The 72,089-nt window shown below is 33.1% G+C and overlaps 2 protein-coding genes across 23 annotated transcripts; one reads left to right on the top strand and one right to left on the bottom strand.

Annotated features, from left to right (window-relative positions):
* Positions 1–23,328: 23,328 nt before the first annotated feature.
* On the top strand, positions 23,329–50,356 carry LOC145324898 (tubulin alpha chain-like). Its single transcript, XM_080167640.1, has 20 exons — positions 23,329–23,435; positions 24,243–24,305; positions 25,776–25,882; positions 26,527–26,588; positions 27,255–27,306; positions 27,789–27,836; positions 28,426–28,493; positions 29,191–29,266; positions 29,697–29,842; positions 30,178–30,284; positions 30,607–30,669; positions 31,455–31,489; positions 32,522–32,573; positions 46,218–46,267; positions 46,555–46,604; positions 47,553–47,630; positions 48,022–48,124; positions 48,931–48,991; positions 49,698–49,779; positions 50,124–50,356. The coding sequence occupies exons 2-20, from the start codon at positions 24,244–24,246 to the stop codon at positions 50,169–50,171; spliced, it is 1,350 nt and encodes a 449-aa protein (XP_080023766.1). The 5' UTR covers positions 23,329–23,435; position 24,243; the 3' UTR covers positions 50,172–50,356.
* Positions 50,357–51,730: 1,374 nt separating this feature from the next.
* On the bottom strand, positions 51,731–71,646 carry flfl (serine/threonine-protein phosphatase 4 regulatory subunit 3 flfl). Of its 22 annotated transcripts, none has more exons than XM_080167626.1 (24): positions 70,582–71,646; positions 69,727–69,835; positions 69,414–69,494; positions 68,897–68,974; positions 67,684–67,903; positions 67,015–67,080; positions 66,762–66,861; positions 65,391–65,493; positions 65,030–65,107; positions 63,861–63,994; positions 63,380–63,479; positions 62,873–63,005; positions 62,686–62,792; positions 62,272–62,382; positions 61,620–61,712; positions 61,102–61,202; positions 58,632–58,747; positions 57,526–57,617; positions 56,496–56,581; positions 55,849–55,950; positions 55,152–55,326; positions 53,787–54,821; positions 53,530–53,684; positions 51,731–52,869 (listed from the first exon to the last, which is right to left on the bottom strand). In XM_080167626.1, the coding sequence occupies exons 1-22, from the start codon at positions 70,644–70,646 to the stop codon at positions 54,522–54,524; spliced, it is 2,550 nt and encodes an 849-aa protein (XP_080023752.1). In that variant the 5' UTR covers positions 70,647–71,646; the 3' UTR covers positions 51,731–52,869; positions 53,530–53,684; positions 53,787–54,521. The 22 variants fall into 22 exon arrangements, with proteins under 22 accessions (XP_080023752.1, XP_080023751.1, XP_080023755.1 ...); XM_080167625.1 differs by having other exon boundaries at positions 51,731–52,857; XM_080167629.1 differs by having other exon boundaries at positions 51,731–52,847.
* Positions 71,647–72,089: the final 443 nt, after the last annotated feature.

The raw sequence follows: 72,089 nt of genomic DNA, 5'->3' as shown, positions 1-72,089 counted from the left end.
CGGGTTATTGAGAACACTTTATTAAAATAAGTCCGATACTTAAAAAAGTTACTTACTACATAATAGAACAATAAACTGGGGGAGCGCCCTCCACAACAGCAGCTTCGCGCTCAACAGCGGGGTTGCTCATAGGGGCCTCGATATCTTCAAGCCGGAGATCGTTTGCGGCCTCTCCCGGACGTGACCGGATATGAAACACCTGACCAAACGCCAGGGAAAAACGCCGGGAGAAGGCTTGCAGCTTGTCTTTTGGCAACACTGAAAATAAATCAAAATTAATAAAACATTATATATAAATTAAGATAAACCTTTTAAAGATCGGACCAATACTCAATAAATCTATTAATTGATATCATTTTAAAAAGCAATTATATTATTTTTATGTTTCAGCACAGCATATAAATCAGAGATTAAAAGATGGCGCCTGCATATAAAAAGCAAAAAGTTATATGCATAGGGGGAAGTTACTTTCAACGAGTAAGGTCCGAACTTGAAAAGGCAGGTTTTATTTTTGTTTTCCTAACAAATGTACAGATGTTATATTCATCAAACTTACCCCCCAGAAAAAGAGAAATAAAAAATAATTTCTTTGAATCCATAAGAAAAGAAATAAATAAAAACACACTAATACTGTTAAACTTAACAGGAAACTCACTATTTGTCAATCAATGTAAAAAAGATCACCATAACCCAGAAAATACAACCGGTTTCGACAACAACAAAACAATGTCCTACATACAATGTATGAAGAATCTACTATGGTTTCTGATAAAAAATCTCAAGAGAAAAGGGATGGAATGGTCAGAAATGAGAGAAAGAATCGTGATCCTGCCAACCTCCCCAAGATTTATCTATACGTGTTGCCAAGATCCTGATCACCACACCCAAAATATAAAAACAATCCATGATACAGTGACATCAATGCAATTACATTTAAAAAATCATTTTACTATATCAAATGTACCAATAGTCCGAGTGGTGCCATTGCGCCACTGGACCAATTTCATCCTAATCAACCTAGACATAGACAAAATATTTCGAGCAGATATGGAATTTTTGAAAACACTGTGCAAAAGGAATTTCTCGTACTCCTTCCGAAATCTAGGAGGAAATAAGACTGCTCAAAAAATAATACTGAAATATGTGTTAGACTTGAAAAAAGACAATGGATTACACATCAAATCAGACTACAACAAATTATGGATCGATTACCTGCACTGTCTGGTATCACCTGACTATTCGATTAAAGCAGCTGTATACAAAAAATTGCGTATTTATTATGATAAATTGAAAAATTAGGACGATTAAAAATGTACGACTTTCAGTGGTTACATAAAAAACTAGACGATAGAACTAAAAAACTTTTTTTACTTTTAGGAAATGATTTTGTTAATCCTATCCTTACTATTTGGGGCTAGTAGTGGTATCTTACAAGGGGAACAGGTCAGTTTTCTCAAGGAATCTCACTACCTACCAGTAGAAAGATTCCCTTCTTATTACCAAGACGTCATAAAATTCAAAATACAAATTCTAGGGGAAAAAGAGTTTAAAAACATTTTTAGAGATCAAATTCAACATGGCTTTTGGCAAGCTTTTAAATTCATTGCTAGGAGATATTTCCAAAACGAACAACTGAACCATATTGGTATAGGATTACTAGACTTAAAAAATAGTTTGGATAGAATCAAAAATGGCACTATTACATGTAAATTAGCTAACGTAGAGGATCTGATTATAGAATTATATGACATGATTACTACTAGTAACCCTATAACCACTGAAAGTCCTACTAGAAAAAAGCGTAGTGAGCCTAAAAAACCACGCCTTGACCCCGCAATTTCTAACAAACCCCCAGCAATAGCAGACCCAGCATTCCCAGCTTTCACTATGAGACAAATATTGGAAATAGTTTTTGATAACGGTTTTGAAAATCCACCTACTCAATATAATGATAGACCCAGATCTGAACAACTAAAAATAAGTATATCAGTAAATTATGGAATCGAAAATTTAAGAAGAGAACAATTATTTAGAATAGGAAAACTAGGGAATTTTGATTTAAAAAGATACAATACCCGAGTACTAAAAAAGAAAGTAAGAAAAGGCTTAGCTAAATTGCTGGGAATGGAAGAAATGCCAGACGAAGTATTTCGCAGATATGTCAGCGATTCAACTTCTGGTTTAATCAACTTTTTGGATTCAAATAATCTTCCATTACCTGGTGCTAATTCAGCTGGCCCTTCTACTTCAAATAATATAAATACAAATAGTAACAGTCAAGACAACGGGGGTCAAAACATGGATTTAGGAGGACTCAATTATAATGATTATAATGATTATGACGACCCAAATTATAACCCTGACACAGACTCTGACGCTCAAATGAGTTCAAGCTCCGACTCTGAAAGAGATAGCGATGAAATTAACGAAAGTGAACTAGAGGATCTAGGGGATGAACAACCCCCTTCATCATACTCAACAGAGGAACCAACATCTGAATCTCTACCTCCATCACCTCCACCAACACTACCTTCAACACAATCTGAATCTACCCCATCAACAGAAACCCCTCCAACTACTGAAACTAGCTCTAACCCTACGGAAAAATCGAGCTCAGCAACAGTAGCAAGTACAGATCCTACAACAAAAACAGAAACCCCTCCAACTACTGAAACTAGCTCTAACCCTACGGAAAAATCGAGCTCAGCAACAGTAGCAAATACTAATCCTACAACAAAAACAGAAGCTCCTATGATTTCTCCCAAACCGGAAGAACCACAGGAAGGTCATAGCCATGCAGCCTCCAATGGGGAACCTCCTTTACCTGGGCATTCTCCACTACCTGAAAATTCTTCTCCTGTGAAAGAAGAATCTCATCTACCTGAAAATTCTTCTCCTGTGAAAGAAGAATCTCATCTACCTGAAAATTCTTCTCCTGTGACAGAAGAATCCCATTCATCTGAAAACTCCTCACCTGTAAAAGAAGAACCTCCCTTACCTGAACACACTCCACCCATAAAACCTGAAGAAATCCTAATTAAACCCGACATAGAATCTTATCTATCCAGAGACATGGAAGATTCCATCTCAAATGCCAATCCTATAAAACCTGAAAACAATCTTAACACGGAAATGGAGGTTGACAATGATGACCCTAACCCAATAAAACCAGAAAATAATCCCGAATCACAAATGGAAGTCAGTGGGGAAAGTAATGCTTCAATAAAGCCTTTACCTAAAGATGAAAATAATAGAAAGGGATTAAGATGTATACCACTAAATAGGTTGACAGAGGAAATAATGGAGGTGGATCTAACAGAGTGTGATGAACCCAACCACGTAAATATACTACAAACTATTTTTGAATTAAGACAACATCTAGGTCAACTAGTTAATCAAGCAGCTAGTAAAGATAGCGAAATAACAAGGTTAAAAGATCATATAGAAGATCTAGAAAACATCATTAAACTGGAAACACAGGAAAGAACCAGGCTAGAAAATCTACAACGAGATTGTTCAGCAAGCTTAGCACATTTATCCACAACATATCAGGACTTAGGTCGAAGGTATGATGACCTAGAAGCGCAAAATCAAGCCTTATTTGGAAGTAAATTAACACTAGAAAGTAGAGTAACAGCTGAAAAAACAAGAGCTGATACAGCGGAAGGAAGATGGGCAGAACTAAATGAATTATACGAACAAATAATGGCTGAAAAATTAAGTACTGATTTAAGTCTCAGTGAACTTAAAAGTACTGTAACATCATTAACAATAGACAACAAACAGGTCAACAACGATAAAGAACTACTAACAATAAGGTTAGAGAATTGCGAAAAAAGGACAAATACTCTAGATAAGAATCTCCAAGAATTAAATCAAAATATACTTGCTTTGCAAATAGAAATAAATAGACTAGAACTAGAAAGAAATAAAGCCATTAACGAAAAAACCACAGTTCAAAATCAATTAGATACCTTAATATTCCAAAAAGATAGGTTTAAAGATGATAAGGTAACTTGGCTAAATAAAGAAATAAAAGAAATAGAAATAAAAAGGGGTTTATTAGAAAATAATTTGGAAGACTGCCAAAAAACTATCAAAGATCTAACACTAGAAAAAGAAAAAGCTCAAAAAGACTATGGGAGAAACATCTTACAAATAAGAGAGAAATTGTCACAAGAAATTTCAGAATTAAAAGAACAACTTCAATCTGCTACTTCATACATCAATGAAGGGATTGAAACAGAAAAAACTCTGCAAAATGACAAAGCAGTAGCAAAAAATAAAGAACTAAAACTTGTTGCTGAAAAAATCGCACTACAAAATAATATAATCTCCATTGATTCAATGTTAAAATCAAAAACATTAAAAAACCGCTATCTTAGAGGACTATTCAAGAAAACTATGGGGAAAAATAGGGATTTAAAGAAACAAAATCGTATTCTAAAACGACAAATACTTGAAGGCAATAATTTACCAATCAGCGGACCAAAAGTGGAGAATGGAACTCCTTCATCCTCTGAAAAACCTGCACCACCGGCAGGATCAAGCTCCGAAACACCTCCAGCTAACAATGGAGGACAATCAGAAGCGAATGGCGTACCTCCTGGCAATAGTGAAGCACCTCCAACAAACAGTGAAACACCTCCAGTCAATGCTGGATCATCCCAAGAAAATAACAATGGAGGACAAAACAATAACAATGGAGGACAAAACAATAACAATGGAGGACAAAGTAATAATAATGGAGATCAAAATAATAACGATAGGTCAGAACAATCAGATAATGGAGACAATGACGAGGGTGATAACGAATCTGATTATCCAGACTTCAGAACATCCGAGGAAGTTCTGTCTCAAATTAATCTAGCTTATGACGAAATTAAAAAGATCAAAAGCTTAGTACAAACTCCGGAAACTAGACAAAGATTAATAAGATTGGAAACAAAATATGACACTTTAACTGAAATTTTAGCAAGCTTAGCACGAGATAGCGAAAAAATTCAGAATACTCTAGAATCTATACCAAATAGTGGACTCACACCACTCTATTCCAAAATCAATTTTAGAAAAACCTTAAAGCTACAGGAATTTGACTTAGGCCTCAGAATACAAAAAATCTATGACATCTTAAAAGGGACCAAAACACCTTTGAGACAAAGAATATACCGCCGTATCATGGAAGAAATAGACCTAATATCAAATTATCTAATTAATATTATTCCATTAGGGGATCAACCTAAAGTGATTGATCCCACCTTACTACGAGAATGCGTAGATTTAGTAGCTGCTGATAAACCTATAGTAAGCATGTTGTACCATGATGATTATTTATGGGCCTTTAACACAGATAAACATTATGGATACAAATACAAATCGATGTGGTTTGGTGGTGTGCCACAATGGGCTTTGCGAGAAAGGACGATATTTTCATCTACCTTTCCCCCAGAGCTCCTTTGTGACAAAACACTAATCCATCATCACTCTGTATATTGCTTAGGAAGACATATAAGAGTAGAGGACAACAAATGCATAAAGGACACAGTGAAAAGTTGCGATTATACTTTTACATTCTCAGCAGACGCACACACAGAATTAATAGAGGACCTAACTTATGCCTGTAACACTACTTGTGAAATTTACCAACACGAAGGAAATCCTATCGCCAGTTTTCTTATGACACCAGACCTTATTAACAAACATTTTGGAAAAACCGGATCTTTCAATGATATTTTAGGAGTAATTTACGATTTTATAATGCAACACTGGTGGGCAATTTTCGTGTGGGTTTCTTTTGGAGGGCTTAACGTGATCATAATCATTGTTACATGCTTTAGTAATTATTTCATTAGTAACGAAGGAGAATTCAGATGGTTCCCTTGCACAAAAGATGACGCAAAAAATTTGGCAAAATGTTGTTGTTGCAAAGAACAAGAAATTAGGCATACAGAATATGAGCTCGTTAACCTCCAAAGGCCAGCCGTTTAAAAGGTCGACCACCAGTGTACACAAAAATTTCCTAACAAAATAAATAAAATTATCAAAAAACTAAATTAATATCATTAAAAGATCCAAATTTATTTAGGAAAAAATGTACTTCCAATTACCTTACTGCTAATTTTGTTTTTAGGTACCTATATATATATATTTTTAGACCGACAGACTAGGAAAATTGTACAACATCCACGCAGCACCAGAAATTACCAGGGTAATCAAAAAACCATTAAAATTCTAAAAAAGACCAAAAGACAAAACTAGACATTTAAAAAGCAAAGGTCTACTTTACAAAAACTATGGCGCACAAATTTTAACATTATTATGTCACAAAATCAAATTTTGCTTAATTATAAAAACATATAAAAAACCTCCATATTGTTCTAAAAAATGTGAAGAATAATTCAAAATCAAATTAAATCAGTTACAATTAAGACTTGAGACTGGACACATGTGTTTGAAATCATACTTAACCTTTATTGATCATAATTCAAATAAAAATAGTTTGGTAGAAAAACAATTTTCAAGGTAAACTACAGTTTTTCCATTACAAAATAATTTTAATAAGCCAAACATGAAAAATTGCCACCCGATACCTCTAAAACCAATGCTTATTTCTCCATTTTTAATTAAACTTTTAAAACAATCTTTATACATCCCAATCACTAATTAATAATTTTTCTATACTTAATCAAAAAAGGCTAAATTAATCCGGGAAAAAGGGATAAACAAATTTTTAATGATTTTTAAATATTTTTAGAATAAACAATCAGAGTGTGCATTTCCTAAAGACGAGAAGTTATTAGCCGCGGCTGTAAAGTCCCGCAAATACAGCGTCACCGCTCAGGGTGGTTCTACCACCTGTATTTGTTAGGGCAAACCCGCCTATCCCAGCCACGCTCAGGTGGACAATTGAGAGGATTGACAATGGCTGATAATTTTTCAGGAAGGACAGCTCCAATTGAAGGGGAAAATATTTATATTGGGCAAAATGAAATTTATCCCGAGGGACAATACCAATCTGTCCTAACCGAAGCCTTAAGAAAGCTGATGTTATCAGCTGATCATAAAGATTTCCCATCAGGAGAACTAATGCAATTGGTTGAGAGGAATCAGACCGTTTATACCCCAAAACACAGACGTCCAATTACCACGTCTGAAATATTAACTATGTGTCCTAATCAATGGTTAGGAGGGGAAGTAATATTTGCCTTTTTAATGGAAGAACTTGGTCACCTAGAAAATGTCGCTATCCTACATACCTACTTTGGCGAATTTCTAAAAAGCAACAGCCGAGAGGAACTAAACCAAATATATGACGGACAACTAAATACCATGTTAAACCGAGAAATAGTCCTAATTCCCCTTCACCTAAGGGGGAACCACTGGGCTTTCGTTATAGTCTGTAAATCAAACAATATAATAGAATACTATGATTCGCTTCTCAAATGGGACCTAGCAGATCATAGAAAAAATATTGTTGAAAATCTGCAAAAACTACACAACATTTTTGTAGAAGAAAAAATCCTAAACACGCCTGTAACCGTTAGTATCGTCAACGATGCGCCACAACAAATAAACCTAACTGACTGTGGCCTTTTCGTCTGTAAAACGGCAGTAGCCTTGGTCAGGGGAGAACCACTCAACTTTGGCGGTCAAGATCTAAATTACTATCGAAAAACCATAGTCAAAAGCGTTCTTGGCATTGACAGCAATGATGCCCCGGCAAATTCTGCGAATACACTACAACCATCAACACCAAGCCTGGAAGAAGCCATAGATATGGACTTAAACATCACTTTCCAGGATCTCCCTGCCTATAACGAAATGTTAGACGACATTTTTGCTGAAATAGACAATGACTTAGCTAGCGCCCATCAACCAACCCAACAGGACGACCAGCTAAGCATGGAAAGTACAATGGACCAACCAACCCCAATGGACAGCGTTAGCCAACTACCTGTAACAGCCGCAGAGGTTGAAGATCCTGTCCTACTATGGAACCTAAAACACCATGAACAACTAGAATATCTTAGAACAACCACTATCCCTTATCTAGACTTTAACCAAGACAAGGTTTTGTGTACACATAACTTTTTAGGATGCTACAAAGATTGCAGGAAAATGTCAGAAGTTGTCCTAGTACTAAAACGACAATATAATGTGGTTGGGGATCATAAATGGACCTTTTTGCAAAAAGAAGCCAGGCAAGACGGGCGTTTCATCATAGATTGGTTTCTAAAAACCCCCGTGTACGACATAGATATTGAACCAATGGCCTTTTTACCAGGAAACAGGAAAACTCTAAGCAGAATGATAAAAATTATAAAACGCATCAACAGACACCAACTGGACCCAGCCCAACAACAAATGATAGAGAAAAAACTCAATATGTTCCACAATAATCCTGAATACCACAAGGCAAAAATACGTGAAACCAGGAAGATTCCAACAAAAAGGACCACCAAACGACAACGAAACCAAATGTAATGAAAATCTACCACTGGAAACAAAAACGCAAAAAAGGATTTTATTTTTTTTTTACTCAAAAAACCCAAAACAAATTTTAACCCAAAAAACCCCAAGCAAAGTTAATTTTTAATCAAAACCCAAAACAAAACTTATTTTTACTCAAGACCCAAAAGCAAAGTTTCCTATTTTTAAAAAAAGGGAAAATTTAAAAAAAAAAATCTTTAAAATAAGATAACACGAAAAAGCTAATGCTGGCTAAAAAACTGTAAAAAATCTAAAGTTAAAAAAGGGAGAAACTACTCTATAATTAAGTTGCCTTAAATAATAATATACGATAATATATGTAATATATTCGAGGAAATATCTGATCAATGATACCCTTCTGTCACTGCTAGCTGCTCTTATGTAAATAATATAAATGGAAAGGGATGACATTGATCAGACGGTTCCTTTGACCAATAATTTAAAATAAGATAAACTGATTGAAAAATACACAAATGAAAGAGGCTAAATTGTTTGAGTATTTTACTTTCAGCAAATAAAGTAGTAAAGTTAAAATATATTAAAAAATCGGTCAAAATCGAATAAAACGAACTATGCACTTACGGAATTTCGCAGAAAGAAGAATGATCATCAGAGAGATAAGAGTCAGAATGGCTATCAAGACATCTCCGGACACTGGATCAGCCGGGCTGATCATGTCAAGCCCGGCCTTCTCTAACTGATGCAACGTATTCTGAAAAAAGGAAAATCATTTACTTATCAAAAAAGAATAATTAAAACACAATAAAATAAATAAAATATAAAATTCAAACACAAAACAACTGCTATGCGATAAGCGCAGTACAGGAATGTTTGAAATTTTATATGACTATGAAAATGAAAAAAGTTTCTTTAAACAATACGTATAAAATTTAGTCCGAAGAAGATATTTATCTATCGCAATAGGGAGACTAAATATTATACAATTCTAAATTATGGAATAGAGAATTTTTAAGAAAACTGATATAAATGATTTACGTTGAAACTAAGCGATAATGACCGAAAATAATGTAATTAATGTAATATTGTAATTAATGTAATAACATTTTATGTTTATTAAAATCAGCAAATAAAAGAAGAAAACTAAACCAAAAACAGAAGCTGATTCTAATAAATATAAAATTATTAATATTAAGGGAATACATTACTGTGATTGAAATATTCATTTGATAAAACATTATCTATTATAGTAAAAAAAGTCTCCATAGAAAAAAAAAAAAAAAAAAAAAAAAAAAACAGGATTAAGGATCAGTGCCGGAACAATAAAAAGGTATATTTACCTGAAGAAACAACCGGTCCTCCTCCTTATCCCTGCCTGGCTGCCCTAACATCTCTACCAGCTTACCGCCGGTATAGATGTTTAGGGCATTAAACTGTTGCATGGTGAGATTATACTCGGCCAAGACCGAGTATAACCTCCCCATGGCAACTTCGTTTAACATAATGCCTGACAAAAATAAGTTTCGCACAAAACAAACAAGAAAAGATGATAGCAGAAAATAATCGAAGATTCTGAAAAATAAGAATCACTTTTAATAATATCAAAATGAAGAATTGATTCCTCATTCGACAACAAAAAACTTATCACCGAAGGCTAATTCGAAGGGAAAATATATTGAAATTATCACCTAGCCTAAATTTATGCATTTACACATGCATTTTGTAAATTTTTAACCTATAAAAGATGATTTTTCACTGTATTTTTCCCTTTTTAGAAAATAAGAAATTTCAGCGTGACGCCACCTTAAAATAAACTAAAACCGGCATGGTTATCCAATATGGCGTACTCTGGAGTGTACGCGGCATTCGCGAAATATGTGAGATAAGACGACATTTAGCCATCGGTATAAGTATTTTTGGTCATTTTATGTTTATAAAATAAGAACTTTAACAATATCGTAAATATAGTATTTAAAAATTTTTCTTTGTACGAAAAACACAAAAAAAATCATTAAAATAATAAACGAAAGATATCCTATGATTTAAAACACCTCAAAAACCAAGGCTGTATGAAACACGGGTCATCTTTAGCCTCTTGAAACGTGTTATAATCGAGCTTTTCTTTCTGAGGGGGGTGCATGGTTCGTCCTTTTCCCCTAAACCGATTCTATGAATGACTTGTAGAGTAGCTTTACTGGGAAAAAGCCAACCCATACCTTAAATTATGCATTTATTCTAGCGAAAGTAAAAGATTATAAAAATATTATCAAAACTAGACAAATTTAAAACAATTTAATATAACTTTTAAGTAAAAAAGCTTGTATAAAGACCTATCTATTAAAATGGGGAAATAAGATCTATAAAACGAAGACCCTAAAAGATAATGTTAGAGAACATAACCCTTTTAATAGAATGGTCATAGTACAGCTAAAAAATTATTAGCAAATATTGTCAATATAAATTAAAATTAGTAAAACAACACAAGAATCATAAAATTAGAAGTTTCGTGATAAAAAACTAAATTTAAAAGAATGAAAATCTGTAAAAATTAAAGAAGACATTGAAAAAACATTATTAGAAAAAACTAATTCGAAACCAATAGTTTAATGTATTCTTGATGTAAAATAAAACAAAATGTGATCTTATTTATGAAATGAATATTGAGATTTAGTTGAATTATACCCACACTATTAAATGCAAAATCTTAAAAATCAGGTCGCCAATTTTTAATTAAACATGAAATCAACACAAAAATAAAAGTCATTCTTTTTGTCTCTCCTTTTTGCATAGGTCTCAGGCCTATAAAAGTGAACCTGGAAGAGAGAAAGAGTTAGTCGTTTCACGGAATTTATATATCACACAAACTCTATTTGAAATTTCTAAAATTTAAGGGAAGACTCCCTTCTCTTTCTTTGGAATTTTCTTGAGAGTCTTGGCGGCTCAAACTTAGGATTTTACATTTGGAACACACCTAAAAAGTAAAAAGTTTTGTTAGATAAATTCATAATACTTTGTTAAATAAATTATAGAATATCATTTTGGTGTTGGTCAATTGAGATAAATTTAAGAATAGGGCCTCCTTAGGGCCTAAAAGCTTAGGTATCCGGACGGATAGTTATCTCCAAATTTTCTTCTGAAGAGAACTCCTATAGCGCGGTACTAGGTACCAGCAAGTCGCAAGTCACTACGGGGCTAAATAGGAATAACACAGGGAAGGTACAGTGGTGGCTCGGCTACCAACGGTTGATGATAGCACGCTATCTGACGGCCGACACTAACAACTGTATCCTCCCCCAGCTTCTGAAGTATAGGAAAGTTGGAGATCGTTATCTATTCGAACAATTTAATATTTTCGGATTAGAACTTTGAATAAGTTCACGTCATAAAGGTAGTTTTGCTTTGTTAATACTCTGGAAGATTGGTTCTTAGCTAGACCTAGTGATTTTCTTACCTGACAAAGGTACCTAACAAAGAATCTCACGCCTCACGGGGCTGTAGGCAGCGGAACGGAATGTTGTAGCTGTGATTCACATGGCTCTAGTAATCACAACAGATCCTTCCAGTCCAAAAGTGTTGGCAGAGTTAGCTACCTAGGAATAAAAGGATTCTTAGAATAAAATAACAGTATAAAGTTATCAATAATATTTTAATGCCATTTTCGGAATAGGGCTTATAGGCAAAGATTATCCCTTAAATATATTTGAGTTTAGGATCGGTGTAAAATAGTATCACCTTTCTAAGGTTGAATATATTTGACAAAACAGGGAATAGTGCGTCGCTGATCTGGAAAGGAGACATTGGTGAGAGATTGTGGTTCTGTGATAAAGGACTGCATTTGTCCCTGGAACCCGGAGGCGATCCAGAGGGATAAAATAGTAATCATAGATAATTCTGGTTCTATAAAAATGTTTTCACCCTCCTAACTTTGAAAAGGAAAAAAATGTATAAATGATGTAAGAATAAAGCAGTGCAATGTTTCAGTAATTTTTATTTATAATTTAACAACAATTTTATTTATACATATTTTCAATTTACAATAATTTTAAAATCATCTAAAATCTTTGGAACCCGCGCTGTTTTGTGGATAAAAAATGCATAAGTAAGACACTCTTGTAGCTCTCGTAGGTCCTAAAACAATAACATATTATTACATACATTGTTTTTTTTTAATAGGTCAAAGGAATTATTGCTTTATTTAACCCACTTACCATTTACAGAAGTAATTACAGAGGTATGTTAACAAAAATTTACGCACTTTTATCTGTCAAATGACGCTTTTACGACTTTTGGGTATGTTGATTATGTAAGGGATGGTATATCCAACCCCCTGACAATGAAATAAACCCCCTCTTAATGAGTAGATACGATACTAATCTATAAATTACCTTGAATGTTGTTCTTGTCAAAGAATAACCAATGTATGGTATATACCCTTAATAAAGATAACAATAATAAATAGAAGGGAAAAAAAAAACTTTATCCCTGAAAATGCTTTGGAACTGAAGAAGGGTTAGTTTTTTATTTGTTTGTCTACTTGTTTAGGTCAGGTTATATTGGATACAGAATAGCCCTGCAGGGTTAAGGCACCACAGACAAAGCAGGGTTAGACACAGTTAGAACTCCCGCAGTGGTTAGACATGAGAAAAAATAACCCCCTTATCCTTAGTTTTGACACAATAAAAACTGTCCCGAATTTGTATTAATTTTGAGGAACACGACTCCAGTGACGTCATATTTTTCTTTTCCGAAAAAGGGAAGGGGGGAAGAAAATCTCTTCAAAAGAGATGGGTAAACCCCCTTTTCTCCCATCTCTTTTTTCTTCCCCCCTTCCCTTTTTTTTCTTCCCCCCTTCCCTTTTTTTTCTTCCCCCCTTCCCTTTCTCGGGAAAGAAAAATATGACGTAACTGGAGTCGTGTTCCTCAAAATTAATACAAATTCGGGACAGTTTTTATTGTGTCTTAGTTTTAATCTATTTCAAAAAATAAGTTCCAGAGCTGGATAGGCTTCTGTGTAAAAGCCCCACAAATAAAAGCCTTTTGCTGTTGTGTTTCCCTTTTAAAATATCTACTTTGATCACTTCTGTGTGACCTTCTATAATGATTCAGTTAGTTTTTAGGGCCGATTTGTCTTCGGAGGGTGGTGGTGCCCTCCCAAAAATTCACAATAAACCTTCCCTGGATCTATAAGAATCTACATTGTAAAGGAGAACTATATCAGTTCAGCGGTTATCGATATTATTTGTAACACAGAGACAGAAAAACATCCTGTTACTTTATTTTACTTTAATTTATCACATTCAAAGTGTATGTGATCAGCCATGTGTACACATGAAAACATATTAACAAGTGCAAATGATTATAAGCAGCGCAGCAATAATATTTTAGAACAAAAAAGGTGTATAGTCGTATTTTCACAGTAGCTTTTCTCCTATTTCTAGCACCTGCGGGGGCTCTAACCCTTCGGTCCAATTTTCTAACCCTGCGGGGCAATCACCTAACCCAATATAACCTAACCTAACCTAAAATAACCAAAATAAATAATCAAAAGCCATTTTAAAGTACGACGAATCGCACATTAAGGGACTATACCCCAAAAAGAACAGTCATTCTTCTTAGATATTCATTTGACGTACGTTAGAACTGAAGAAACCCCCTAGATGCAGTGTAACCGTGCTGCTAAATGTTATGGTTACCTGAATCTTCAAATTCTTGGAGAAAAAGTGTTTGATACTCAGGACAAAGTTCTTTATCATTGCATATATTCATCAACTATAATATTTGAGTACTTATACTTTATTGTTTAAAATTTATAGGAAAATAAAATTCTATTATGTTTTTTTCCTCATTTTTTCATCATGTATACCGGTATATTTCTACAAATCTTTACCTTAATTAATATGTATGGAATATATCTCTTTTTTAATTCGGACTGCAGAAAATTTGCCAATGCCTGAAAAAATATATTTCTACAGTTTACTCTAGCTGTAATAAAAACAAGGATGACAACATCCATAAAAGCGAAGCACTGAAACGGTAGGACAAACGGACATTAACACTTGTATAGTATCTGAACTGAAAAATCGGAACATAAATGTATAAATGTCGAATCAAAATTGTAGGTAAATTTGTTGAAAAACTGCTTAAAAACAGGATAATGTTTATGGACATACTTACATTTTTGGACTTGATTATAGAGTTGCTTCGCTTATAATATTGTTCTTTGTTGTCCCAGGAATCAATATACCAAAAATCAGATCAAACGGATAATTAAAACACTTGAAAATTTGTTGTTAAAAAAGTAGAAAAATCAACATGTTTAAAATGGACGTACGGACATTCTGGTAATGATTATAGAGTTGCTACGCTTTCTAAATCGTACCCAACTACTACAGGAATCATCATGCAAAGTTTGAAATCGATAGGACAATTCTAACATGCCTAAATTAACGAATAAAAGCTATCTATCTCGGACGGACGTACGGACGGACCATAGAGAAAATAATAAAAGAGAGAAATCGAGGTATTTGAAGGACTAAAATAGGCAGTGGGCCTAGAGGCCTATATTGAGCAATTGCCGCGCTGAATTTTTAATGTTATTCCACCACTTTTCAAAATGGGAATATCTTAAAATTAAATATAATTTCAAGACAATTATAGTTGACGTTTGAAACATAAATCTAATTTTTAAGGGATGATATAGAAATATTTTGAATTATCATCCATTCTGATGAAACCTAATGAAAGAATATAAAATTATCATTATTAATTTTTCATGACTTTGCTACTGACTTTAATCATAACACTCATTATCAGCTTATAAGATTTATATTGCAGTCTGTCTAACTTATATTTTTTAATAAATAAACGTTTTTACAAATTTAATATGAACATTTGATTGTAAATTATAATAATCAGTTTTTCAGTGCCATCTAGCTTTGGATATAGAACTAGAATATCAAAGCGTTCATCAATTTTTATTTTGCCTGTATTTTTCTTGTTTTGGATTTTTGTCACTAAAGGGCCAAACCCTGAGGGGTAAATAACATCACTTGAAAATGTTAAAAATATTGTAAAAACGAGTATTGTCTGAGAAAGAACATAGATAGCATTACAGATTATTCACTTATTTAGATTATTCAGTTATGAAATTTTTTATTTAATATTTAGCCTTAGTTTTAATGTATGTCTTTGAAGTAGACAACTAGCGAACCTGGTTGCTGAGAGCTAAACTATTAATTTTTTATTAGTAAACATTTAAAAGTTTTATCATGTTAATTAGATTTAAATATTACATTTAGGCTAATTTGAAAAAAAATAAATTTTTGATCATAAAAAGTGAACCCTCCTATTTTTAAACTAGGCGAAACATACTTTTCAGCTGCACTAAGACCGTCCGCGGCTGTTTGTTTTTTAAGATTCTAAATCAAATTGTATTTTAAATAATTTCTTTATTTTTTTTAAAAACATAATAAATTACAGAAAAATAATAATAATTAATAAGATAAATTTTTTTTTATTTTTTTTTACATATATAGAATAGGTTATGATTAAGATGCAAAAAGCCGCGGACGGTTTAGATAAATAGCAGACAAATTATTTTAGTAGGGGGGAAGTAATATTTTACAATGAAATTGGGGTGAGTATTCATCCTCTTATCCTTTTTCCTTATGGGACGGACGTACGGACGGACGGACGTACGGACGGACCGACCCTAATTATAGAAAAGCTTCGCTTTTAAAAATTTTAATTTTGTAAATAAGTATGAACGGGTATTTGGTCCATTTTCGGTGATAAAAGGTGAGTGAGTTGTTATTTTACTTTCTTTCAAATATAGCCAAAATCCTTCAAAAGTATTTTTAAAAAATTGGCCAAAATCAGCCGTCTAACTGTTATAATGTACGTGAAGAAAGTCGCTCAAAAAATCATCACGTGAAGTCATAAAAATGAGGGATTTTCCATTTCTTTTTTAGGGGGTTTCTTTTCCACTTTTCCTCTCGTCTCCCTCATTTTTATGACGTCACCTGCTGATTTTTGAGCGCTTTCTTTACGTAAGAATTGATTTCTTAACCAGATAAATCATATTTTCATAAAAAAAATCACACCGATGGACAGTGCATATTATATAATGGATGCTAACGTGTATATGGAAGCTTCATGAAAATGATTTAGCCCTTTATCTTGAATAGCAGCCAAGAAATTCATGTTTACACCATACCGTTTCTAACGTACAGACTGACGGATATTTTGCATTATAGAGTAAGTAAGAAGGTTTACCTGCCAAACTTCTTTTTTTAATTGATATTTAAATCTTCTCATTTTAATATTCTAAACATGTAAAATGTATTTAAATAAGCATTAATATTATTAAAGGGTATCCAAGCTTTTTCATTTTTTTTTGGGGGGGGGGTAAAAATTCATCATTTTATTTATTTAGCTTTCTATGACTAACAAACGTGCAATCCTAATGTAATAAATGATCAAGCAATAGCCACACACACATTTCACAATTCTAATCAATTAGGAAAATACTTTGTTTTTCATTTGATATGTCCTAATTTTTGCTAATGAACTTGAAAGAATAGTAAATAATTAATGGTATTTTATATGCTCATATACATCATATATGTGAACTTTATAAATACATATTAATAGACCCTTTGATTTGGCCAAGTTTAGTTATAGAAACAGGATCATGATAAAAGAAAAAATGTCTTGGAAAAAAGTAGTATGCCTGTAACATCAATTATTTCTACCTTAAACATAGTATGAAAATTTTAAAGATTTCAGAAAAAAATTAATTCTATATTACGCAGTAGTAGTGAAATTTCCACTAATAAAATCTCAATTTAAAAAAACTTTTAAAATTTAACTACCGGTTTCTTTTATAAAACATGCATGAATCCGTGGATCTCTAAAACACACTATTTTCAGCGACTTTCTATGTATATTGTATATTTACTCGTTAACTTAAATAATTATCCTTTACAGAAAGTTTATTGCATTGTATGTTTTATTTCGCATAGGAAAAATGAATTCATATCCTATAATATAAAGTAGTAAGGTTTTTTCTCAGTAGCTTAAATATTCCATAAATTGAGTTCTCCGTTGTAGGAAAGCTTAACATAGGCCAAGAGATGGCTTTTGGCTACTTTTTTTTAAATTTAACTTTTAGTATGGTTTTATTCTATTTTTCTGCCTATCCCTTTTCTTGAAAACAGAGCCAGTACATGATAAGGGCGCAGCCACTAGTATTCCATAACATACTAATAGTAATGTCAGGACAATTTTGTTTTGGCAAATATAAATAACAGGATGTATACTGTGTGTCTGTCTGTTTGTACCAAAAGTTCTCACACTACCTAGGAGTCGATTTGATTTCCCATTGTACTGAAGCTTCTTGTAGGTCCAGGGAAAGGTTTGAAATATTCTATAATAGGGAACCTCAACCCACCCTAGAAAAATCGCTGGGTATAGTCCCTTTCGTGACAACTTCTCTTAAGGTGCGTTTCGTCGTATTTTCACAGTAGCCTTTCTTCTATCTCTAGCTCCTGCGTAAGGCTTTAACCCTGCGGGGCCAATTGCCTAACCCTGCGGGGCAACCACCCAATCTAACTTAACATAACCTAACCTAACCTAAAATAACCTATCAAAAACTAATGTAAAAATATGATGAAACGCCCCTTAAGAGGCGTTGCCACGAAAGGGACTATACCCAAATTGCTCCTAGAAAATTTAGACATAAAAAAGAGGGTCAACTTTTCACTGCCTCCTTCACTCAAGTGACCCTAGAGGCCTCTAGGGGCGTAGCCGCTGCTGGAATTTCATTATAAAAAGAGCACTGTTTTATCACACAGCAACCAAAATAAATTTTTAAGTCACATTTGCAGTCTATGGACGGACGACTGGACACAACACTATTTATAGAGTAGCTGTGCCTATAAACAGTAAGAATTTGAAATTAAGGAGTTAAATAAATTAACCAATGTGAAACCCAGGGGGGAAGGGGACAGTGAGCTGTTTATTTCAATAGTCCCCAAAGTTTCAGAATAATTCTACGTTGGCTCAGCGACTTTGGAGATTTATATTTTGATTGGTTGATTCATTAAGATAAGCGTTCAAATGTATCAACCACTAATTGTAATTGACAAGAGGGGAAATTTTATGGGATGTACATCAATTTATCGGCCATTGTCTGATCCCTTTATATCCATGGCGAATCCCTTTTCTTTGAACTGGAAATAACTGAAAACCAAAATAAAACAATAATCCTTTTTAATATTAGTTGTTAGAAATACATTAATTCTTTCAGGTGTTTGAGTTTTATTTATTTTCATACAGAAATAATGAAGACCACTTTTGGCAGGTAATAAAACAGAAATGAATATAGGATACATACAAAGATGAAGTTAGATATAAATAACTATATAGGGATGATTTCTCTTAGGAGGTTGGGTTATTTCTAAATTGCTTTAGTGCCATAACTGATATATAGACCGACGATTTAAGTAAATTATATACTGGATTCGCATTGAAATCTACACACAAAAATCCAGCTGTTTTTGACGGCAATACAACACTTGTATTAATTCGTGAAATTGCTGGTATGTCTACAAAAAAGCAGTTGTGAAAATCTAATTTATAATGATACTCAACTTTTTTACAATGGAAACTTTATCTACTTCTATTTATCCAACCTGGATTAGAAATAATCACCTAGATGGTAATTACAATCTTAGAAATGGTAATGATCAGTGGCTGCTATTCAGCCAATTAATTCCATTTGAAATTGACGAAAATTAAATATTTTGTTGGAGTTAAGTTGGAGTAAAACTTGTTTTTGTAACTGAAAGGGAAGTGGGTAAGAATGTGAGAAAAAGGAAAGGGGTTTGAGGGAAATTTTTCACTTAGAATTGTTTGTCAGAATCACATTCCTTTTTCCTGGGTAATGATATTCATATAAGGCCCCATAGATATGAATATCTTAAAAACATCCAATTTTCAACTTTGGCATTCTTTGGAATAATCTAAGTGATGAGATTAAATCTATTGAAGATAGAAACATTTTTGCTACATTTAAACATTTAAGTCTAAACTAATTAATGCTTTGCAATATTATTTGTATCAAAGAATCTAAATCTCCAGCTCTTTAAATTTTTGCAATCTTTTTTATTTTGTTTTTATTTTGGCGATGCTACCTATGTTCTATAGTTTAAAGGGATCTAGGATACCTATGTTTAATATATTTTGGGCAAAGTAGACAGATCCATAGTGATCTATTTATGATTACCCGGTCAGAACTGATTAGGATTTAGGTTGTTTATTGTTATAGTAATTTTAATTGTATTTGCATTTGTATCTTATATTTTTTTGATTTTATGATTAAATTTTAATGCCCAAATAAATATTTTTATGTTTAGTAAGCTAAGTTTTGTAAATCAAGGTTGAATTCAACAAAGTACAAAAATATAAATTTCTAGGGGACTTTGTTCCCTTTCTACACGATTGGCCAAAGGCCTCTGGGAAATTTTAGATACTGCAAGAATATATTCAGAGACTAGATGCTCATTATTTTGTTTACGTAATCACGTATTTTAAGTAACGCAAGAGAGCTATCCCCAATTCGAGTTCAACTTTTTCAATAGATTCTACGCTTACAGATTTATTGGTTTCTGGTGTTTTTAAAAGCGAAGCTTTTCTATAATTAGAGTTGGTCTGTAAGTCCGTACGTAACGGATAGCCTTTTCGTTAATTCAGGCATGTTAGAATTGTCCTATCGATTTCAACTTTGCATGATGATTCCTATATAGGAGTTAGGTGCGAGTTAGAAAGCGAAGCAACTCTATGATCGTTACCAGAAAGTCAGTACGTCCATTTTAAACTTGTTGCTTTTTAACTTTTTAACAACAAATTTTTATGTGATAAAATTATTCGATTGGTCTGATTTTTGGAAAACTGATACTCAGGACAACAAAGTACAATGTTATCAGCGAAGCATCTCTATAGTCAAGTCTTAAAGTGTAAGTATGTCCATAAAAATTATCCTGTATTTAAGTAGTTTTTCAACAAATTTACTTAAAATTTTTTCGCAATTATAATTTATAATTCTTATTATTCAATTCTGACACTATACAAGTGTTAATGTTCGTTTGTCTTACCGTTTCAGAGCTTAGCTTTTATGGATGTTGTCATCCTTATTTATTGTTGAAGAGCATTGTATCTTGACATTAGCGGCTGATTGGCGAACATCTCTTCAACACGTTTGTCTGACAGCTCCTTAGTTAATAAAGAGAAAAAAGGGGGGCATTGCAGTAGTTTGCCATTAGGCATAAATTAAGTATAATATTTTGTCTACTACATTCATTTTTCCCACATAATTTTTGAAGTATATGATCTACTTAATATTATACACGTCACAACAAGTATAGCAACCAACTCCACCCAGTTCTCTTCGCATTAGAGTAAAACACTAGAGGGGGAAATGGTGGGTGAAATAACGGATCAGTAATATTTGACATAATATCATTTAACATAAATTCATTTCACATAAAACATTTGACATAAAATCACTTCACATAAAGGTACATTTGACATAAAAACATTTGCCATAAAGGTACACTTCACATAAAAACGTTTAACATAAAGGTACATTTGACATAAAGGTACATTTGACATAAAGGTACATTTGACATAAAGGTACATTTGACATAAAGGTACGTTTGACATAAAGGTACACTTGGCATAAAGGTACATTTGACATAATGTACACTTGGCATAAAACGTTTCACATAAAGATACTTTAAAGTGTACCCGAGGTAGTCATTTGTTTCCCCGAGCATGGCAACCGGTGAACAGAATCTCAGTTCTGCACCACAAGCCTCGCACGACTGAAGTTCCCATGTCTATACAGTCATATTTATATGAAAATATTTTTAGAAGATTTTTAAATTTTTTTTTTGAAGATTTTCCATTTTTTTAAAAAGATTTTAGAAATTTTTATTTATTATTAAAAGAAAATCTTCAAAAAAAATTCAAAAATCTTCTAAAAATATTTTCATATAAATATGACTGTATAGACATGGGAACTTCAGTCATGCGAGGCTTGTGGTGCAGAACTGAGATTCTGTTCACCGGTTGCCATGCTCGGGGTACCTTTATGTGAAATGTACCTTTATGTCAAGTGTACCTTTATGTGAAATGTACCTTTATGTCAAATGTACCTTTATGTCAAATGTACCTTTATGTCAAATGTACCTTTATGTCAAATGTACCTTTATGTCAAATGTACCTTTATGTCAAGTATACCTTTATATGAAATGTATCTTTATGCCAAATGTACCTTTATGCCAAATGAGTTTATGTGAAACGTTGTTATGTCAAATGTACCTTTATGTCAAATGAGTTTATGTCAAATGATACTTTATGTCAAATGTTTTATGTGAAATGAATTTATGTGAAGTGATTTTATGTCAAATATTACTGATCTGAAATAACTGTATCATCCTTGTGCTGCCTCTCAATTGGGTCAGTGAAAATCAACCAATGGTGTGGTGTGTATTAACACAGCCAAGTAGCAGAAAACAATTTGGTAGCATACGAATAAGGTCATTGAAAAAGGGAGGGGGATTTAGTTATCTGTAAATACATCTATACTATAGATCTGCAGATCTTTTCGTTATCACGCCTATCTCGGGGGTAGAACTTTCCTGAAAATAATGCTATGGATTTTTACATTCTTGTATATAACCATCAGTTTTAAACTTCTTAAATAAGCTGCTTCAGTGGTTAGCTATAACCTTACAAGAGACAGCGTAAAGTGGCACCAAAATAATGACATCATACAATAAAATAACCAATGAGAGGCAAGTATGGATTTTATCATTGGTCAATTGTCTGTGTCTCATTTTTGTATGACGTCATTTTTTTGGTGCCACTTTACGCTGTCTCACCTTACAATTTTTTGAAATAAAAAAAATGTATAAAACAAAAATGGTTTTATCATGATATTGCTTCCTTATTTATGGACATAACTGACCTCGTTTATTATAATATTTGTTTCTATTTGTGATATCTAAGGTGAGTGTATAAAAATGGGAAAGCCCTGCTACGACCTTAACACACAATGTATCCGTCTATCCACCACCAGAACAGTTCAATGTCAGAATATTATAGTAGTTGCGCTGCCATTCTCTTACTTATACTCTTGGTCTGTCTGTATGTCTGTCCATCTGTATGTAATTAGTATGAGAACTAAGCTGAGGGTTAAAATAGATTTAAACCTTCCAGGGACCTATGAAAAGCTACATTGTAAAGGAGAACCTTACAAGATAATTCGGCACAAACACCGTTTTTGTTATCTTTATAAAAATAATTAAGCTTATCCAAAAGATTTTAGTTTTTTTGTAGTTATATAGTTTTGATATTCTTTGGATGTGAAGTTCCTTGTTTTAATTTATGATGGTAGCAAGCCATGCTTTGTATGTATGTTCATTAAAGGACCGCAGAATTGGATCATATTCGAGTATAGGAACCTTACCATAAAATATTGCAGTTTTTAAATTACCTGATTCTATTCATTGGACATTAGAGTATAACACTAAAGGGGGACGGGGTTAAATAACTGTATCTCCCCATTGCAATGATCTTGTGCCGACTCTCCATTGGGTCTTTAAAAATCAACTAATAATGTCGGGAGTATTAACACAGCCAAGTAGCAGAAAACAATTAGCTAGAAGACGGAAATGGTCATTCTTTTATTTAATCTAGAATTATTGTTGTTGCATTTAATCCATATTCTATGGTTAGGTTTCTGTAACTCAAGCAGACCCAATGCTCAGGTTCTCTTGTATATATTGTATGTGGTGAATAGTCTATACTTATTTAACAGAAAATTAGTTAGTTCATATATATCACACTAACATAGGTGTATTTTTAAATGCTTAAATCATAGAAGTTTGGCATTTTTAAGTTAGATACATAAAAATAAATCAGGTAGATGCAACTTTGAATTTATATTCTATCTGAGGCAAAAATTAGACCGACATTTTCTTTTTAAGTTTTTATAAATTGGAAAATGCTTTTTCCACAGGTGATTTCTCTTGGGAGGGTGGAGGTACCCTCCACTAAAATAGCTACAAACTTTCCCTGGACCTATAAAAAGCCTAACGTTCATGCGGTTAGCGAGATCTAAAGATACTGACAGTCAGGCACTAGACATCCTGTTATTTTTATAAAAGGAATTAAATCATTCAATGTGCTAAATCCAATACAACTTAATGCTAAATTAGTCATAATCCTATTATATAAAGTAGTAAGCGTTTTTTGTCTGTCCCGAAGGATCTCGCTAACTGCTGAACCGATATTGTTCTCCTTTACAGTGAAGCTTCTCATGGGTCCTGGGAAGGTTTTAAACTATTTTTGGGGAGGGTTTCTTCACCCCCCTCCCCCCAAAAAAATATTCTTTTACTCTTTTGAACACAAATCTAAAATGGGATGAGGTCGACTTTTCCTCCTCCTAGAGCCGCTAGTTATTAATTAAAATAATAATATAGAAAGCGTAATTAATTTCAAGTGAATAATAGTTACTTATCGCATCGTATTAAAAACAGCTTTCCGTGGATATTGAAATTAAAAATTGGCTAACAACAGTTATTATTCTAATAATTTTAAATTTTAATAACCGCGGAAAGCTGTATGTAATACGATGATATACATGATTGTTATCGGATATTGATCAGTTTTGAAGCCATGATGGAAATGTTTATTTAAAAGTATCAATAAAGGTTTTGTGATTTTTAGAATGCGAGAGGTGGTATCAATCCATATTGGGCAGGCGGGTGTACAGATGGGGAATGCTTGCTGGTAAGTACGTTCTTTCCAACAGAACATGAATTATACAGTAGCTGCGCTTTTAATTAAAAAATCATACATATAATCCTTACACATAATCAGGAATAAGGTATAACCAACAAGGGAATTAAATCTAAAATAATATTTAAGGGGCAAATGGAGAGGTCGTCAATTTTATGATGTGGTGCCCCCAACGACAGCTGAAAAACACGTATAGGTTTCGTGATTTTTTTCTGAATTAATTTTGTTATTGGTATGAGCTGACCCATAATAAAGTAAAAAAATTACGGAATGCTTTATGTAGGTCCCAGGTACGTTATATGCTATTCATTATGAAAGATTTTTTTAGTTACAATATCTAAAAAATGTTTTTTTTTTGATAATTCATTTGCGCTTTCTAAAGCAGCATAATATGTGTCCTGGATTGTTTTAGGCTCTTTTCTTGATCGCTGCTACTCAAACCTATAGTTTTTTACTTTATCCTGTATACTTTTGAGGGGGGTAGGAATAATTCCCCGAGATAAAAATTTCCCCTTACCCCCCCCCCCCTCCCTCATCAAATCAAGAATAAATAGTAAATAATTGTGCAAAGGCTGAAGGCTAGGGGTGAAGTAAATAGTTAATTTAGAATTGTCCTATCGATTCAAACTTTGCCTGCTGATTCCTATAACAGTAAGGTACGAATTAGAAAGTGTAGAAATTCTAGAATCGTTACCAGAAAGTCTGTAAGTCTATTTAAAACATGTTGATTTTTAACATTTTTACAAATTTTTTTTTGTATAATAGGAATTTCCTATGAATCTGATTTTTAGAATTATGATTTATATGACGACAAGGTACAATTATCTATGCGAGGCATCTCTACAATCAAATCCTAAGAAAGAAAGTATGTCCTTTTACTGTATCCTATAATTACACATTTTACAACAAATTTGCAAATTTGCAACTTAAAAATTTATGTTCTGCTTATTAAGGTCTGACATCCCACATGAGTTATTGTACGTTTGTTCTTCCTTATGATCATAGAGCTTGGCTTTTATGGATGTTTTCATCCTTGTTCTTTTTCTATTCTTTGATTTTTGAGTGGTTAATACAAGAATTCAGCTTTACTTTATAACGCTATGCAGACGACGACATGCCTTTTCTCTCACTTTATATATGAATTTGGTTATCTAATTAAGACGCTTTCTCTCAAGTATTAAAACCGACAGCCTTATTTTAATAAAAATTAAAAATAAATAGAGATGATAATTAATCTATGCCTAATCCTGCGGGAGGCCTATAACTGCAGTGCCCTAACCCTGATAGGCTATCAAGTACTAAATATAACCTAACCCGACCTAAAGAAATAAAAACAATAAAAAAAACTCTTTTTTAAATTCATTATGAGCGGTATGGGTTCTGTGCTCAAGAAGGCACTTTAAGGGAATATGCACCAATTTCTAAACATTCTCATTGATTTTTATCGCTTTTTTCATGCAGGGAGTTGTACTGTTTGGAGCATGGGATACGGCCGGATGGATCCATGCCTACAGATGACTCCACTGGAATTGAGGATGCCAGCTTTAACACTTTCTTCAGTGAAACAAGTAAAACAATTGCATTAATTGTACCAAATTATTTGGAAACTAGAGGCTGCGCAACTAAAAGCCTCAAAGGGCACTTGACGATGGGGGAATGGAATTTGATAACCCATTTTTTTTTTATTTAAAAAGAAAAATTTTTTGTTTTGGGGAACTAGGTATTTTTTTTCTAGGGGAGATTTCTCTTGGGAGGCTGGTGGTACCCTCCCCTAAAATAGTTATAAACCTTCCTAGGACCTATGAGAAGCTACCCTATAAAGGAGAAAATATTGGTTCAGCGGTTAGCGAGATCCTTTGGTGCAGACAGACAGATAGACTTACAAAGAAGGATCCTGTTACTTTATTATAAGGATTAATGAAACACCGAACTCCATTATTTTTTGTTTTTAAAAATATAAAAACATTTAGGGTCTCTAACTCTGCAAGGCACTATCCCTGCGGGCTCTCCTAACTCCTACTGAACCTTTTCTAAATTAAATTTTTAAAAAGATTTTTTGAAATATGAGGGAAACTGGCAGTGAAGTCTCTAGAGACTAGGGGTGAAGCAACTTGTACCATTATAAAGAAAACACACAAACTTAGTTATTTCAATGTTTTGTTAAAAGTAACATAAACAACATATGTAGATCCAAACAACATTTGTAATTAAGGTTCTGGTTTGCATGTTCCTAGAGCTGTATTTGTTGACCTCGAACCTTCTGTCATTGATGAAGTAAGTTTTATTTTTATAATAAAAGGTTTTATTCGAGAGAAGCTTAAATAAACATATTGCAATAAGTAGGGGGACAAAGTGTCTCAAAAAATTTTCCATGTGACGTAATAAGAATGAGGGATTATCCATTTCTTTTTTAAAGGTTTTCTTACCAACTTCTCCTCTCTTCTCCCTCTTTTTTATGACGTCACATGGCTGATTTTAGAGACACTTTGTCCCCCTACTTTTAATAAGCTCCTTAGGTCGGGCTCCTCTCCATCGCTAGATGGATACCAGTTTTCTTCTTGGGAGTACTGTCCCTCGTAATAGCAAATATATTGTATATTTTTTGTGTGGCTACTTGAAATAAATGATTTGATTTTCCTTTGCATAGCTTAGTAAACAATACAAAACTCTCACAACTCCTATTTTAATCTAAAATAAGATTGTTTTTAGCCCCTGCAGGACGCTTTACACCTGCGGGGCTCTCTTACCCTTGTTTATCCTAAATTAACATGCAAATATTTTTATTTCACTACAGCTGAAGGTAAATTAATTTTCTTTATAGCAGAAAAGTTTTTAATTAATAAGCATTCGAGATGCATTCGAGATGCATAACAACTACACTATATTTCTACGGGGTAATTATTGTATATTATCTCAAATAAACATCTATAATGATTTTAGGTTAGACAGGGGACATACAGAAAACTGTTTAATCCTGAACAACTTATTTCAGGTATTATATATTGTCACTTTTCAAAATTGTAATTTTTGTGAGGTATAGTTTTTGGTAAGTCTGGTAAGACTTGTTTTAGCTAATATATTTTAACTTTCAATTTGCAATTTTCTTATATATTGAAAATAGAGACGAAGACCAAACTGCATAAGTTTTTTGTTACTTTTGATTCCTGTGTCGTCATATAATGAGGAAGATGAGAGGAGAAGTGGGAAAGGAGACCCCTAAAAAAGAGATGGAGAATATGACGTCTAAAGGAGTGCAAAAGTTATGTTGTTTGGTCTTCGTCAAAATAGATTGTTTAGAACCTTAATCTTTTAACTTCACCAATATAATTATAGTGTAGGAAAACCTGTTCATAGTGTTGGTTAGAACGGGTACAAAAGGGAAGTTATTTTTTAATCAATAAGTCAGCTATTATTATTGTGTCTGACAGCATATCTAGGGTAGTAAATCTATTTAAAATATTTTTTGATTTCTAGGGAAAGAAGATGCAGCAAATAATTATGCTCGAGGACATTATACAATTGGTAAGTCACAATTTTGGATATTTTAATTCTTGTTTTTTCATACCAGTGGCTCTGTCCCTTGCATCCAGGAGGTCTGTAGTCGAGGGAGTGGGGGTAGAAAAATAGCCTGAAACTATCCTAAGGCTTCAATTTTAAGGAAACACACTTAGACTTATAAAAAGGTTTTCATTCTGTACAGGGGCTGCTATTCACCCAATTATAATTTCATTTGCAATTGCCGAAAATTAAATATTTTATTGGAGTAGTTGGAGTAAAACCTGTTTTTTGGTGTAACTGAAAGGGAAGTGGATAAGGAGGAGGAGAAAAAAGGGAAGGGGGTTGAGAGGAAATTCTCACTTAGAATTGTTTAACAAGATCACTTTAACTTTTCCCTGCATTCTGTATAAATATTTTCAATTCTTGTTTAGATACTTATGGCCTTTGTTAAAATTTTACCTGGGTTTAAAACCTAATAGTTAATCTATTTTCCACCTAACTAGCCTGTAACCTATTAAAGAGAAATACAAAACATTTCAAAGTTATTATCATTATGAATTATATTAAGAAATTTGTTTTGAATGTAACTGATCACTCATAATCTTTTACCCAGGTAAAGAGCAGATAGAAATAACTCTGGATAGGTTAAGAAGAATGGTGGAAAGAACTTCAGGTCTTCAGGTAAAAATATTTTTATTGAATATTCACGAAACCTACCAATCTGTTTTAGAAGGTTTGGTGATTTTCAAACTGAATTGATCAATGATCAGGTTCAATTTAAATTTAAAGAGTAATGAGTACCTAATGGCAAATGAAACGATTTTCACAACATTATAAGTCATTATATTTGATGTTTAAATCTAACTATGTATTAATCAATGGCCCTACATATTTGGTCTAAAAAATATAAAAATCAATTCAATTCCTGCTCAAGTATAAATAGTGAATCTGCTTTCCTCCCTAGGGCACCACAGCTCAAGACCTAGCCATTGTAAACAATTTTGCTCTACCATGACAGTGCATTTTTATAAAAAGAGTAAGCAGTTATCAATGTTGTGTGTGATGAAGAATAGACCTTATACATTTTCATTATTTCACCATACAAAGCAAGTTCTAAAAAGATTTGCTCACCTCCTTATTTTAAAATATAAATCTTGGGTCATGGAGAGAAAACGAAGTTGCGGGTTCGTCGCATTTTCACAGTAGCTTTTGAAAGGTTATTTTAGGTTAGGTAAGTGGTACTGATTGCCCCGCAAGGTTAGAAAATAGGGTCCCCGGGCCGAAGGGGCTAGAAATAGGAGAAAAGCTACTGTAAAAATATGACGAAACCCGAAACTTCGTTTTCTTTCCATGATCCTAAATCTTATTCTAATTTTAGGGATTTCTTGTTTTCCATTCATTTGGAGGGGGTACTGGGTCTGGATTTTCTTCCCTCCTCATGGAAAGACTTTCAGGTATAATAATTAAAGCTTAGCTTTCCTAAATCTGTTTGTAAGTATGTAACTTTTAAACTTTTGGTATTAGTACCTTTGGTATTCTAGTCGAAACAAACAGTTTATAGTGCCTAGTAAAAAATAAAGTTATACAATACAAATTACCAATGATAGGCCAGTAAACATTGTAATTGACCAAGGGTAAAATGTAAACTGGCCTATCATTTGTCATTTGTATTGTATGACGTCATTTTTTATTAGGCACTTGTAGCTGGTTCTGTCAAAACTTATAAAGATATGATGGAAATTTTCAATTTTATCATAATTTAAGTATTAACAGTCAAAGACCAATAATAAAAGACTTATTTAATAAATTTGTGTGTGGTTAAACCGAATCAAAAGTATTATAAATAAGCTGCACCTCAATATTTAAGTATTTCTTTTTCTTTAGTTGAATATGGAAAGTTAAGCAAGCTGGGGTTTTCCATCTACCCAGCTCCCCAGATCTCAACAGCCATAGTGGAGCCCTACAACTCTGTCCTGTACACACACACAACTCTGGAGCACTGTGACTGTGCCTTCCTAGTGGATAACCAGGTATAGAATGTGTCTGAATCCAGACATCTAAAGGGATAAGACAATACTAAGCATCTGATTTTTTAAAGTAATGATTCCTTGGATAACGAAGTACAATATAATAGGAAAATCATCTTTATAATCAAGTCTTAAAAATCTAAGTATGTCTATAAACAGTACCTGTATTTAAGTAAATTTTGCAACAAATTTAAGAACATTTTTGTTTAAACTTGAAAATAAATATTGTGCTTATTAAGTTCTGAGACTCTACAAATGTTGTTGTTCGTTTTTCCTACCGTCTGATTTTAGAGTTTTGCTTTTATGGATTTTTTGATTCTTGTTTTTATCTAATTCAGGCAATCTATGACATATCCAAAGAGAACCTGCACATAGATCGTCCAACCTATACAAATCTGAACCGGCTAATTGCTCAAATCATCTCTTCAATCACAGCTTCCCTCAGGTTAATAACTGTAGTTTTAATCATGATTGAATCATACTATTTGGTTGAAACCTTTTTGCTTTAGGGCATTTTTGGATGGGGGAGGAGATGGAGTTGACCATCCACTTTTAGTTTTTTTAATAGAAATAGTAACAAAAAAGATTCGGTAGAGGAGGTTTTTTTCTTTGGAGAGTGGAGATACCCTTTTCTATATATTTGTAACCCATTTCTGGGCCTTTAAGAAGCTTCACTATAAATATATCAGTTCAGCGGTTAACGAGATCCTTTGATACTGACAGACACACACATACGGACATCCTATTACTATTATAAAATGATTTAGGTTTGAAGGAGCTCTAAATGTAGATTTGAATGAATTCCAAACCAATCTAGTTCCATATCCAAGGTAATTCAATTTTTTGTTGTTAAAAATTTCGTCTACAAAGGTTTGAAACAAGAATTTGGTTTGTTTAAAAATGATAGAGGTCAAAGTCAAAGAATAAAATTTTTAATCATCCTTGAAAAATGCAAATTAAAAAGTAAACCAAATATTTTAAAATTATTATTTTTCTTGATTTAGATGATACATATTTTGATAAAATTGCGTAAATGCATTAACAATTTTCTTTCGATAACTATTCATATTAATTTAAACATTACTTCAAGTATCGCTTTGCAATTTCTTAATAATGGCAACTTGTAATATGTGAAGCCTTTTTTAGGGCTTATGTATTGGACAACCATTAATTACTTGATCAAACTCAATGTTACATCCACTCATTGTATTTTGAGTTCGTAACTGATGAAGCCCAATCTGAACCACTTTTGCACCAATTTTGATTCCTGTGACGTCATATTCTCCATATCTTTTGAAGAAATTTTCTTTCCCACTTCTCCTCTCATCTCCTTCATTTTATGACATCACAGTAATTAAAAGTGGTACATAGTGGACTTCTTCTTCGTAACTATGTACTTTTGTTAAATTAATTAAACAAAGACAATTCATTCTGGTGATAAATTTGTCCGGGGGGGGGGGGGGGTGGATACACCCCTTTAAATTCTTGTGCACGATTCTAGCTGAAAGTATAAATAACAGTTTTTCACTGCATGAAAAAACAATCATCTGTAAAGTGTAATTCTTTGAATGTAAAACATTCTTATTTGTAGGAATTAAAATTAATTTTATTTTAGAATCCATTATCCGTTGGCTACCTTTTCACCTTTAGGTATTCACAAATTTTTTTATCTTTTTCCAAAGTTTTTTTCCATGTTCTTTTCGAGTCATTTTTAAAAGCGACGCTTTTTTATAATTAGGGTCGGTCCGTACGTCCGTCCGTCCGAGATAGGTAGCTTTTATTCGTAAATTTAGGCATGTTAGAATTGTCCTATCGATTTCAAACTTTGCATGATGATTCCTGTAGTAGTTAGGTACGATTTAGAAAGCGTAGCAACTCTATAATCATTACCAGAATGTCCGTACGTCCATTTTAAACATGTTGATTTTTCTACTTTTTAAACAACAAATTTTTATGTGAACTATTTATCCGTTTGATCTGATTTTTGGTATATTAATTCCTGAGACAACAAAGAACAATATTATAAGCGAAGCAACTCTATAATCAAGTCCTAAAAATGTAAGTATGTTCTTAAACATAATCCTATATCAAGCAGTTTTTCAACAAATTTACTTTCAATTTTGCTTTGACTCTTATACTTTTATATTCTGATTATTTAGTTCAGACACTATACAAGCGTTAATGTCCGTTTGTCCTACCGTTTCAGTGCTTCGCTTTTATGGATTTTGTCATCCTTGTTTTATGAACTATTTATGTTAAAAATCGGGGAGAGAGGAATATTTGACTGCAAATTTGTCTGGTGCCTAAAGTTTTATAAATACGTTCTCTCATTCGTTGGCTCAATAAACTTTGGATACTTTATCAAATCTTGATTGGTTGGTAAAACTTAGTGGTGGCCCAATGATTTTGATGATGATTTTGTTTAACGTACAGGATGTTGAGAAATCTATTAATCATTGTCTTATCCCTTTAAATTCCTGATTTGGGCTTCGAAACCGATTAATATCCGCTTGATTAGAACTGTTTCCGAGCCATACTGAAAACTCATGTATAGTATTGTATTACAGACAATTTTCCACAATTATTAAATTAAAAGTCGAGGCTATTAACTATTCATTTTATTATCCGCGGAAAGCTGTCTTTAATATGATGCGATAAATAACTATTATCATATATTTTTAGTAAATGCTGAGAAGGCATTCCATGACTCTATGACAGTCAGAGATATGACACAGTAAGATTTTTTTATTACACTAGTCCCAAAGTATTTATCAGCTTTTTTTATTCGTTAGCTCAACAACTTTGGGGACTTTTATGAATATTGATCGGTTGGTTCATTAATTTGAGTGTCCAAACGTTTCAAGCACTAATTGTTATATACAAAAGGGGTAATTTTGTTTAACATCATTGGGTATGTATATAAATTTACAAGTCATTGTATTATCCCTTTGATCCCAGGTCTGTACTTGGTACTTGGTCTGTATGTCTGATAATAGCAAAATTAACTTAAATGACTATAGTCTGTTGTAAATCTTTCTTTTGATCTCTTCTTTACTTTCTAAATTGTTCTTTTTCTCTTTATTTTCCTTTCTCTCAGTTTCTTTCTCTTTCCTTCTTTTTCAGTTCTTTCCCTCTATACTGCATAGTTTAGCTTTACAACTATTTGGCATAATCGTGCTTGTTGAAAAGTATATTTCTTAGTAGCAAAGCTACTCTATAATTCATTTTATCTGTCTGTCTGTCAGTCAGTCCGTTAAGCTATGGGGGAAATGTGATTTTCTCAGTTACTATTGAAGATTTACAGCTGAAATTTTCAGTGAAGTTTCCTATGAAACAAACTCATTTGGTCTATTCACTATTTGGTCTGTTAATCTGTCAGATATGCTTTAAAATACATAAAACTTATCTTGAAAGAAAAATTTCCTGATTTTCTTTCTTTGCATAATCCCTCTCTTTCTTTTCTATATTATAACAACTGAACATCTGCTATATAACTCACTTTGTCCGTTTGTCCATTCCATGATATCTTAAAGCTTCGCTACTTATTGATGTTGTCATCCCTGTTTTCTTTTGTAGACACACCCCACCCGAACAAGTTTTAGGTTAGAAAAAAAAACCACAAAAATGGCTTGCAGGGGGTGTTCGGTGAACCTATTGTGAGTTCAGAACAGGCTTTACCTAAATTTAGTTAGTACCTTCCCATAATAGAAAATTTTGAAATTACTTTTTAAGGTAAATTTCAAGGAGATTTATTATGGAAAAAGAACTATCTTCTGAATTTTACAAATATTTTAGCAATATTTTTATAATTTGACTAAACTGCGAACCTAAAAAATAGGCAAGTTGAGGAAAGGCAGTCAGTTGAGGAAAGGCAGTCATAGAGAGAACATGTCTCTCTGTGCAAACATTAAAATAATTAAAAATGTGATACTAGTGCGTGAAAAAATTAAACACATTTCAAAATGAAACTAAATTTTTTTGCTAACAATTGTGGCAAGTTTTTTTTTCAAAAGTACTCAGATCAACTCACAAACACAAAAGGTAAAATTAGTAAAATAAACATAAAACAAAAATATTATGATATACAAACTGAAATAGTAAATCTAAACATATAAACACAATATGCCCAATCCGCTGCTAATCTACTCTTACTCTTACAAAATAAAACTTTTTAAAATTAGAACAATCCCAAAAAAGAATGTTAAAATTGTTAGGGATGCACATTATTTGTCTGCAGGACAAGCCTTGATTAGAAGCTCCAGAAGTAAGTAATCCTAACTTAAACATCGAAAGAGAAATGGATACACACAGAAAATAAAGATATTTATGTAAAGTAGGGTTGGGCCGGATACTTTTTTGGCCGGATACTGGATACCGGATATCCGGCTGATTTCAAATGCCGGATATCCGGTAACCGGCCGTATATTCGGCCAACGCCGGATATCCGGCAAATATCCGGTTATCCGGCCAAATTACCGGATATCCGGCCGGATAACCGGCCAAATTACCAGATATTAAAGTAGTAAAAAAAAATGTCTTCAAAAATCTTATATAAATTTACATAAGATTAAACTTATTCAGAAAAAATGTTCTTCTACTTCAATAATAAGAAAATTATAGCCATTTAAGATTTTAAAAAGCAGAGATTTTTGGTGTAAAGTATAAAAAAATATAGAGCCGGATATCCGGCCGGATAGTTTCAATATCCGGTATCCGGCCGGATATTGAAAATGGCCGGATATCCGGCCACACCGGATATCCGGCCCAACCCTAATGTAAAGTACATTCCTTAATAAAAATGTTAAATATTTCTTTCTTTTCATATATAATAATTCATTTTAAATGAAATAACAACTTATTTCTTTCTTACGCAACAAGAATCTGCTTAATAAGCATATCAAATATAACATTCATAAATAAAAAGTTTAACATTTTAAATTTTTTAAAATCCTCTCATCTATTTCAGGAAAAAAAGATTTGTTATCATAAAATAAATTACTTTAAAAGACAAATTACTAAAAATACTAAAATTACTAAAATACACTAAAAAAAAAACTAAACAAATACCTAAACTACAAAAAATGACAAACATAAAAATAAACACTAAAAAAAAATACTTTACAAAAAAAATTACACTTTAAAAATACACTATAAAATAATACACTTTTAAAGTAAAAAATATGCAAAAATATAGACCTACATCAAAAAAAACTTGACTTTACTAAAAAATACTCTAACACAATAAAAAAATGAAATTATCAGCAAAAGTAGGTTTATATCAGCCTTCCTTTTCACATCTCATAGGAAGCCTGCTGGTTTTCTTAAGCTTGGTGTAGCTTTAAAGCACTTTAAACTGTAGCCCTGTAAATTCGAAACTGGTCAACTGTAAGACTCCACTGATTGAAGCATATCATAGGAGGGTGTTGACCATGGTCTGCATGTAATATAAATTAAAATTTTTTATAAAATTGTGATCTTATTAAATGTAGATTCGAAAATATATATTCATTCATTCATTCATTCAAGTCTGAATTTTCAGAATATCAGCTTTATTATTCATTTAGGATGATTTTACTTTAAATATGAAATGTAGATGCATCTTTTGGTTACAAGTTTCCACTGTTATTTTTTTATTAATCAGCACCAATGAAGCACAAGATCTCAAAAACAGCATTTGGGGGTGAACCAAAAAGATATGCAAATCCAAAACAAAGCAATGGAAAAACGATTTTTTTGCACTTTTCTACTCTTTTGAAGATTGATTCTGATAAATTAATATTTTTTAAAATAATTTATGCATTAATTATTATGAAATATAGTATAAGGTAGAAATTAATGAATTTCCTAAATGAGAAATATTAGAAAAAAAGAAATTCGGTCCCTATCACTTTAGAGGACAGCTGCTGACCTCCAGTCTTATGGATGAAGCTAAATACATGTTAAAGATAAAAATTACCCTTAAAAGTATACAAAAATGTTTTTTGATGTGCTAAAAAAATCCATTTTAAAATCTTGATTTGGAGGATGGTGGCCTTTAAGATGCTTCCACTGGGGGTGATGGTGAGCCAAATGTTATCAAAGTGCATGCCCATGATGACACTCCATACACTGAACTATGGTCCAATTTTTGTATTCATAGCAGCTTTGAGCCAAGCAGTATTAAAAAAAGAAAAAATTTCAATTTTATTTACTCCAATTTATAAAGTAGATTCTGCAGTTTTTAGAAGATGCTTTTATTTCTTGTCGGTAAGGCTCCATTGGAGATTGCTATGACTACAAAAAATGGTACATAGGTTAATATGCAAGTTGTTGTAATGGGCATGTACTTAGATAACATTTGGCTCACCAAAAACGTGAAGAAAAGTGCAAAAATAAACAGTTTTACCATTAATTTTCTTTTATATTTGCATATCTTTTTGGTTAACCCCCAAATGCTGTTTTTGAGATCTTGTGCTTCGTTAATGCTGATTAATAAAAAAATTAACAGTGGAAACTTGTAACCAAAAGATGCATCTACATTTCATATTTACAGTAAAATCATCCTAAATGAATAATAAAGCTGATATTCTGAAAATTCAGACTTGCCTATTTTTTTGGTTCACAGTTTAGTATTGATATATACCAATATAAACCACTAAAAGATCTTTCTAAAATGGTATCTAACATTATTGTAGCTCAAATATTTTTTGATTTATTGAAATCTAGTCAAAAAAAGATTTTTTTACAAATTTATATATGCATATTTTACTCTGTAATCTGAAAAGAACCTATAAAACTGGTTATTATGGTCCGTTTCAAATGTTTCATGTAGCTAATTACGCTTATACTTCATATTACTAAAAGATAGCTTAACTGCTGATCTAAATAATTATCAGTATGTGTAGGTTGATATTTGTATATTTATCATTTGAAATGCTTTTTTGTTGAAAAACCACTCATACTTTACATGGGCTTTTGACCATCAGTTTGCACTGGCATGTTTAATTTTAAATTTAGAACTAAAGATATGTTGTAAAAAATTTAACTTTGGACTATTGTAGTAATTTTGGCCAAAAACAACATAAAACATTCAATTTAATAGTGTTTTGATGTGAATTCTACAACTGCATTGAACAGTCTGTCAGTGTAGAGTTCATTATCAAAGGAGTTTATGGGGTTCTTACCCCAAAAGTTGCTGAAAAAAAACTCCCTATGGCTACCCTCAACACTCTGGCAGGAATATAAAAAAAGACCCTGGCCATCAAGGTTTAGTAAGCAAGGTACTAGATAATGAAACAAAACAAGAACTTTCAGTGTAACAGAAAGATTGTCAATAGACTTGTAGTTCTGAATGACAGCCTTAAGAAGGTTAGGTATGTTTGCATTCACATCAACTTTCCCTACATGAAAGCAAGTACTTACCAGCTTGTCCATGCAAATGTATAGATCAACATAGGGCTCAGCTGTCTCCCATGAGATTTCCCCACTTTCAATCAGTTCAGTCAGTCTAGAGGTACTAGAAAGTAACTTATGACAGGCATTACCTTCAAACACTTCACCATGGTAGTCCTTGGCAACAAGATTGAGAATCTTAGGCCATTTCATGGCAACTTCACAGCCAACAGCAGGAACAAGACCCTTATAGACTTAATTACAAAATATCAAAGCCAGAGAGTACATGAAGTTCATCGAGAGGGCATTTGTCTAACACCCTAGTATTCTCATCAGCTTGCAATATGCTGTGAGAAAACATTCCTTTTCTCCTATCAACTTTGAACTTCACCATGTGAGTTTGATGATCTTTCTCTAAATGTCCAAAGAAAAGAGCAGGTATCTTTTCGCTAGGAATGTTAAATTCTTCAGGGTTGGAATTTCTCAACATCCCCAATGGTATAAGGCAGTAGGGACATGGATAAGCTGAGACAGCATTCTGATTGCCAAGCATGATTAAAAGTAACTTGAAGTCAGCCACAAATATGTGACTAACCTTATTAAGCTGTGTCAAGTCCATTAAAAGCTCCTTGTTATAGTTAGTCTCAGGGACATCAGTAACAATTGCTAACAAAAGAATTTTCTTAACTCCTGTCAGCTTTCCATTAGCATGTCTAGCAGCAGTATCCCCTTCTGCATACAGAGAAACTTTAGGTTCTGTTTCTTTGTCTAGGTCAAAGTCCTCTGGAAGAATTGTGAGACAGACTTTGAGAAAGTTGTTACCTCCATCAGCCATGCTTTTACAGAAATCTTACTACAGTAACCTCTATTCTCAGCAACCAAGTCAATAAGTTCTGTTGCATTTGCATAAACAACATCTCTTTTGACTTTTGTACATTTATAACCACCATCTCAACCTTTTTAACATTGATTATATCTTTAGCCAGTTGAGATCTTTCAGTAAGATGTTTTCTGTAATGTGGTGGTACAGCTTTTCTACTGGCATGTCATCTCACCCAGTTAGATACAATTTTCATCTTTGAGTTTGAAAGATTTTCCAGTGCTCCTTGCAACTCATCAAGGGAATCTTCAGAGAAAAATACATTTCTCTCTTTAAGAGGATGGACTGAAACTCTTACTTTTTTACCCTTTGTAGATTAAAGTAATGTTTTAGATGTTGAACTTGATGATTGAACTTCTTGCTCTTGCTTAATCATCCCTGTTATAACCTGCTGTTGTTGCTTATCAGGGAGCTGGAGAACTTTATCAACAACATGGACAGATGAAGCAGCAACAGTACATGTGTGAGATTTACCCCTTGCTATTTCAGAATGACACTTTCCACAAAGAGTGAGTCTAGACTGTTCCTCCTTTGGTGGAATAACAAAATCAGGACTAGAGTCATTAAACATAGCTCCAAACATACCAGTTTCACTGTCTATAGTTACTTCATTTACATTTGTTTTACCCTTTCCCATTTATTAAAGTTTCTAAATTGTCTTTTATCTCTTGCTGTTAGACAGATAAAGCAAAAACACTGAGGGTTTGATTGAGACCTGGTTGGCTTAGGAAGTAAACATCCTTCAAAGTTGGGCATAGATGGAAGCTTCACTGAAATGCCTTTTTTAATCTGTGACAATCTTTTTCTACATCCACCACACATACCAATAGGAAACTTAGGGTCATCTATTTCAAATTCAGGATTGATATTATCTTTAATGATTTGACAATGATCAGTGGTTAAATTTCTTCCACCAGATTTAAACTTCAGCCACATGGGGCACAGACTTAACTTCTGTTTCCTTCATGGGTCTTTTCTACCTTTGGTTTTGTACACTTTAAATTTGGAGGCATCTTGATCCTGATTTCACTTACATGTTAACAATAATCTGATAATAATCTGAAAAAGAAAAAAAATAATAAATTAAAACATATTAAGACCTGAAAAATGATATAAATAATATAAAACTTTACCTATTACTACCTGTCTCAACCATGACACTTTGGTTGAGCTTGACTTCCGAATTAGCGGGAAGTTCACGAGATCAGTTGGCGAACATACAAACCCCCAATACCAGGAACCATCAAGTTTCAACAGCAGGTTTGAATATAGATTTATTGATGAAATTATTTCAAAGACCTGAAGCTCTTATGGTTTCAAATCCCTGATATACTAGGGTCGTTCACACTCAATGAGACCAATGATAGGCCCAATTTTGTTCTCCGAAATCTTCACACTCTCATATCTCATTCAAAAGTGAAAAACGTGGGCGCATATAAACAATCCATGCTGCGTCACTTTATGAAGGGAAAGTCAAAAAAGACGACATTTGCGCTTTGTTTTCGGTTAATGATAAGGAATTAATTTTGCACTTGATAAACACAAAGCTTCCTCGAAAAGAGGTTAAGACACACCCCCCGTTTGAAAGTCAAATTAACTTCCTTAACGAGATTCAAGGTTTTTTTCGCGCTGAGCATTAGCAACATTTCTCACTAAACTCAACTCACCATAATCACATGAGAATGGCCACATCCCGAAAACGTGACAATTTTGCTCCTAACTAAATGAAACCCCGTGAAATGCATACACAATATTATACTCCTCACTAGGACTCATAATACCTCACATTTTAGGATAGAAGGATGGGGATTGGTTTGTACCATACAACATTCCATGCACATGACAATCACAAATCACATACACAAATCCTAAAATAGATAATCCTATTAATCATGATGTTGTAAATATAACAACTATACTAAATAATAATCATTTCATAATCAATAGGTAATAAATCATTATTAATAAATCAATAAGTACCTACGAAATCAGGTTGAAATGTAAATGTAAACAAATAATGGTAAAAATAAAACGAAATAAATCTTAGACAAGAAAATTAAGATTTATAGGTACTTAAAACTAAATATGTTAAGCATCAAAAAGAGTAGTAAGAAAAAATTTTTCAAAATCCTTGGGCAGAAAGTTTTTCAAACCTAATGAATAAGAACTGTAATATCTTAATCAACAATAAAACTTTTCAATACTTAAGAATAGCAAAATAATAATATCTTCGTTAGAATTTTCATTGAAATTATGAAAAAAAATACCAATTTTTCTTTGTAAAAAAATATGAGACTTTAAATATGAATTTTCAATCATTCCTTGATCTGAATAAAAATGTTTTACTTGATTGAAATTCATATATAATTTAAAAAAATCTGCTAAAAAAATACTTGATTTTTTTCTTAGAATAAATATCGAATCACGCAACCTCGACACATTTATTCCTTTTTGTTAAACTTTTCAGGTAAGTTTTTAAAATGAATTGTACTTTTGAAAAGAAATTAAACTCAATAAAATTAAATTTGAGCATATGAAATAGAAGAATATTTAATCGCATTTCATTTGACTCTTATTTTAGGTATAAAAACAGGCATATGAAAAATGTGGCTTTTTTTACTAAAAAAAAATCTCAATTTCCATAAAATAAGAATCAATTGTTAATCATAATTTTTAACAACTGCTTTTATTTTAATATCTGCGATAAAAATGAAGGAAAGGTTAATTTAAAATATGCATAGTTTATCTTAAATTAATTCTGTGATATTCATATAAATAATAATCAATAATTTAATAATATCATACATCGTGTTCATTATTATAAATGCTTATCTCGTAGAAAATAGAGTTTATATTTAAACATGAACGAAAATATATGTACCTAGGAAATAATTGCTATAAAATACTTCTCAAAGTTTAAAATTGTCCGAAGTCACTAGGTACATATTACTACGAATCTCTGCTCTCGGAATGAAGAAAAATCTTTACGCGTGGATTATTAGGAATCCTTGCCTCCGGAGTGAAAGAAAAAACTTTATTTGCTTACAAATTAAAACAAATATCTTGATTTTTTGCGATAATCTTTTAAAAATAATAATAAGAAATTATTTTAAACATTATCATAATAATTTTACATGTTGTGTTCTTTACTTTAATGCATTATCTCATATGAGACTCTGAGAATAACATATTTAAGCAACCGTGAACCATGAAAAAAATACCTCGAAAAATACTTTTAAAAATCTATTTTTCTCAATCTAAAAAAATCTGCAAAAATCACTTTGTAGTTAATACACACAGACTTTTGCTTTTCAAAATCATACTTAAAGAAACAAAATCTTTTAAAATCTGCTTTAAAAGTCTAAACAATTTTGTAGAATTTTTGTGCTTAAATATGAACAATAAAATTAGTTGAATAATGAATACTTATTCTTTGCAGAACCTTTTTAGGTTCCCTTCACAAGCTTAATATATAACTTGTAATATTTTTTCTTTAAAGATCATTTTCACATAAATAGTTTATGATGTAGATTAGATATGTGTGGTTTGAAATTTTTCAATGACTTTCTGGCGGCAACACCCGCCATATTTCCACCCGCCATTTGCAGGCCTCTTACCCTGTGTCGGGCGGCAAGGTTGGCAGCAGCCCAGTCGATTCTTGATTCATGACAGCACCAGGGCAAGTAATAAAAGTGCGACTGTCATAAAATTTAGAATCATCTACCGGCTTTTGTCCGGCCGGAACCGAAACTCCCGTCGGCTCTTGTCCGGCCAGAACCGAATTTCTTATTGGCTCTTGCCCAGCTGGAACCGAAACTCCCGTCGGCTCTTGTCCAGCTGGAACCAAAACTCTGATCGGCTCTTGTCCAGCCGGAACCGAAACTCCCGTCGGCTCTTGTCCGGCTGGAACCGAATCATTCAGCGGCTCAATACCCGCCGTAACAATATTCTCAACGGCTACAGTATCGTTACCAATATCATCAGGAATAACTGCAGCACAACTAACATCATTATCAATATTAGCCACGGCAACAGCTACCGTGGCCATGTTGTCAACGGCTGCGGCACTAGCAGAACCAAAAGGTTCATCAGCAGCGTTACAAGCAGAACCAACGGGTTCAATAATAGCAGCTACGGCAGACCCAACCGGCTCATTATCAACAGCTACGGCAACTTTATATGCAGATTTCTGCTGACCAGCTCCATAGTCAGCACTTGTACAGATAAAACCACTACCAAAAATGGTTCGCCACAACATAGACTGGCCCACTTTCTGGTAGGTTGATGGAAACACGTCAGGATGTGTATTTCCAATGATGATATCTAAGCCTCCACTAATATATGTAAATCTTTCTGGGGGCATCTTAAATATTTCGGCGGCGGTTTCCGGATGGACCGAGCGCATCTCGTTGCCACCTCCGAGGTTAGGCATAACAGCTGCCTCAAATTCTCTCAAATTACCATCCCTGTCCTTCAGATAGAACACCACATTGCGGCAGGATGATTCACTACCGTCAGCAACAGAAATGTTTGTATATCTGCCGGTAGATTTCAGCTTCAACTTGTGGGACATCTTCTCAGATATAAGTGGTAGACTCGAACCCGAATCAAACATGACGGCGGCATGGCAGGCGCCGCCGCCAGGTGCTACAACTGGAACTATTTGCAGCAGGAAGGTACATGTGCTAGGCTCAGAACTTGATTTGTAGACTGTATTCACACTAGCACTAGCCTCATGCAACATACGACTATGATAACCGTCGCAATTATTGGTGCCACAGACACCAAGCTTATCCGATTTATTACAATTGTCAGCAGCATGACCATCACACAAGCAGAGTTCACACAACTTATTCTGCTGGACAACTTTTTTTCGGTCAACAACATCCATCTTCTTAAATGTGGGACAACGGAAAATAGGATGTTTATCCTCGCAATTTTCAACAGGACATGCACTGTTCCACTTGGAAGCCTTGTCCTTTCCAGCCTTTCCATTCTCATTGTCACTGCGGCCAGACACTTGCGCGGCGGCAGCTCTATCACGATTTCTCTTGCCGGCGTTAGTGTCATAGGACATATCACCGGCCAACATGGCACCCCTGGTCCTCTCCAGCAGTTCTACAATCTTCTGGATGTTTGGTTGGTTCATGCTACCTAGCTCCATCATAATCTTCTCTCTCAAATTTTCAGGGCACTTGTCTTTAAAAATATGAATAAGAGTTAGGTGATTGTAATCCTTAGCTGCAGAACCTACGATGGTTTCTACCTCCTGCATCATGCTCTTGAAGGTAGCAATTGCGCTAACCACGTCCACAGGTTTATCCACAGGTTTCATCTTGTTCAGCTTAGTTAAAATCCTCATGAACCGGCGAGTGTTTGATAAAAACATCTGATCAAGAAACGCCCATTGTTCATTATGATCTCTAATCGCTGACACTTGCTTGCGTAGTTCCGGGTTGGTTATCACCTTCTCCATACACAACATCAGACTTAACCTCTGGTCAGCAAATCCATAACCAGAGCATAGATCCTTAAAGACCTGTTTAAAGTTTGGGTAATCCGTGTCAGTTCCGTCGAACGACGGCAACAAACTGTTGTCCCAGCGCCCATACTGCGGGTTGGAACTCCGAATATCCACGGCAGACATACTTCTGGAGAGCATGGCAGGTGTCCCACTCTCATCCAGATTAGATGAACGACGTTCCATCTCTCTAAGCCTTCGGTACATATCACGTACTTCTTGGCGCAATTCCACGGAAATTTTAAGCACTCCCATGTCCATCTTCACCTTCTCAATGACGTCGAGGTTCCTGGCGACAGTGCTTGACCTCGCGTCGTCTGAATCATTGTCAAGCCAGTACAGAATTTTTGTACACTGCTCCAACGACGCATAAACTTTATCTGCAACAGTTTTCTGCTCACTAGCTTCATCCAAATCACGCTTGAACTCGCGCAGCTCACTAGTATCCACGGCAGGTTTTAGACTTTTTATTAGGTCAGATTGGTCCTTGACCTCACTAAAAATGTCACGAATTGATTTTAAATTCACATTTTCACATGAACTAAAACTTTGGCAGGCTTTTAGATTTTCATAAAACACTTTTATCTGTTCGTCAAACACCTCTAGCCTTTCATTGCCAATAGCGATAGCTCGCTCAATTTTCTGCTTTTTAGTGAGCACCATATTGATTCACTAGGTAATTATTTCACAGAAAAATTGTCAATGTTTTTTTTCCATCAATACACTATATGCTATTGATTTATTGAAGAATGCTAACGCCTATTCTTCAGATTCTTTGAAGAATGCTAATGCCTATTCTTCAGAACCATTTGAAATTCGCTTGTGCAGCTCCTTCAAACTCCATTCATTTGAAATTCGCTTGTGCAGCTCCATCAAACTTGAGGACTTTGAAATTGTCTCAACCATGACACTTTGGTTGAGCTTGACTTCCGAATTAGCGGGAAGTTCACGAGATCAGTTGGCGAACATACAAACCCCCAATACCAGGAACCATCAAGTTTCAACAGCAGGTTTGAATATAGATTTATTGATGAAATTATTTCAAAGACCTGAAGCTCTTATGGTTTCAAATCCCTGATATACTAGGGTCGTTCACACTCAATGAGACCAATGATAGGCCCAATTTTGTTCTCCGAAATCTTCACACTCTCATATCTCATTCAAAAGTGAAAAACGTGGGCGCATATAAACAATCCATGCTGCGTCACTTTATGAAGGGAAAGTCAAAAAAGACGACATTTGCGCTTTGTTTTCGGTTAATGATAAGGAATTAATTTTGCACTTGATAAACACAAAGCTTCCTCGAAAAGAGGTTAAGACACTACCTGTAAAACCACTAACCTAATACTTACTTTATTACTAACCTAATACATACCTAATCCTAACCTAACCTATTAAACAACCTAGTTATAGTATAAAAGAGATTAATTAAATTTAGAAATAATTTTAAAATATACAATAACAAATATACATGCATTATTACAAGTGTAACTAGTTAGTACAGACATTAAAAATCACTGTAGATTAAGAAGAAATATGAGGAACCATGTGCAGGAGAATAGGATGGTTGTTGTTGAAGCTTGTGGTATGGTCAGACCTCCCAGTGGTGCAAGTGGGAACACTCCCACCCAGGAGTGACAAACAGGCCAGGAGGTCAAGGAGAAGTCTGGGGACGTATTTCGAGCAGAAAGAATTGCCAGATACCTTTTTTTGGCAACAGAGGAAATGGAAACTAGCCAAATCCTTTCCCTCTTTAAAAACATGTCGGCTTAAGACCATCAATACACTTTCTACTAATACTACACCTACACATACAACAAAAAACAGAGGCTGAGATTAAGATAAAACTAAGGACAATCAACCCCAACCCAGGACCCAGAGACAGGACAGAGGAGGGAAAGAGCCGGAGACGAGAAAGACTAGGAGAGCAGAAAAGAGACAAGCCAGAGAAAATACTGACCAGAACAGGAGAACAGACCAGGCCCTAAATATCATCACCTGGAATGCCCAGAGAGTATCCCTAAGACAACAGAACAGAAGGAGACTGAGAGCAATGGCATACAGAGCTAACAAAAACAATCGGGGAGCAGTTTTAATATCTGAAGTAAAGAGCGAGAAGTTTAACAGGAGAAGAGGAGACCTCAAGTAGACCACAAGAAGTGTTGTGTTGAGTAAAACAACATGATCAATTTATAGAGAAAATATTTTATTAAACCAAATTTCAAATTACAATAAATCAAAAAGTATTTGAGCTACAATAATGTTATATTCCATTTTAGAAAGCTCTTTTAGTGGTTTATATCGGTATATATCAAATGTAATTAAATTATTAAAATATTGGCAAAATATTTATAAAATTCAAACGATACTTGTTTTTTTCATAATAAATCTCATTGAAATTTACTTTAAAAAGTAATTTTAAAATTTTCTACTATAGGAAGCTACTAATTAAATCTAGGCAAAGCCTGTTATGAACTCACAATAGGTTCACTGTACACCCCCTGAAAGCCATTTTTGCATGGGTTTTTTTCTAACCTAAAACTTGTTCGGGTGGGGTGTGTAGAAAAACATACTTAAATACAAATTATCTATTACTCATATTTTAGTGCATGTTTTGAACCAAACAATCAGATGGTGAAATGTGATCCACAAAAAGGTATAACAAAACAAGGATGAAAACATACATAAAAGCAAAGCTCTGAAACGGTATTGCAAACGGACATTAACACTTGTGTCAGAACTGAGTAACCAGAATATAAATGTATAATAGTTGAAGCAAAATTGTATGTAAATTTGTTGAAAAATGATAATAAAAAACTTAAAATTAATTTTGCTTTCAACTGTTTTAATTTTTGGATTCTCTTACACTGATGAAACTTTTTATTTTAAAGGCTAGAATTTAAATAGACTTTACATACACATATCAATAACAAATTTATTTAGGAAAATACATGGCAGTCTGTTTACTGTATCGCGGAGACGTTGTACCAAAGGTATTGTATTTTTTCTCTCTTTTAATTCCTCTAGCGTCTACACCCCTAGAGACCTCTAGGGGCACTTGAGGCAGAAAGAAGAGGGTCATTTTTTAGGGTGATTTGTGGTTGCCACCCCCAAAATAGTTATAAATCTTATCGGGACCCATAAGAAGCTATCCTGTAAAGGAGAAACATATCCCTGCTGTTAGCAAGATACTTCAATATACACCTTATTAGCAGCGAAGCTACTCTATAATTCGAAATGTCCGTCCGTCCTTCTGAGACAAAGTGGGGTAAACGTGATTTTCTCGGCTCCTATTAAAGATAGAGAGCTGGAATTTTTAGTGCAGATTTCCATGACATATGCGAATCTAATCTATACATTGTTTTGTCCATCTGTTTGTTAATTGGGGTGCTATATCGATTCCTAGATTTTTTGTTTTCGTAATTTTCTCGACTTCTTTTCAAGACAGACGACTGAAATTTAGGGATTAAGTAATTTGCATCCTACATATTTTAACTAAGTTTCATTAAGATTTGTATATTGATTGGGGTGCTAGATCGATTCCTAGTTTTTCAAGTTTTCATGATTATCTCAACTCCTGTTTAAGATAAATGGCTGGAATTTTTACGAATAATTAAGTCAACATTCTACACATTTCTATAAAGTTTTTAAAGACATGATAATTGGTTGTGGTGATAGATCGATTCCTAGTTTTTCAATTTTTCCTAGATTTTACGTTTTTCTTCTTAGCTTAATGCTTCAAAAGATATTAAATATTTTTAAAAGGTTTCGTGATTTATTTTATTTATGTCTTTTTAACATACTCAATAGATTATTTTTTCCTGATGTCTATCAATACATTTTGAGCTTCGCTACTTATGGATGTTGTCATCCTTGTTACTTTTATATTAGGATATCACATCTCTTTAGGGAAAAATACCTATTTTTTATACTTTTTTAAGGATGTAAATGCAGCTATAGCCTCACTGAAGCAGACCAAAAGCATTCACTTTGTTGACTGGTGTCCCACAGGGTTCAAGGTAAATAAAGTTTAAACTGTAATGTTGTTTGCCATGCCTCGACCGCGATTATGCTTTTCAATGGATGAGATGCCCTTTAGCGTAAGTGCATCTAAGCTCAATTTTTTTTTTGGGGGGGGGGAGGCGAAGGGTATAAAATGTCAAAAGGGAGTAATAATATAAATTTAGGTGGTAACTTTTACATTAGGTATCTAAGATTTTTACTTCCCCTGCCTCCCCCCCCCCCCCCCCAACTTGATGGGGAGGGAAGTTTGGCAACCCACCCGGTCTTTTCACAATTATTGAATTAGGAGTTTCGGGACAATGTGAAATTACTAAATCTAATATTTTAAGCATAATTCAGGATTTTGAAAAGTATATAAAATGAATTAATTTAAAATTCAATATTTAGGTTGGAATTAACTACCAGCCGCCCACAGTGGTACCTGACGGAGACCTTGGCAAGATGCCCAGGGCTGTCTGTTCACTGGCGAATACAACTGCCATCATGGAGGAATAAGATTAAAGCAATTTTACTTTAAAATCGCCAGACCAAGCGATAGCCGCGCAGAATTGTTATTCTGAATTTAATCTTGTAACGCGAAGCTTTTCTACAATTATTTTGGTATATCTCTCCTCGAAAAAAAGGCATGTAAAAATTGCCCTAACAATTTCAAACTTGGCATGATGATCAATATATTAATTAGTTTTTTTACAATTTAGAAAGTGTAGCAACTCTGTAATAACTATCAGAAAGTCGGTATGTTCATTCCAATTATGATGACGAACCCCAAACTGTCCCACTTTGAGAAAGATGATTCCAGTGACGTCAAATGTACGTTTAGGGAAGGGGGAAAGAAAATATTTCCCTTTTCTCCCATCTCTTTTGAAGAGATTTTCTTCCCCCTTTCCCTTTTTCTTTCCCGAAACGTTTATGACGTCACTGGAATCGTCTTTCTCAAAGATGGACAGTTTGGGGTTCGTTAATTATGATATATTCTTTTTTAAAATACTATACTGCATAGAATATAATCATTGGATTCCTAGGACCATCTGGTATAATGTTATAAGCGGAACATCTCTATAGACTATAGGTAAGTCTGTCCATATGAAGCATCCTGTATTTACGTAATTTTAGGATAGATTTAAACGGATTTTTTGTTCCAACTTCTGAATAATGTTTAACATTAAATACTCTGCTACTCTATCTATATATATGAAATATTGGTTTGTCTAACTAAATGATTTGTTAGCTTCGCTTTTCTGGATGTTGTCGTCTTTGTTTTGTGTAAATTGCTTTTATCTCTTCATATTAATCAGGCCTGGGCAAGACTTGATCACAAGTTTGATATCATGTTTGCTAAACGAGCTTTTGTTCATTGGTAAGATTCATCTTTTTTGTTGGAAAAACACAACCTTTATCTTTATATAAAAGTAGCAAAGGATCTTGCAAAAAGTTGAACTATTTTCTAAGAAGGTAAATCCACATTCCCAAGAGAAATCAACCCTAGATAAAAAATCACCAACTTTTTAAAACTTTTCTCGTATTCATTCGAAACCGATTAATATCCGATGGATTAGAACCAGTTCCCATTCATACCAAAATACTGTACCGCAGCCGTTCATATATAACTAAAGTAACTATCTGCAAATAAGATCTCGTAAACGACTAAAGCGATCAGTCTATAATTCTAAAAAAGCTTAATATTTTTTCTGGGCAGGAAAATATGGTATAATAAGGTTAACTCCCAAAAAGGGAAATATTTTCTAGAAAATAATGTAAATCTCTACAAACAAAAAAAAAACTAATAATAATCAGAGAGGGAGGAGACATTTGGCTGTATATTAAACTAGTCCCCAAAGTTTTATAATATAATTTTCTTATTGTTAGGCCAAACTACTTTAAGAACTTTTATTGAATTTTAATTGGTTGGTTTATTAAGTTGAGCTTTCAAAAGCACGTTTCGACTACTAATTGTAATCTCCAAAAGGGGTAATTTTGAGTATCATATATGGAATCGGAATGTACATCATTTATCGGCCGTTGTCTTATCCCTTTAGATTCCTGAATAAATCCTTATTTTCTAGGTTTGTAGGAGAAGGAATGGAGGAAGGAGAATTCTCTGAAGCCAGGGAAGATTTAGCTGCTCTTGAACTAGACTATCAAGAGGTAATTAATCCTATAATATAAAGTAGTAAGGTGATTCCCCCCCCCCTAAAAAAATGAACCCCCAACAAATTACCATTCCCAACAGATTTCAGGGGGGATAATTACCTACCCCCCAAGCAAATTTTAACCCCGGAGTAAAACTTTGGGGGTAGGGTTTTGCCGCGCTTCACGTCCCATTTTATCCACCCCATAAAAAAATACAAATTACCCTCCTTTTATAAATGTTTACCCACCCAAATAAAAAAAAACTTAGACTTCCTTGCCTTAGACCACAAATATATTAACCAATATGTTGAGTAGATTTCATGATTTCAGAATGCCCAAATTATTTTATTATTTATCAGGTTGGAAATGAGGACTATCAGAGTGAAGATGATTATAGTGGTTATTGAGTTGCTTTACTCCATAATTTCTATCATTTTAAACAATCATAATTAGGCAATAAGGAAAGATAAATTTTATGAAAAGTTACTTTAAAAAATTATATTCAGAACAGTATTATTTAGTATTGATGTGTTTTACTTTATTTTAAGTGTAATGTGTTAAATTTACAATAAAATTATAGAAAATTTTTCAATCTATGTTGCTACAAAAATTTACTATTACTTGAATGTTCCACCAGATTTTCATATGAAGTTAAACTCGTAGCAGGCTAAAACTTTGAACAATTTTTACCTGGCATAATATTCACGTATATTCCATATCCATTATTACTTAACTCTATATCCAGGATGGTAACATCCACAGGAAGAAGCTAATTTCGGCTATGTATAATATGTTCTAAATGATCTCGTAACAGCTGGACAGGATATCTGGACAAAATAAGATAATTACCCATCTTTTCTTTCCATAAAAACAAGGATGACAACATCAATAAAAGCGAAGCACTGAAACGGTAGGACAAACGGACATTAACATTTGTATAGCGTCAGAACTGAATAATCAGAATATAAATGTACAAGAGTCGAACCAAAATTGTAAGTAAATTTGTTGAAAAACTGCTTGATACAGGCTAATGTTTATGGACATACTTACATTTTTAGGACTTTATTATAGAGTTGCTTCGCTTATAACATTATACTTTGTTGTCCCAGAAATTAATATACCAAAAATCAGATCAATCGGATATCTGGACAAAATGAGATAATTACCCATCTTTTCTTTCCATAAAAAACAAGGATGACATCAATAAAAGCGAAGCACTGAAACGGTAGGACAAACGGACATTAACATTTGTATATCGTCAGAACTGAATAATCACAATATAAATGTACAAAAGTCGAACCAAAATTGTAAGTAAATTTGTTGAAAAACTGCTTGATACAGGCTAATGTTTATGGACATGCTGACATTTTTAGGACTTCATTATAGATTTGCTTCGCTTATAATATTGTACCTTATTGTAATAGGAATCAGTACCCCAAGAATCAGATCAATCGGATGATGATATCTCATAAAAATTGTTGTTAGAAAAGTAAAAATCAACATGTTAAAAATGGACGTTCGGACATTCTGGTAACGATTATAGAGATACTACGCTTCCTAAATCGTACCTAACTAATACAGAAATCATCCTGTAAAGTTTGAAAGGGATATGACAATTCTAACATGCCTAAATTAACGAAAAAAGCTATACGTGACGGAAGGACCGACCCTAATTATAGAAAAGCTTCGCTTTTAAAAAAATTGTATAGTTCTTTTCAATAAGGAATACACATATTTAGTGAATATCATCGTTCTACTACTGTTTTTAAGCCTTAAAACTCACACTTTTACTGAATTTTAGCACAACCTATCTCCCCCTTTTTGATCCGTTATCCCATCCCTAATACCTACTTCAATGGCAACCGTAAAAACAAAATCTTCCCCTAAGAGAATAAAAAACGGACGAACGAGTAGACCGACAAAGTTATAAAATAGCTTAACTAAAATAAAAAATAACAAGGTACAATTTCAGTTTAAATTGTATTTAAGATTTGCATGATACAGAAGGAAGAAGAAAACAATAATAATAATAATTTTTAATAATAATACACAAGAATCCATGCGCCCAACAGTTTTATTCGTGAGTAAATATGTTACAAATAATTTTAACAAAAAATTTTGGGAGTTTGAAAAGAATATAGAATTTTGTTGAAATCTCGCAATCAAGGTATCAAGGTTTAAATCAAAAGAGAACTTTACACCATGAGTTATGAGTTGACTTCAAATATAACCCTCTCTTAATAGAAGATTTTTTTTTATTTTAAATAGGGAATAAAATTAGCTTTGCTTATAAAATTCAGAAATTAATACACTAATGAGACGTTTCAGATCCTGTTAGGACATTATTTTCATATTAGCAACCTTATTCACTTAATATACTATAGGCCTAATTCAAAGTATCCAAAAATCTAATTATTAACTAAAAAATATAAAATGATCATATAAACTAATGTTAAATATGTACAAATGATTTATGAAAAAAAAATATGAAATGCTAAGTAAAACACTACAAATTAGATAAATAAACTTTTTATTTGAAAACAAAAAGCGGTTTTTAAAAATAAGAAATTCATTGCTATAAAAAGATTTTATTCTAATATATTCTTGTTAAAATAAACAAACAGCTCATTCATTCAAATAATTTAGATTCATTAATACCATTTTAATATTTTTATTCAAATAAATATAATATCAGAGATATAGGTACTTAAATAGCAAATTTTAGAATTTAAAAATTCAAATTAGTTTTATTAAAAAATTAAGGGCGCATTTTTAACTATTACAAATTTCCCATGTGATTAAATGACACATTTACAATAGAGTTAGGTTAAAATCTGGTAAAAATTTCTAGCAAAAAATAGGTATGATAAAACATTTTTCATTACTTTTTACTAGGTACCTATAAAATTCTATATCTAGTATAAGTATTTTTTTAATCAAGAGGATAATTAAAGAACATTTATAGTTGTCCAAAAACTTTTTTTAAATAGCTAAAAATTATAAAATGTTACGAAAAGTTTGAATTATTTACTCACATATTTGTTATCACGAATAAAACTTGAGGCAATAGTCAAGTTGACTATCTACAAACAACTAGTGTATTAGCTATTTACCAAATATCAACAACAAAATAATGATAGTCAAAGTCGGGTCAACAAATTGTGTCAAGGGCAAATAAAAATTAAGATCTCGAAATGCAAGTATCTATTATATCCAGAACGGTCCTTGAAAGCTACAAAATATATTCCAATTAACAGAAATTAAGAAGCTTCAATCAATAAGTGTCAAGAACCTATTCCCCCGTTGAAGAGTAACTTATTTCTAAATGGTGAATTTTATCCTTTTTTAACCAGGGGGGGCGGTTGTGCCCTTTTTTTAAAACCAGAACTACATGAATTCAACTTGATTTACAGCACTGAAATTTGGAATGACAGTCTCTTCAAAGAAGTACAATGTAGAACGTTTCCGGCAAAAAAAACAAACGATTCAGCGATAGCGGCGGTTCTGCCGCCGTTTCTTCACAGTTCCAAATGGTACCTCTTTAAAGCAACTGCCTTACCAAATTTCAGTGCTGGAACTCCTTTTTTTTTAGTTGAGTTCCTTTAATTTTGGTTTCAAAAAGTGTCACAACCGCCTCCCCCCTTATTCTCCCATTTTTACCCAAAAGTTTTCTAAATGTGCTAGAAACTTGAATTACGAGAACTCCACACAATTTAAATCTACCGACCCCTAAGGCTTTGTATTTGTTAAATATTTGGTAAACACCTAATAACAATATCTATACTACTCTAGATTATTTTTCAAATATCCCTTTCTTCAAGGGTCATATTTCAATATTGAGCCAGCTAGATAAAATCATATTTTTAATATCAAATGATCCATTTTTTTAGTACCAAAAATGTTAACAAATGCTTTATTATCTAAATAAATAAAATAAAAGTATATAGGCTATACCATAAAATATAAATAGTCCTAAAAAACTCATTTTATGCTTGAATATATATTTTTCAAAGATATACTACCTAAATAAAATGATTTTAAGGCTCAGCTTTAAAATGATCGCCAATAAAGATTGAACTAAAATTAACTAAAACGGCATATTAACTCCATGGTAATGTAAATAATAATAATAATAATAAAGATATATAGGTACCATTTTACAACATCTCCGTTTATGCTAAATAAAGTTGTCCAAAATACGAAAGATGTTTTTTTGTTATAAACTTTATTTATGACTATCTTAAAGTACGGTATAATTTTTTTCAATAAAATACCTAAATATATCATTTTTAAGCACTTTCATATATAATACATGTTAAATGTGTATGTGCTTGCAAATTGTGGAAAAAGAGAGCGTTTATTTCAGCTGCGGAGTGTATTACAATTTTGGCGCCAAAATTCTGTGACACTGAATATATGCGCGTGATTGGTCAATTATTTTTTTAAAGGTGGTCACGTGTTATTGCGCTTGCGCAATGCTGCGTCCCATTACATTTACTAATGTGTTAGACTCTATTTGAATGCTTTTATAAAGCGTCTTTTTTTTGAGGTGCGGTTTTAATAAAGAGACAATGCTAACGCATTTAATTTACTTGTTAAAGTAAAACAAACGCGTCAAAGGTGCAATTCACGTATGATTTTTAACTTGTGCATTTTCATGTCTAGTTTATCAACCTATCCTCATTTGCCGTGTGTAAAGAAGTGAATATTGATCTACACCATCTCTACCTCTCAAGATAAAAGAGGCTATGAAGGATTTATCTATCATCACTGCCACTCTCCTCTTCACTGTCCGAATCATAATCCACCAGGGGACCGAGAACCGCAATTTTCTCTGCACCAGCTGCGGCGGCAGCCACTGGGCTGGCGGCTAGCGTCGCACCGCCGTTTTCACCGTTATTTGTGCCGTTATTGCCTTCGATTACAGCGGGCGCACCGCCGTTCAATCCGCCGAACGCGGCGGCCGTTTTAAGGCCGTTTGTTGTGTCGTTTTCTTGGTTAGGAAGGGTGACCAGGTTCAGTGAGGTTCCATTGTTAACTCCGGCTCCTCCCAATTCCTGAAAAGGGGGTTCAATATTAATGTTAAATCTTGTAATTAATCACTATCCGTCCATTTTTTAAAATATAGATTTCTGTTTAATATAGTTGAATTACTAAAAACTTGAGCTTCACTATAAAATGATAAAAAAAAATTGTGTCTAAGGGCCAGAAATATAGCTTAAAACAATCTCACGACTAATCTCTATAATCGAATTAAGAATAGTATCTTAAAAATATAAAAACAATCAAAAGATAACTATATCTTAAAAAAAACTTTCAGTTGCATGATTTAATATATAATTCTTGTAACAGCTACACTACTAATAAAAAGGAGGAAAAACCCTCACCTTAATTTTATCCTCCTCCATTACCTTGTCAATGGAGGTTGGCTGGTTGACCGCTGTCACGGCCGCGTCTCCGGCCACTACAACATTGGCTGTAATCAGCTGAGCCGCGGCTGCAGCCGTCTGCTGGGGCAGCTGTTGAGGACCTCCGCTCACAACCTCCATGCTTGTGGCTCCACTAAAAAATTTTTTTTTTATTGGTTTTAATCTAATTTTGTATTCTTTGTAGTTTTTCTTTAGCGGGGTCGTCCATATTTATTAAATCAACCGTGGTTATAGCATATATATTCTGTATACTTCTGTGGCGTAACTGCACACAAACCCAGAGAGATATAATAGACTGTTTATTAAACTAGTCCCCAAAGTTTTATAATAACGCTGTCTTATTCGATGACATAACAACTTTTATTGAATTTTGATTGGGTGATTTATTAAACTGAGTGATCAAACGTTTCAACCAGTAATTTTAATCTAAATGGGTAATTTTGTGCGTCATCATTGGGGATATACATCAATTTATCAGACATTGTCTAATCCCTTTAGATCCCTGAACACACCTGTCCATAGGTTCCAAGTTTGCAGATTCATCAATATTTAATATATATACAATTTCATCGTCTATCATGGTTATATGCTTCTATGAATCTATACTTTGATATTTTTTCTATTGCATGACTTAGCGCGTAGCCACACACCATACCTGTCTGAAGGTTCCAAGCTGGCAGGTTCGTCCATATCTTCGTCGTCATCGTTGAACCACATCTCCTCGTCTTCATCGATGGCTCTGTCATCCTTGCGGAATCTAAAATAATGGATTTATTTTTACTTGGATCTTACATCAGATTATCATGTATTTTACTAAAGTTAAACTTGAAGCTGGCTAAAATAACGATCCTTTACCCCATCCCCTCATACTGGATAAACGAACTAACCAATAAGTGATGTCATAGTCAATGTTAGCAACCTATCCACGTATATTCTAAACCCATTTTTAAAAATATACATTTAAGTCTTTTCTCTATAAGTGTCTTATCGATCACTAAAACACAACCAACCTATTTTAGAGAAAAAAAATAGTTAAATAGATTTTTTTCTTATGGCTAAAACATGCACGGACACTGCGGGTCTAAAAAGTATCCAACCTGACATCAAGTAATAAAAATATACAAACAAACGAACCACCACCCCTTTTTTTCATTTTATTTCCAAATAAGAGGGGGTTTGGAGATAAGATAATCTAGGCTTAAATAGAATATTTTTTGGTATTAACTCCAAAAGTTTTTGACTGATATCTATAAAAGAGTTATAGAGAAGCTTCGCTTCTTTAATAATGTTTTGTTTGCCTACCTATTAACTGGGTTTCTGAGTATGCTTGTACAGGGTTCTATACTACTTCGTTCCTTTAATCTGTCTTGGTGCTGTTCGTATCTCAACTAAAGTAAAAATAAAGTGTTAGGGGAAAGCATTGTTTTAGTTCAAGGCAGTATTTATGCTATTTTAATTAAGGTTTTATAAGATGTCTACCTACTTATTAAAGGGGTAGTTTCACAAAATTCATTTGAACTTAATTTAGTGAACTGCATATTTTTTTCCTGGTTAATTGGTTAAACTACATTTATATGGCATATATTTGAAAGAATTTCAACTTTCTACCACGTAGTTTATAATATCAAGACTTGAAAATCGTCTTTTTAAATTGCATATATCACAAAAAGACGATTTTCAAGTCTTGATATTTTCAAATCTACGTCGTAGAAAATTGAAATTTTTTCAAATATATGCCATATAAATATAGTTTAACCCATTAACTAGCGAAAAATTATATGCGGTTCACTAAATTAAGTTCAAATGCATTTCGTGAAACTACCCCTTTAGCTTGAAGAGGTTTGGCAAAATTATTTATCAATAAAATTGCATGTTAAAAGATTACCTATGTGATCTAATTTAAAGACAATTACATCATGTAAAATTAAGAAGTACATAAAATATTGGGTTAAGCAAAAAATTAGTTGGAACTATAATAAATAACTTTAACGAGCCTAGTTTTTTTTTTATAAAAGACTGTATGATTTTTTTTTGTAACTGAATTTCTATCTAAGTATGTTATAAGTTCTTCTTTTCAAAATGATTTTAGAATAAGCTTTGAATTTTAATGATTTATAGAGATGCTGCTGATGCGCTACTCTTTATAAAGTGTTGCTCGCAGCTGGCACAAATAACAACAAATACACCCCATTCCATCCGCTCCAACTGGATGAACTAACTGACCATTAAATGAGGTACATATTAGCCAGAAAAATTGACTAAAAATTTCCCCCTTTCAGCGTATAAGTATCTTGTATCCATATTGCTGCGCTACACAACAAAACAACTGTACCTTGAGGGCAGCAAATGTCTTGACATAGGTAATTTTGTCCAGGGTGGGACCATACTTCTCCACAACATGGTTACATAAAGATTTTATGTCCTGGTAAAAATTATCATATTATTTTTCACGTAAAATTATTAGCTGAATCATCTTGCATTACTTAAAAGATGTCAATAAAATTACCAAAAAAACAGCTATATTTTTCCACATTTATATTTCTTCTCCAAAGTCTGCCTAAAACTTTTTCCAGGGGTGTATATTCTGCACAAGATTCATTTTTTTCCCTGCTGCAAATTTTTAAAAAATTTTTCAGTAAGGAAGGGGATATAATAGAAAAATAATTTTCAGAACTCTTTATTTTATTCATATTATCCCATATCACCCCTCCCACATATTCTTTTAGTTTTTTAACAAAGAGTAGAGAAAAGTGGAAAAAATGCTCACAGTTCTCCTAATTTTAACACTTTTTCCCCACCTAATTACAAATCCCCCTCCCCCCCCGTAGCAGGGTCATTTAGCAGAATATACATTATACACCCCTGATTTTTTTCATACATTGGGGGAAAAACTACAAAAATATGTGGTTGTGTTTAAAAAAGAACACAAAATGATGAATATGGAAAACATTTTTCCATTTTTCCTCCTCCTTGGGGAAAAAAACTAGGGTAAAAAATGAAATATTTTTGGCAGGGGAAAAAAAGATGAATCTTGTGCTGAACATACACCCCTGAAATATTATTTTGTAATTTAAAACAGATTAGGGATTGAAGAAGTCATTCTTGTTTACTTTAGAAAATAGTCGAATGCTCCAAAAATCAATTTAAATAGCAATATCTAAAGATTTCAAACGGGCATTTAAATCAGGGTGTAAGGGCTTTATATTACACTAGTCCCCAAAATTTTATAATTATCATACGTTTGCTAATCAATTTGGGGACTTCAATGAATTTTGGTTGGCTGGTTAATAAAGTCAATTGTCCAAAGTTTCAACCACTAAATATGTATTCTACTGAAGGGTTTATTTGGTGTATAATCATTGGAGCTGTACATCAATTTATCGGCCATTGTCTTATCCCTTTAGATCTTTGATTTAAAATATAATATGATTATTTCCTCTAGTTTAATAAACTCAAACATCTCGAGTATGGCAGAGTTGAGCAGGTTGTAGCGGTCATAGTTCGAGATCAGAGAGTCGATCACGGGGGCAAATAGATTTCCTCGGGTTATGTACCTAAAATAAATAATATTAATATATTACCGCATTGTGTAAAAAACACTCAAAGGCAGTAGGGTAGTGCGGGGTTATTTCGGTCAATTTTTTGCTTCAACTTAAAAATAAACATACTTCCCAAAAACTTTTACCGGTTTTTAAGAGTGCAAATGAAAGATATGGCAATAACGAAGAAGCCTGTCTTGGTCCCGTTAAGATCTCGCAACTAGAAGTCGGTCAAAAATCGGGTTAAAGGGCGGCGGTTGGCCTATACCGGAATAACCCCACCGGTGGGGCTATTTCGGTCAGTTGACTTTGGGGGGGTGGAACACCCCCTTAAAAATTTTTTTTTAACATTTTAAACTATGTGTAGAAAGCTGAGGTCATTAGCTTTCTAACGGTACTAGTCGCATGCAGATCAGACAATTTTTTGACAACATTTTCCCCATTTTAAAAAAGTCGGTAAAATCGCAAAAAAAATCATCAATTTTTTTCATGCAAACTTTTTTTTAAAAATCATACTTTTATTATATGATAAGGTTTTTTTAAGCTTTATACATAAATTAGAGGCAATTTCTGATTCGCAGGTCTTGGAATTTCTTGAAAAAAGTGATTTTTTCCCCAAAAATTTTTAATTTTAAAAATCCTGCCAGTTTTGACAGCAGTTTTTGATACATTTTTTCTTGTCTCAAATTGGCTAGGATTGACCTACAAGGGTGGTTCAGGTGTCTAAAGATGCAAAATTACATGCCTGACAATTAACTCGAAATGATATGGGGTCTAACTCTAATATTTCAACACATTTTATGCAACAGGAATTTTGAAAATGCAAAATCTTGAATATGTACTCTAAATCTTGGAGATAGAGTTTTTGTTAGGACGTGCAAAGAGCTTTCTATAGACACCTTAAACACCTTTCTAGCTTAATCCTAGCCGATTTGACATAAAAAATCAAAACCGCGCAAAAATCGTGAACACCCTCTTATACGAAAAAGATGCAAGAGTTTCATATGGAATTTTAAATCTTCTAGCGGTCTTTCTAATAGACATACCCCTTCTTACATGAGCCAATGCAGCTGATACATCTTCAGGCAAATATTTAAGGCGTTCCTTTGGGTGATATACTCTTCCCATTACTATAAAAATGTGTCTGTAAAATTTTTAATGTCTTTACAAATTGAAAAGCTTAGGCAACAAAACATGACATAATACAAGCAGTAAAATGACTAGTAATGTACATCACACAACAGGCAAGGCAATGATTAAAGCTTAGGTCATGCATTTGGGTTGTTTATGCTTCCAGATCACCTAAATTAAACATTAGGGTATAATACAGTTATAAATACAGTAATAAAAAAAGTAAAAAAAGTGACCGGAATAGACCATTTTTTTAGACGAAAAAAAAAATTATGAAAAAATCAAGTTAGAACAACGCCTCCAATTGCAAACGATAAATGAATGCCATATCTTTCATTTTACAAAAACCCAGAGGTCGCTAGGACTTACCATTTTTTCACAATTTTAGGTTGAACATGGCCTATTTTGAAATTTTTTTTTTGCAAATGTTTTGCAACTTTTTGTGGGCAAAAAATCATAGAAGGAGTGATCTGACAAAAAATTGCTGAAGTAAGAAATGAAAGTATAGGCAATAAACTACAACTTTGTTTTTCTGAAGATCTCTCGCAAACGTTTAGAACACCGGTAAAAAACGGTTTTAAAAAAGTTTGTCGATTGACCGGAATTGTACCCCCCGACCGCATTAACCCCGCACTACCCTAAAGGATTTTTTCAGTTCAGATACGTAACTTGAATGTGGTGATACCTACCTAAGAAGTTTTTGACATACTGGTACATATCTTCAACAGAAACTAATTCATCATTACCCCTTATCTTATCGGAGGTGGATTCTTATAAAAAATAGGGTCGCTTAGTGAGGCAAAATTATTTTTGTGAAAAATCCTACAAAATTGCTTTAAAAATCTACAAAAATTAAATAAAAACATAAGGGGTTATTAACATAAGTTTTTGTTCATTTTTTTTTAGATTTTTATGTGATTTTGGAGGATTTTATACAAAAACGATTTTTCCTCAATAATAATTTTGCCCCACTAAACGACCCTAATTAAAAAAAAAAAGAATCCACCTCTGATTTATGGCTGGTATCCTACTTAAATCCTACCTAATATACGGAACTATACAGCTTTACTAAACATTTTATTGACACCACATCTTAAGACTCGATGGTAAAGGTATTTTAAGTTTGGCCGGGGGAAAATAGAGGGCAAAATCTTTTTTACCCACCCCCAAAAATTTCCCGGATTTGTACAAATCAAGGGCTTTCCACCATTGCGCGAAGTAGCGAGGAAATTGTTTACCTGTTATAAAATTCATCTTTAAGAGTAATAATTTTGCGCATGAATCTGAGGGCTGAAAGTTTGAGGAAGGTGTGTCTTGACTTTAATAGCACCAGAATCCTACAGGCACACAGGTTTTAACAGATGTCCTAGTAAGATGTTATAAATGGGTTAATAGCAAGGAGGGAGGGGAAATTCGACTGTAAAAAATGGCTAATAGTACGTTTCTCATTCATAGACTTAGGTGAATGGGTGAAAAACTAAAACTGTCCCAAATTTTCTACCATTAATTCTAATCTTAAGATAGGGTAATTTGTTCATAATAATTGGGGGTGAGCATCAAATTTTACGTTAATGTATGCATTTCGCAAATAAAAAATCTAAATTAAGACACTCATGCACAATAATATTTATAGGCATTGATGACAGACTCAAGAATGTCCAAGCTTTTTTTTTAACGGAGGATAAAGGTTTGTAGGGGGGGTTATCTTATTTATTTTTAAAACTTTTGAAGTCTATGGACAGACTGTTAATTTCCTTCTAAGTAAATCTTTGTGCAGAATATAGTTCTTGATGTGGTAGGTATGGTGCTCCACGAAAAAGCTCAACAACTCAACTATTAGTCCAAGTACCTAAACAATAAACCATTATGAGCATTTACAAATCAAATACTTAAGAGAACTATCAATATGGAAACTGATTTTTGTGCTATTTGCTATGGAGCATTAACCACATTTTCAAGAAAACAATGAAGTGAAAAATGGTCTTTTAATGCTACCATCCAAACTCTAACTTTTATCTTAAAGATTGTATTTTACATAAAATGTTTGTTTGTTCTATCTAGGGTTGGCAATCCGTATCCGAATCCGGAATCCGCCCATTTTTGGCTAAAATTAGCGTCTTGAGTTTTTTCTTTCAACTCCCGCTTTTTGAAGGCAAAGATTATCATCATTATCTATAATATCTTTTAAAATCTGGTTCGATTGCCATCCCTAGTTCTATAATTTTATTTATTACATAATATTCATCTTTCTTGTAAAGGAATACTATCAACATTTTAGCTTTCAAAGACAAAAATTACAGAAATAAAAATATTCTTTCAGATAGAACATTCCTACTTTTGATTTATTGGCCATAGTTTATTTGGGTTTAGTGCTTCATGATAGAAATAGTTTTAGTGTGATTTAATACCTGTACAGTACTGCTGTCAGACTTTTCTGGTTGCTCGTGGACAGTGTTGGAGAGGAGGGGGTTAACAAACACATGCATACAGTGCTTGTAAAAGTGGTTCAAGAAGTCAGTCTAAAAACAAACATGTTCATTAATCAGACATAAACTATAAGGATCAATCTTAGCATTTTTTAGTAAAATATTAATTTCATTTTAAAACGGAAGTTGATTTTCATTGATTTAGACATGCTTTTATATTCTTACTTTATGTTTTGTAATGTATTTTATTTTTTTTCTGAGAAATTCTTGTCTTGTTAATAAGTTGTTTTTAGATGAGTTGATTAATTTTTTTATATATAAAAGGATGACATATTATAGAACAGCTTAGAAAAATTGCATGTGTATCAATGAAGTTACATTGTTAATAAAAATTACCTTCTCCGACTTGTTGACACTAGCAAGCATGTTCTCAGGGTCCAGCAGTGTGCGAATTATGTTCATTAGCTGCACTGATGCTCCCATCTCTGTGTCACAGATCATACCTATTCATATAGATTTAAATTACTGGTTTAGAAGTTTATGCACAAATAGTTTGGAACCAAGTAAAAGTAAAATAGCTTACCCTCAATAATAATATTCATAAGCAGTCCATCGTCCTCTGTATTGGTAATTTGCTGCATCATATATTCCCTGACCAGGCTGGGAGAATATTCAACAATAAACATCAGTATGTCCACACTCGCGGCCTTTGTCTCCTACAAATATAATAATGATAAAAAATAGCCAAGAACATACATTGATTTTATTCATTTAAAGCTGGAATAAATTCCCCTCCTCACTCGATGATACTTATTCTTTACTAATATGAATTCTGGCGACTTCGCCCATATCATCTAGGGGCTCTTGTAGTCGAATGTGTAACTTTAAGGAAAGGCAGAAAAATGGCCTAAAGCATTCCCTCTCATGAGATATGTAAAGTTTCACTGAAAAGGAGAACTGAATCGGTTCAGTAGCAATCGAAATCTTAAGCTTGAGTAAAAAAAACTTACTTCTTTAGGTATATAAATGAGATATGTGGACCAAAAATTAAAGCAACAATTGATGTTTAAATACAAAGCATTATTTTTACCTTGACCGAGCTTTGTAGTGTGATTTCCAAGCCAGGCAAAATTCCCAGTGAGGACAAACTCTTGTAGAAAACTTCTCGGCTTGGTGGCTGTAGGGTCTGTTGAATGATTTTTCATTAATTCTCTCACGCATTTTTTAAAAAGAACTTTAATTTACAAGACTACAACTATGACATAATACAAATCTACAGCTGATATATAATTAGAGTAAGGTAATTCCTCATTCCGTCTGTAAAAGACACCTAACAAAAGATAATCAAATTAATGTATTGATAAAAAATGATAGAAGTATGAAGTTTCAATAGGAATATTTTGACTAGTCTTGGACTACAAAATTGCATTTTCTAAACTTTTTGGATTTTTTTGTTGATGAAAAAAACTTTTGAAACTCTCTTTACATTCATACAGTAACATTTCTACAAAAGAATTCTTTTCAATTTTTATATTAAATTATGGGGGAAAAGAAAATTAATAAATTCCTGTGAAAACTGGCAGAACTCTTTTAGAAACAGGATCAACTCTTTTCTTCTTAGTTCACTGGTTTTTGTTTCTCTGAGCTCAACAAAAACATTCTGAAGAAATCTCTCATCTTCCAGAATTAAGGACACAATTTCAACCTAAAGAGGAAATAATAATTTATCAATCGTGTCGCATTTTTGACAGTTTTCCGCGGATATTAATATAAAAAATCATAAAATTTAAACAAGGCTTGTTGGTCCCGATGGATCGAAGAACCGGGCTAACAAAATTGGTATGAATTCTACGATTTTTATTTTCATATGCATGGAAAATTGTCTGCTATAAGAGGCTATACATGATTTTAAATTATGACGGAGAAACAATTTTAATGCGTAGCCAAAAACTGGGAAAATATATCAACTTTGGATAAAATATAGAGTACGTTTCTAAATGGTTTTACCAAAACTCTAAAGAATTATAATTCAGGGGTGTATATTATCCAACCAAGTTGAATTTATCTCCTCACCCCCCCCCCTCTCTTATTTGATTCCCTAATTTTTGTATCAAAATCAAGAAATATTTTTTTATTTTACATTTCCAAAAATCTTGTTTAAGGATCATTTCATTCATATTCCACATATTTATTTTGTTAAATATTTATCCCTGCATTAAATCAACAAATAAATAAAATACAGTGACTATCATATTAATCTAATAAAATTAAAAATCTTAATAAAAGTAATAAAAAGTTGACAAAGAAATTAAAACTTAAAACTTATTAAGAACGTATTTTAAAATATCACGTTTATCTAAAACGTATTAATGATTTCAAAACGTAGCTATTATGATTTTGAAGAAAGCTTTTTCTTATTATAAATCAGGGGTGTATTATATTCTGCACAAGATTCATTTTTCCCCATGCTGCAGATTTTTTTATTTTGTTTTCCCCTCCTGGTTTTTTTTTACTGAAAACTCTTAATTTTATTTATATTATCCCCCCTCTTGCATAGGATTCCTTTAGTTTTTTTTACACCAAGGATTGGAGAAAAATGGAAAAAAATATAATCAGTTCTCTTAATTTTTACATTTCCCCCCCAATCACATATATTTTATTATTTTTATACCCCCCCCCCCCCTTGAGCAGGGTCAATTTTGCAGAATATACAGTATACACCCCTATAAAAAAACCTTACCTTGTTGAAGAAAACAAAGCTAGAAAGGGTTGAGAACATATTCTCTTCGAAAACAGATGGTGTAGGTAACACAACATCCTAGAAAAACAAATTCAATTTCAAAACTTTTTAGGCACTTTTAAGATTATATAATATACAAAAGGGCCTCTTTTAGTAGCGAAGCTAATCTTACAATTTAATTTGCCTGTCCGTACGTCAGCACGTAAAGATCTGCAGACATTGTGATTTTCTCGGCAGCTGTTTATGATTTTTATGTGAAAATAAACTTTTCCAAAAGGCATCCAGTCTACAACTTATTTGATCCATAGGTTCATCAGTCATGCCGAAAAAGACTTACAAACCTATAATTTTTATAATGTACCTGAATATATTGCACTCTGTACGTTTGGTGGATTTTTGAGATGAGGTCGGTGTTAGATGTGGGGATAACTTGGTGGAATTTAGCAATATTTCTCAAATATTCCCTACAAAATATTTCAAATTTATTTTAGGATTAGTCAATATAGAGATCGAGTAAAATTTATGAAGTTCAACAGGAATAGATATTGAAATATTAATACCGCCATCTATCGCTATTTCTTAACATTTTTATTACTTTATGAACATCCAACACTTTGTAACGTAAATAGTTAGCACGAATAGATTTTGAGGTCTTGATACATACTTTTTGGGCTCAAATGACTTGTATGAGAGCTAGGAAGTCGGGTAAGGTGTCTATGGAAGCAGAATTTTATGCTGAAGACAAAACTCGACACAACCCCTATGCTTAATTCAATTTTATTATGTGATTTTTCGGCTTAAGTAAAATTTACTTTAAAAAATAAGGGTCGGAATTTTTTCATTTTGAATTTCTTCTTTTAAAGCCTGCTGAATGTCGGAAAATGTTCTTTGATCTAATTGACCGCAACAAACACTATTATACATGTATATAAAGATCACACATACAAAAAAAAGGGTTACAACTTCATTACAAGGGGGGTTAGACCATTTTAAAAACCGGTCATTTTTCGTAACGTATACTGTATTGTTTTAATAAAACATTTCCTTCTATAGAATGGATTTCATAAGGCCGTGGATAAGCAAAATTGAATAAGATTCAATCAGAAATGCGGGTCTGATTTATCAATACTGAGCTCATACTAAAATCTTTTATTTCATGGTTGTATATTAACCCTATACACTAGGCATGGCAATCCATTTTTCATTTTGGATCGGATTCCAAAATTGGCCTAAAATTGGGCGGATTCCGGATTCGGATTGCCAACCCTACTATACACGAAAAGACTATACCTAGCCAACACAACATGTTCACTTAATTCTATTGATGTTTACCTGTGTTGTTTGGGTGCAGGTGCTCCGGGCTCGAACTCGAGACAACCAACACACACACACACACACACACACATGTTTACCTGTGTTGTTTGGGTGCAGGTGCTCCGGGCTCGAACTCGAGACAACCAACACACACACACACACACACACACATGTTTACCTGTGTTGTTTGGGTGCAGGTGCTCCGGGCTCGAACTCGAGACAACCAACACACACACACACACACACACACATGTTTACCTGTGTTGTTTGGGTGCAGGTGCTCCGGGCTCGAACTCGAGACAACCAACACACACACACACACACACACACATGTTTACCTGTGTTGTTTGGGTGCAGGTGCTCCGGGCTCGAACTCGAGACAACCAACACACACACACACACACACACACATGTTTACCTGTGTTGTTTGGGTGCAGGTGCTCCGGGCTCGAACTCGAGACAACCAACAATATCAAATATTGTGTCCTCAGCGAACATAATGTCAAACAAATCATTCTGGTTTTGTTAATTGTTAAAATCAGAAAATTCATTAAGTCTTTTATTCTTACATCCATCGCTACCGACAAGAAAGCTTAGGTACTACTTTATACAATAGAAAAATTTGGTGTAATAAAATAAACAATTGACGGACTGATTTTTAACAATTTCCTTATTTAGAATAAAAATGTTGCGAACAATTTCGTACAAATGGTGGAGGCCTTCCAGGTTATTCAGGTCTAAAAAAAATAAACATTATATTTTTGAGCAAAAAATGCACTTTAAGATCTCAGAAAAGTAAAAGGTTTAAAGGTGAATAATTAAAAAAAAACCTAGGAGAAAGACACTTGAAAATCTAAAAATTAATTTATAACATCTTGGAAATAGCTAATACATGTAAATTGAAAATAATAATTTTCTTAATATAGAAAGATTGTTGTAAAAATAACACGGATTTCGTTATTTCTTCATAATAACTAACTTATTTCCCAACAGGTTTTGGTTTTCTATGTTCCTTTTTAAATTGACTAGCGGCTACGCCCCCTAGAAGCCTCTATGGGCACTTATGGTAGGAGGGGGAAAAGTCGACCTCATCTCATTTTAAATTTGAGTTTCAAAAGAGTATGAAAATATTTTGGAGGAGGGGGTGGGACACCCTCCCCAAAAATAGTTTAAAACCTTTCCATGACCTATAAGAAGCTTCCCTGTAAAGGAGAACAATATCGGTTCAGCGGTTAGCGAGATCCTTCGGGACAGACAAAAAACGCTTACTACTTTATATAATAGGATATCTATTAAAATGTTTCAAAACACTAACAAAAAATGTCAGCCAGGCCGCTTACCTTCGCACATATGGAACAACTCTAGGAGTTTCTTAATATAATTCTCGTTCTGGATAGCCACGGCCAACTTCTCTCGCCTGATGGGAGAGCTCAGGCACGAGGACACGAGTTCGGAAATCTCGTCCAGCTTACCCAGCTCGCAGGCAGGTAGGGCGATGGGGGGTTGACTGTCGGATATGTCGTCATATCTGGAGTCATCTTCACTCTCCTCGATTATGTCCTTTAACATTTAATTTCATTACAACTTCATAAAAATTTTCTAATACCTATCATTTATTAAGATTGAAACATAGGTAGTAATATCTAATGGGTTAAAATGCAGAAAAACAAGGATGACAACATCCATAAAAGCGAAGCTCTGAAACGGTAGGACAAACGGACATTAACACTTGTATAATGTCAGAACTGAATAATCAGAATGCGAATGTATAAGAGTCAAAGCAAAATTGTAAGTAAATTTGTTGAAAATCTGCTTGATACAGGATAATGTTTATGGACATACTTACATTTTTAGGACTTGATTATAGAGTTGCTTCGCTTATAAAATTGTACTTTGTTGTCCCAGGAATCAGTATACCAAAAATCAGACCAATCGGATAATTAGGTCACATACAAATTTGTTGTTAAAAATGTAAAAAAATCAACATGTTTCAAATGGACGTACGGACATTCTGGTAATGATTATAGAGTTGCTACGCTTTCTAACTCGTACCTAACTATTACAGGAATCACCATGCAAAATTTGAAATCGATAGGACAATTCTAACACGCCTTAATTAACGAAAAAAGCTATTTAAAAAAGTAAAAAAATCAATATGTTAAAAATGGACGTACGGACATTTTGGTAATGATTATAGAGTTGCTACGCTTTCTAAATCGTACCTAACTACTAAAGGAATCACCATGCAAAATTTGAAATCGATAGGACAATTCTAACATGTCTAAATTAACGAAAAAAGCTATCCGTTACGGACGTACGGACGGACGGACCGACCCTAATTATAGAAAAGCTTCGCTTTTAAAAAGCATACTGTTACTTACAACAATGATTATTATCTAAGAGCAGAAAAATTTAGGGCAGATTTGTTTTTATAATGAAAAAACACCCAATGCGTAAATTGAAATAGGCTTCCAAAATAACAATTTTGCAATAAACTAAAATGCGCCAATTTATAGCAAAGATAATCAAATCCCAACGAGTAAATAGTAATACCTGAGTAAAATCAACACTGGGGTCTTTTCCTTGGACAGAACATATTTTCTCCCAGATCTGATCACAACCAGCTTTTTCCTAAAATAGTCAGGGAGGTGAAACGTGAGTAGTTTAAGCAAACACTATTTTTTGGGGTGTGGGTTTTTCCAGAGCCGATATCTCCTCGGAAGAGGAGGGTAACCTACCCTAAAATAGTAACCTACTCAGGACCAACAGAAGATTTACTGCAAAGGAACCATATCGGTACAGAAGTTAGCGAGATCCAAGCTACAAACAGATAAGACATCCTGTTAATTTTACTTAATGATTCAAACACAGTTAACTATACGTGAAACTACAAAATTATTTTCTTTCTGTGATAACATGAGTCATATGTGTTAAATAAAACTACTACATGTGTTCAATTAAAAATAAACAAAGACAACCTAATTACATAATAACAGTAAGAGAAAAATATTCTGGCTAATTCTTAGAAAAAAAGATTCTTAAATATCATTAACATCAAAAAACTTCAAACCTGAAATGAGAGGGCAAGGTCGAAATTTTCTCCTTCGCTCCAGACAATCAAGGTTTCTTGTTGCTTTTGGTAAGCTGTGTCCTGAAAAATAAAATAAAAAATAAGAAAACATGTTAAAATCATAGTTTTTTTATAATCAAATTAATTTTTAGTGTCTAGTGAATACAGAATATACATTCCTGATTATGTTATTCATGTTTTAATGCTCCTAACCTCTGCGTAGCACTAGATAGCCAAACCTAACTATTGAATTTAAAATAACCTTTCTGATATAATTTTAAAGTATTGCTTGAAATTGAAGAAAAAAACTTACTGGTTGAATTTTACTTTCAAGAAGGAGGGATCCGTCTGTTTCACTCCTGACGACAAGACTAACACCGCGCAATCTTTCTACATATGTGGATGTGACGTGACCAGTACCTGGGTTATCAAGTCAGTTAACAAATCGTTCAGAAAAAAATAATATAAATAGTAGTGATGGGAATCCGGATCCGGAATCCGAATCCGGAATCCGCCCAATTTTCGGCCAATTTTGGAATCCGAATCCGGATCCGGAATCCGTTTTTTATAGCGGATTCCGGATTCTAAATTGGTAGGCTAAATTTAATTTAAATAGGTTAGAAAATACCAAGCACATTTTTAGGACATATGTAGCACTTAAATTTTTAAATTTACTAATGTGATGTAAATGTTTTAGTTATGCTGGAAGTCAACACTTTAAACAAATCAAGGCTTCAACCAAGTATCATAGTGATAAATTAACGAAAAAAGCTATCCCTCTGTGACGGACGGCCTTTTAAAATACTGCTAGAATCCGGAATCCGAATCCGGAATCCGCTAAAAATAAGAATCCGGAATCCGCAAGAATCCGTCACTTTTTTTGACGGATTCCTTCAGAATCCGGAATCCGGCCCAAAAATTCGACGGATTCCCATCCCTAATAAATAGATAAGTAAGATTAGGGGGGGGGGGGGAATACCTTGACCAAAACCGGCGCAGCAGGTTATCATTCAATGTTAGGACTTTCATACTATGAGTTGGTTGTCTTATATATTTAATGCCATGGGACTAGTAAAACAGTCTTATACGTTAATTTGAAACGTCATTAGAAGTATTTTAAGAGGTATAATAGTGAACGTATTAGATATTATGAATTGTCAACTTTCCTTTATCGTCCCACTGACGATCAGCATTCAGTTCATACAACTTCACCCTGCGACGTGTATCCGTCATGGTGTTAAATTTGAGGGTTTAACTCACAGCTAAACACATAAACGTTCTCGTTTTACTTAATTCTTTTTTTATATATATACAGCTCTAGCTAAGACACTCGATTCAAAACTTCTAGATTATATTTTGAGCCCAATAATCAATGAAATACCCTTGTAACTAAGAAGGGTAAACTTCGGGTTAGGCAATGAACCAACTAACGGTTGGTCTTACACAAATCATTTGATAAGTGTTATTTCTTTAAAATCTGAAAACAATGAAAGTTATGTAATAAAACCTTTAATATTCGTTGACGTACCTACTAAAGAGATCTTAACGTTTGTTCCGTAAGAACTTAGTAAGCAATGAGAAATGAAAGTTCTCGAATGTTGAGGAAGCAACACGTAAACCCCGGGATATTTTTAGTATAATTTACCACCCTGATCCTAGCTAGCTCTATATATATCTCCTACAGATTTTAGGCCAAAATATATATAGAACAGTAGATTGCTAAATCAAAGCATTGACAAATAGTAAACAGTCATTAATTAAAATAAGATAAATATCTTTACAATATAAATGATATAAAGGTTAAATTCTTAAGTTTAGATTAGACTTTTTGGGCAAATCAATTTTATGGCTACATATATTTACAAATAAACAAGCTAAACCAAGATTAAATAAATTTTACAGTAATTTTAAGCGATAGATAAGTTACTCAACTAAGACAAAAGACAAAAATACGTCAAAATAAACAAAAACTTATCATTAATAATTAAGATTTTAATTTTCACTTTTTCTCGCGCTCAAACACGTGAACCAAACAGAAATACTATAAAAACATATAAAAACTACAAAGTTCATAATAAAAACCAGTCTAATACAAATATCAATGTAAAAACTATCATAAAAACGTCCTTTTTTGATGAAAAATACGTTATGAGCTATGATTTTCATATAATAAAATCAAATTGTGTATATTTTCCAAAATCTGTTGGCTCTCGAGCCGACGATTGTTTTTTCTACTCACGGTTGCCAAAACTAAAGTAAAGTACAATCAAATTAAAAACAACAATTTTGTAAATAATCTAAAATCATTACATCAAATTACTAACTTTTTAATCCAAATATAACATTTACAATTATAGGACGAATAAGAATGAAAATTAAATTTTAACATTTTTGTCGTTACGCAAGCAAAAGTTTACAAAAATCTGAACAAAGATTTTTTCGGCAACCTTTATTTTCTTTCAAACTAGGCATGTAGTAACTTAAAAATTGTAAGTCCTACATTTTAATTTACGCGGCAAATGTTTTTTTAGGTATTTACTATAAGCCATTACGGAGTTATCAACTTTATTTTTTCCCAAATAATTTTTCTTTTTCATAATTTTGTTTACTTTCTAAATGAGTCATGATGAAAAAGAAATAATTCTTCAACACCATTTATATATTTCTTTTTTCTTA

Source organism: Acartia tonsa, chromosome 7, assembly GCF_053477335.1.
Source record: "Acartia tonsa isolate MP-2025a chromosome 7, ASM5347733v1, whole genome shotgun sequence".
Lineage (NCBI taxonomy): Eukaryota > Metazoa > Arthropoda > Copepoda > Calanoida > Acartiidae > Acartia > Acartia tonsa.
Note: the sequence above shows the minus strand (reverse complement) of the source record. Positions and strands in the feature narration are given on the sequence as shown.

Bases quoted from the DNA above. Each gene is read 5' to 3' on its own strand.
- LOC145324898 (XM_080167640.1), top strand. From the start codon at position 24,244: ATGCGAGAGGTGGTATCAATCCATATTGGGCAGGCGGGTGTACAGATG. The intron at 24,306-25,775 runs GTAAGTACGTTC...TTTTTCATGCAG, and splicing joins CAGATGGGGAATGCTTGCTG to GGAGTTGTACTGTTTGGAGC. The intron at 32,574-46,217 runs GTAAGATTTTTT...CTCATATTTTAG, and splicing joins ACAGTCAGAGATATGACACA to TGCATGTTTTGAACCAAACA.
- flfl (XM_080167616.1), bottom strand. From the start codon at position 70,646: ATGACGGATACACGTCGCAGGGTGAAGTTGTATGAACTGAATGCTGAT. The intron at 67,081-67,683 runs GTAAGCGGCCTG...TATTTTTTTTAG, and splicing joins GTTGTTCCATATGTGCGAAG to ACCTGAATAACCTGGAAGGC. The intron at 62,793-62,872 runs GTAAGCTATTTT...CTATATGAATAG, and splicing joins TATGAATATTATTATTGAGG to GTATGATCTGTGACACAGAG.